The following is a 72,089-nucleotide window of genomic DNA, read 5'->3' on the forward strand; positions in this document are numbered from 1 at the left end:
TGCTTGTGTTAAGAACCCGCATGGAAAATACTTCTTGCATGATGGATTTCTATTCCATGTAGATAAACTGTGTGTACCGAATTCTTCCATTCGTGATCTTTTGATTCGAGAGGCACATAGTGGTGGTCTCATGGGCCACTTTGGCATCACCAAGACTCTGGCCATGTTGCAAGAGCACTTTTACTGGCCTCATATGCGTAGAGATGTTGAACGCATGGTTGGTAGATGTGCTACTTGTCACAAGGCAAAGTCTAAGACAAATCCATATGGCTTGTATACCCCATTACCTATCCCTCACCATCCTTGGGTTGATTTGTCTATGGACTTTGTATTAGGATTGCCTAGATCAACAAGGGGTAATGACTCCATCTTTGTTGTGGTTGATAGATTCTCTAAGATGGCTCATTTTATTCCTTGCCACAAAACTGACGATGCATCTCATGTTGCTAATCTGTTCTTCAAAGAAATTGTCCGTCTGCATGGCCTGCCTAAAACTATTGTCAGTGATAGAGATGTGAAATTCTTGAGTTACTTTTGGAAGACTTTGTGGTCCAAACTAGGCACTAGGTTATTATTCTCCACCACTAGTCATCCACAAAGCGATGGACAAACTGAAGTTGTCAATCGCACACTTGGCACTCTACTTCGGGCCTTGATTAACAAGAATCTTAAGACTTGGGAAGAGTGCCTCCCTCATGTTGAATTCGCCTACAATCGAACTGTGCATAGTGCCACACAATACTCCCCCTTTGAGATTGTTTATGGCTTCAACCCCGTCACCCCCCTTGATTTGGTGCCCTTACCTTCCTCTGACCACACAAGCTTAGATGGGAAAAAGAAAGCTGATTCTGTGCGCAGGTTACATGAGGCCGTCCGAGCAAACATTGAGAAGCGTACGCAGCAATACATCCAGCAAGCCAACAAGCACCGTCGCAAGATGATTTTTGAGCCTGGAGATTGGGTTTGGCTACACTTGAGGAACGAGCGATTTCCCAAGCAACGCCAAAGCAAATTGTCCCCAAGAGGTGATGGACCATTTCGGGTACTCCAACGAGTCAATGACAACGCATACAAGTTGGAGCTACCTGGGGAGTACACTGTTAGTGCAACCTTCAACGTCGCGGACCTAAGCCCATTTCTTGACGAGGAGGATCCAGATTTGAGGGCAAATCCTTCTCAAGAGGAGAGGACTGATGTGTGCACGAGTCTCGGCCCACGCAATAACCCAGTCCGAGTTCCATTGGGCCCAGTCACACGTGCACGGGCCAAGCTCTTCAAAGAATCACTCCAAGCCCTGGTTCGAGTCGTCCAAGACCAACATGGAGTTCACAAAGATATTGAGGGCTTAGAGAGAGACAATCAAGCCATTTGCACCATGATCCAAGCCCACGAAGACTCAAGTGGGCCTTCAAGAGGACCGGCCCTATAGGGCCTTAGCCTTAGTATTTGATAGATTGGATTAATTTGTCTTCATAGCTCATTGGGCCGGCCCATCTTGGACACCAAGATGGCCGAACTCTTTGCCATTGTTTCCTTAGGTTTTCTTAGTCACTTTGGCCTATAAATAGGCTTGCTTTGTAAGGTTTTAGGGTAGTCGTTTTATCAATAAAATTGGTTTAATTCGTTCCTTCTTCTAAGAAGAGAGTTCGAGCACTTTAACTTGCTTTGGCAAGGGTTATTGAGCAATCTTGCGTCCTGTCCTCGATTGTTCATCCGACCTATTCCCCTGGAGTATTCACCTTCATCGGAGTGTCGTCTACCACCTAAATCAAATCGTGTCGTCCGTTTGATTCTAGGTCCCGCGATCCAAGCGTTGGACAACCTTGCTAGATCCTTGGGCAAACGTGCTACGTGTCTCGAAACAAGTTGATCGAGGAACGTATCAGGACGCTTTGGTGTCACCAAGACCTTGTGTGCTTTACAGGAACATTTCTGTTGGCCACGCATGAGGCGGGATGTAGAGCGAGTGGTGTCACGCTGCATCACCTGTCACCGTGCCAAGTCCAAGCTCCAACCTTTCAGTTTGTATACACCTCTACCTATCCCTTCAGCACCATGGGTACACACTTTTGCACGATGGCAAACGTAAGGTCCTTACACCTCTCACACCTGCACAAGTTTATGAGGACCAACTACTATTGCAAAGGGAGTGTGAACAAGACCGTCAAAGGAGGAAACTAAAGGCAGTCGACCCTGGTAAAGGCTCCACGTCTACGAGTGAGCCATCAACCAAGGGTCAAGGGAGCACACCTAGGGGTATACATGACAAATCACCTACCGCACCTACCACTAGGAAGCACAACATGATTATTAAGGCTAAAGATGTTAGAAAAGTGGTGAACTCTAATCAGCCTATACTTCTCATGATTTGCAAGCATGTGCTCTTGGATGTTGCTGAGCTCGACAAGGCGTTGCCTGCGAGCATAGTTGCTCTTTTGCAAGAATTTGAGGATGTTTTCCCTGACGAGGTCCCTGATGGCTTACCACCCATTCGGGGAATTGAACACCAAATCGACCTCATTCCTGGAGCACCATTGCCCAACAAACCTGCTTACCGCATGGGCCCTGAGGAGACCAAGGAGCTTCAAAGGCAAGTTGATGGCCTCTTAGGTAAGGGTTGGGTAAAGGAAAGTCTAAGTCCTTGCGCTGTGCCTATGATACTTGTTCCCAAAAAGGACGGTACTTGGCGCATGTGCACTGACTGTCGGGCTGTGAACGCTATCACTGTCAAATATCGTCATCCCATTCCTAGACTTGATGATATGCTTGATGAACTCGATGGTGCCATTATTTTCACCAAAATAGACTTAAGGAGCGGCTATCATTAAATTCGGATGAAAGAGGGCGACGAGTGGAAAACAGCCTTCAAAACCAAACATGGTCTCTATGAGTGGCTAGTCATGCCTTTTGGCTTAACTAATGCCCCTAGCACCTTCATGCGACTAATGAACCATGTGTTGAGACACTTTATTGGCAAGTTTGTCATTGTTTACTTTGATGACATCCTGATCTATAGTCATAGTGAGCATGAGCACCTAGAGCATGTGAGATTAGTTCTTGAGACACTTCGACAGGCGCATCTTTACGCCAACCTCAAGAAGTGCACCTTTTGTACTAACGAGCTTGTGTTTTTAGGCTATGTGGTAAGTTCGCAGGGCATCAAGGTGGACAAATCCAAGATTGAGGCCATCGAGCAATGGCCAACTCCCACATCCGTCCCTGACGTGCGCAGCTTTCTTGGATTGGCGGGCTTTTACCGGCGCTTTGTCAAAGATTTTAGCACCATTGCCGCCCCGTTGACCGCCGTGACAAAGAAGAATGACAAGTTCCACTGGGGAGAATCACAAGAACAAGCATTTCTCGCCCTCAAGGACACACTCACACATGCACCTGTGTTAGCATTACCAAATTTTCACAAGACTTTTGAAATTGAATGTGATGCTTCTGGTGTAGGTATTGGAGCGGTCCTCATGCAAGACAAGAGGCCTTGTGCCTTCTTCAGTGAGAAACTGGGGGGAGCTGCATTAAACTACCCCACGTACGACAAGGAGTTGTACGCTTTAGTGAGGGCTTTGGAGACTTGGCAACACTATCTTCGCCCTCGGGAGTTCGTGATACACACTGATCACGAGTCATTGAAGTACCTCAAGGGACAACCCAAGTTAAGCAAGCGACATGCCAAATGGGTAAGCTTCATTGACACCTTTTCGTATGTCATTAAGTATAAGACTGGCAAAACGAATGTAGTGGCTGATGCATTATCACGTAGACATTCGTTGCTTGCCCTTCTGGATGCCAAGTTACTAGGGTTCGAAATGGTTAAGGAACTCTACACAAATGATCATGACTTTGGTGATATCTATGTTGCTTGTGTTAAGAACCCGCATGGAAAATACTTCTTGCATGATGGATTTCTATTCCATGTAGATAAACTGTGTGTACCGAATTCTTCCATTCGTGATCTTTTGATTCGAGAGGCACATAGTGGTGGTCTCATGGGCCACTTTGGCATCACCAAGACTCTGGCCATGTTGCAAGAGCACTTTTACTGGCCTCATATGCGTAGAGATGTTGAACGCATGGTTGGTAGATGTGCTACTTGTCACAAGGCAAAGTCTAAGACAAATCCATATGGCTTGTATACCCCATTACCTATCCCTCACCATCCTTGGGTTGATTTGTCTATGGACTTTGTATTAGGATTGCCTAGATCAACAAGGGGTAATGACTCCATCTTTGTTGTGGTTGATAGATTCTCTAAGATGGCTCATTTTATTCCTTGCCACAAAACTGACGATGCATCTCATGTTGCTAATCTGTTCTTCAAAGAAATTGTCCGTCTGCATGGCCTGCCTAAAACTATTGTCAGTGATAGAGATGTGAAATTCTTGAGTTACTTTTGGAAGACTTTGTGGTCCAAACTAGGCACTAGGTTATTATTCTCCACCACTAGTCATCCACAAAGCGATGGACAAACTGAAGTTGTCAATCGCACACTTGGCACTCTACTTCGGGCCTTGATTAACAAGAATCTTAAGACTTGGGAAGAGTGCCTCCCTCATGTTGAATTCGCCTACAATCGAACTGTGCATAGTGCCACACAATACTCCCCCTTTGAGATTGTTTATGGCTTCAACCCCGTCACCCCCCTTGATTTGGTGCCCTTACCTTCCTCTGACCACACAAGCTTAGATGGGAAAAAGAAAGCTGATTCTGTGCGCAGGTTACATGAGGCCGTCCGAGCAAACATTGAGAAGCGTACGCAGCAATACATCCAGCAAGCCAACAAGCACCGTCGCAAGATGATTTTTGAGCCTGGAGATTGGGTTTGGCTACACTTGAGGAACGAGCGATTTCCCAAGCAACGCCAAAGCAAATTGTCCCCAAGAGGTGATGGACCATTTCGGGTACTCCAACGAGTCAATGACAACGCATACAAGTTGGAGCTACCTGGGGAGTACACTGTTAGTGCAACCTTCAACGTCGCGGACCTAAGCCCATTTCTTGACGAGGAGGATCCAGATTTGAGGGCAAATCCTTCTCAAGAGGAGAGGACTGATGTGTGCACGAGTCTCGGCCCACGCAATAACCCAGTCCGAGTTCCATTGGGCCCAGTCACACGTGCACGGGCCAAGCTCTTCAAAGAATCACTCCAAGCCCTGGTTCTTGCAAAAGAGCAACTATGCTCGCAGGCAACGCCTTGTCGAGCTCAGCAACATCCAAGAGCACATGCTTGCAAATCATGAGAAGTATAGGCTGATTAGAGTTCACCACTTTTCTAACATCTTTAGCCTTAATAATCATGTTGTGCTTCCTAGTGGTAGGTGCGGTAGGTGATTTGTCATGTATACCCCTAGGTGTGCTCCCTTGACCCTTGGTTGATGGCTCACTCGTAGACGTGGAGCCTTTACCAGGGTCGACTGCCTTTAGTTTCCTCCTTTGACGGTCTTGTTCACACTCCCTTTGCAATAGTAGTTGGTCCTCATAAACTTGTGCAGGTGTGAGAGGTGTAAGGACCTTACGTTTGCCATCGTGCAAAAGTGTGTACCCATGGTGCTGAAGGGATAGGTAGAGGTGTATACAAACTGAAAGGTTGGAGCTCGGACTTGGCACGGTGACAGGTGATGCAGCGTGACACCACTCGCTCTACATCCCGCCTCATGCGTGGCCAACAGAAATGTTCCTGTAAAGCACACAAGGTCTTGGTGACACCAAAGCGTCCTGATACGTTCCTCGATCAACTTGTTTCGAGACACGTAGCACGTTTGCCCAAGGATCTAGCAAGGTTGTCCAACGCTTGGATCGCGGGACCTAGAATCAAACGGACGACACGATTTGATTTAGGTGGTAGACGACACTCCGATGAAGGTGAATACTCCAGGGGAATAGGTCGGATGAACAATCGAGGACAGGACGCAAGATTGCTCAATAACCCTTGCCAAAGCAAGTTAAAGTGCTCGAACTCTCTTCTTAGAAGAAGGAACGAATTAAACCAATTTTATTGATAAAACGACTACCCTAAAACCTTACAAAGCAAGCCTATTTATAGGCCAAAGTGACTAAGAAAACCTAAGGAAACAATGGCAAAGAGTTCGGCCATCTTGGTGTCCAAGATGGGCCGGCCCAATGAGCTATGAAGACAAATTAATCCAATCTATCAAATACTAAGGCTAAGGCCCTATAGGGCACTCGTTGGAGTACCCGAAATGGTCCATCACCTCTTGGGGACAATTTGCTTTGGCGTTGCTTGGGAAATCGCTCGTTCCTCAAGTGTAGCCAAACCCAATCTCCAGGCTCAAAAATCATCCTGCGACGGTGCTTGTTGGCTTGCTGGATGTATTGCTGCGTACGCTTCTCAATGTTTGCTCGGACGGCCTCATGTAACCTGCGCACAGAATCAGCTTTCTTTTTCCCATCTAAGCTTGTGTGGTCAGAGGAAGGTAAGGGCACCAAATCAAGGGGGGTGACGGGGTTGAAGCCATAAACAATCTCAAAGGGGGAGTATTGTGTGGCACTATGCACAGTTCGATTGTAGGCGAATTCAACATGAGGGAGGCACTCTTCCCAAGTCTTAAGATTCTTGTTAATCAAGGCCCGAAGTAGAGTGCCAAGTGTGCGATTGACAACTTCAGTTTGTCCATCGCTTTGTGGATGACTAGTGGTGGAGAATAATAACCTAGTGCCTAGTTTGGACCACAAAGTCTTCCAAAAGTAACTCAAGAATTTCACATCTCTATCACTGACAATAGTTTTAGGCAGGCCATGCAGACGGACAATTTCTTTGAAGAACAGATTAGCAACATGAGATGCATCGTCAGTTTTGTGGCAAGGAATAAAATGAGCCATCTTAGAGAATCTATCAACCACAACAAAGATGGAGTCATTACCCCTTGTTGATCTAGGCAATCCTAATACAAAGTCCATAGACAAATCAACCCAAGGATGGTGAGGGATAGGTAATGGGGTATACAAGCCATATGGATTTGTCTTAGACTTTGCCTTGTGACAAGTAGCACATCTACCAACCATGCGTTCAACATCTCTACGCATATGAGGCCAGTAAAAGTGCTCTTGCAACATGGCCAGAGTCTTGGTGATGCCAAAGTGGCCCATGAGACCACCACTATGTGCCTCTCGAATCAAAAGATCACGAATGGAAGAATTAGGTACACACAGTTTATCTACATGGAATAGAAATCCATCATGCAAGAAGTATTTTCCATGCGGGTTCTTAACACAAGCAACATAGATATCACCAAAGTCATGATCATTTGTGTAGAGTTCCTTAACCATTTCGAACCCTAGTAACTTGGCATCCAGAAGGGCAAGCAACGAATGTCTACGTGATAATGCATCAGCCACTACATTCGTTTTGCCAGTCTTATACTTAATGACATACGAAAAGGTGTCAATGAAGCTTACCCATTTGGCATGTCGCTTGCTTAACTTGGGTTGTCCCTTGAGGTACTTCAATGACTCGTGATCAGTGTGTATCACGAACTCCCGAGGGCGAAGATAGTGTTGCCAAGTCTCCAAAGCCCTCACTAAAGCGTACAACTCCTTGTCGTACGTGGGGTAGTTTAATGCAGCTCCCCCCCAGTTTCTCACTGAAGAAGGCACAAGGCCTCTTGTCTTGCATGAGGACCGCTCCAATACCTACACCAGAAGCATCACATTCAATTTCAAAAGTCTTGTGAAAATTTGGTAATGCTAACACAGGTGCATGTGTGAGTGTGTCCTTGAGGGCGAGAAATGCTTGTTCTTGTGATTCTCCCCAGTGGAACTTGTCATTCTTCTTTTTCACGGCGGTCAACGGGGCGGCAATGGTGCTAAAATCTTTGACAAAGCGCCGGTAAAAGCCCGCCAATCCAAGAAAGCTGCGCACGTCAGGGACGGATGTGGGAGTTGGCCATTGCTCGATGGCCTCAATCTTGGATTTGTCCACCTTGATGCCCTGCGAACTTACCACATAGCCTAAAAACACAAGCTCGTTAGTACAAAAGGTGCACTTCTTGAGGTTGGCGTAAAGATGCGCCTGTCGAAGTGTCTCAAGAACTAATCTCACGTGCTCTAGGTGCTCATGCTCACTATGACTATAGATCAGGATGTCATCAAAGTAAACAATGACAAACTTGCCAATAAAGTGTCTCAACACATGGTTCATTAGTCGCATGAAGGTGCTAGGGGCATTAGTTAAGCCAAAAGGCATGACTAGCCACTCATAGAGACCATGTTTGGTTTTGAAGGCTGTTTTCCACTCGTCGCCCTCTTTCATCCGAATTTGATGATAGCCGCTCCTTAAGTCTATTTTGGTGAAAATAATGGCACCATCGAGTTCATCAAGCATATCATCAAGTCTAGGAATGGGATGACGATATTTGACAGTGATAGCGTTCACAGCCCGACAGTCAGTGCACATGCGCCAAGTACCGTCCTTTTTGGGAACAAGTATCATAGGCACAGCGCAAGGACTTAGACTTTCCTTTACCCAACCCTTACCTAAGAGGCCATCAACTTGCCTTTGAAGCTCCTTGGTCTCCTCAGGGCCCATGCGGTAAGCAGGTTTGTTGGGCAATGGTGCTCCAGGAATGAGGTCGATTTGGTGTTCAATTCCCCGAATGGGTGGTAAGCCATCAGGGACCTCGTCAGGGAAAACATCCTCAAATTCTTGCAAAAGAGCAACTATGCTCGCAGGCAACGCCTTGTCGAGCTCAGCAACATCCAAGAGCACATGCTTGCAAATCATGAGAAGTATAGGCTGATTAGAGTTCACCACTTTTCTAACATCTTTAGCCTTAATAATCATGTTGTGCTTCCTAGTGGTAGGTGCGGTAGGTGATTTGTCATGTATACCCCTAGGTGTGCTCCCTTGACCCTTGGTTGATGGCTCACTCGTAGACGTGGAGCCTTTACCAGGGTCGACTGCCTTTAGTTTCCTCCTTTGACGGTCTTGTTCACACTCCCTTTGCAATAGTAGTTGGTCCTCATAAACTTGTGCAGGTGTGAGAGGTGTAAGGACCTTACGTTTGCCATCGTGCAAAAGTGTGTACCCATGGTGCTGAAGGGATAGGTAGAGGTGTATACAAACTGAAAGGTTGGAGCTCGGACTTGGCACGGTGACAGGTGATGCAGCGTGACACCACTCGCTCTACATCCCGCCTCATGCGTGGCCAACAGAAATGTTCCTGTAAAGCACACAAGGTCTTGGTGACACCAAAGTGTCCTGATACGTTCCTCGATCAACTTGTTTCGAGACACGTAGCACGTTTGCCCAATGATCTAGCAAGGTTGTCCAACGCTTGGATCGCGGGACCTAGAATCAAACGGACGACACGATTTGATTTAGGTGGTAGACGACACTCCGATGAAGGTGAATACTCCAGGGGAATAGGTCGGATGAACAATCGAGGACAGGACGCAAGATTGCTCAATAACCCTTGCCAAAGCAAGTTAAAGTGCTCGAACTCTCTTCTTAGAAGAAGGAACGAATTAAACCAATTTTATTGATAAAACGACTACCCTAAAACCTTACAAAGCAAGCCTATTTATAGGCCAAAGTGACTAAGAAAACCTAAGGAAACAATGGCAAAGAGTTCGGCCATCTTGGTGTCCAAGATGGGCCGGCCCAATGAGCTATGAAGACAAATTAATCCAATCTATCAAATACTAAGGCTAAGGCCCTATAGGGCCGGTCCTCTTGAAGGCCCACTTGAGTCTTCGTGGGCTTGGATCATGGTGCAAATGGCTTGATTGTCTCTCTCTAAGCCCTCAATATCTTTGTGAACTCCATGTTGGTCTTGGACGACTCGAACCAGGGCTTGGAGTGATTCTTTGAAGAGCTTGGCCCGTGCACGTGTGACTGGGCCCAATGGAACTCGGACTGGGTTATTGCGTGGGCCGAGACTCGTGCACACATCAGTCCTCTCCTCTTGAGAAGGATTTGCCCTCAAATCTGGATCCTCCTCGTCAAGAAATGGGCTTAGGTCCGCGACGTTGAAGGTTGCACTAACAGTGTACTCCCCAGGTAGCTCCAACTTGTATGCGTTGTCATTGACTCGTTGGAGTACCCGAAATGGTCCATCACCTCTTGGGGACAATTTGCTTTGGCGTTGCTTGGGAAATCGCTCGTTCCTCAAGTGTAGCCAAACCCAATCTCCAGGCTCAAAAATCATCCTGCGACGGTGCTTGTTGGCTTGCTGGATGTATTGCTGCGTACGCTTCTCAATGTTTGCTCGGACGGCCTCATGTAACCTGCGCACAGAATCAGCTTTCTTTTTCCCATCTAAGCTTGTGTGGTCAGAGGAAGGTAAGGGCACCAAATCAAGGGGGGTGACGGGGTTGAAGCCATAAACAATCTCAAAGGGGGAGTATTGTGTGGCACTATGCACAGTTCGATTGTAGGCGAATTCAACATGAGGGAGGCACTCTTCCCAAGTCTTAAGATTCTTGTTAATCAAGGCCCGAAGTAGAGTGCCAAGTGTGCGATTGACAACTTCAGTTTGTCCATCGCTTTGTGGATGACTAGTGGTGGAGAATAATAACCTAGTGCCTAGTTTGGACCACAAAGTCTTCCAAAAGTAACTCAAGAATTTCACATCTCTATCACTGACAATAGTTTTAGGCAGGCCATGCAGACGGACAATTTCTTTGAAGAACATATTAGCAATATGAGATGCATCGTCAGTTTTGTGGCAAGGAATAAAATGAGCCATCTTAGAGAATCTATCAACCACAACAAAGATGGAGTCATTACCCCTTGTTGATCTAGGCAATCCTAATACAAAGTCCATAGACAAATCAACCCAAGGATGGTGAGGGATAGGTAATGGGGTATACAAGCCATATGGATTTGTCTTAGACTTTGCCTTGTGACAAGTAGCACATCTACCAACCATGCGTTCAACATCTCTACGCATATGAGGCCAGTAAAAGTGCTCTTGCAACATGGCCAGAGTCTTGGTGATGCCAAAGTGGCCCATGAGACCACCACTATGTGCCTCTCGAATCAAAAGATCACGAATGGAAGAATTAGGTACACACAGTTTATCTACATGGAATAGAAATCCATCATGCAAGAAGTATTTTCCATGCGGGTTCTTAACACAAGCAACATAGATATCACCAAAGTCATGATCATTTGTGTAGAGTTCCTTAACCATTTCGAACCCTAGTAACTTGGCATCCAGAAGGGCAAGCAACGAATGTCTACGTGATAATGCATCAGCCACTACATTCGTTTTGCCAGTCTTATACTTAATGACATACGAAAAGGTGTCAATGAAGCTTACCCATTTGGCATGTCGCTTGCTTAACTTGGGTTGTCCCTTGAGGTACTTCAATGACTCGTGATCAGTGTGTATCACGAACTCCCGAGGGCGAAGATAGTGTTGCCAAGTCTCCAAAGCCCTCACTAAAGCGTACAACTCCTTGTCGTACGTGGGGTAGTTTAATGCAGCTCCCCCCCAGTTTCTCACTGAAGAAGGCACAAGGCCTCTTGTCTTGCATGAGGACCGCTCCAATACCTACACCAGAAGCATCACATTCAATTTCAAAAGTCTTGTGAAAATTTGGTAATGCTAACACAGGTGCATGTGTGAGTGTGTCCTTGAGGGCGAGAAATGCTTGTTCTTGTGATTCTCCCCAGTGGAACTTGTCATTCTTCTTTTTCACGGCGGTCAACGGGGCGGCAATGGTGCTAAAATCTTTGACAAAGCGCCGGTAAAAGCCCGCCAATCCAAGAAAGCTGCGCACGTCAGGGACGGATGTGGGAGTTGGCCATTGCTCGATGGCCTCAATCTTGGATTTGTCCACCTTGATGCCCTGCGAACTTACCACATAGCCTAAAAACACAAGCTCGTTAGTACAAAAGGTGCACTTCTTGAGGTTGGCGTAAAGATGCGCCTGTCGAAGTGTCTCAAGAACTAATCTCACGTGCTCTAGGTGCTCATGCTCACTATGACTATAGATCAGGATGTCATCAAAGTAAACAATGACAAACTTGCCAATAAAGTGTCTCAACACATGGTTCATTAGTCGCATGAAGGTGCTAGGGGCATTAGTTAAGCCAAAAGGCATGACTAGCCACTCATAGAGACCATGTTTGGTTTTGAAGGCTGTTTTCCACTCGTCGCCCTCTTTCATCCGAATTTGATGATAGCCGCTCCTTAAGTCTATTTTGGTGAAAATAATGGCACCATCGAGTTCATCAAGCATATCATCAAGTCTAGGAATGGGATGACGATATTTGACAGTGATAGCGTTCACAGCCCGACAGTCAGTGCACATGCGCCAAGTACCGTCCTTTTTGGGAACAAGTATCATAGGCACAGCGCAAGGACTTAGACTTTCCTTTACCCAACCCTTACCTAAGAGGCCATCAACTTGCCTTTGAAGCTCCTTGGTCTCCTCAGGGCCCATGCGGTAAGCAGGTTTGTTGGGCAATGGTGCTCCAGGAATGAGGTCGATTTGGTGTTCAATTCCCCGAATGGGTGGTAAGCCATCAGGGACCTCGTCAGGGAAAACATCCTCAAATTCTTGCAAAAGAGCAACTATGCTCGCAGGCAACGCCTTGTCGAGCTCAGCAACATCCAAGAGCACATGCTTGCAAATCATGAGAAGTATAGGCTGATTAGAGTTCACCACTTTTCTAACATCTTTAGCCTTAATAATCATGTTGTGCTTCCTAGTGGTAGGTGCGGTAGGTGATTTGTCATGTATACCCCTAGGTGTGCTCCCTTGACCCTTGGTTGATGGCTCACTCGTAGACGTGGAGCCTTTACCAGGGTCGACTGCCTTTAGTTTCCTCCTTTGACGGTCTTGTTCACACTCCCTTTGCAATAGTAGTTGGTCCTCATAAACTTGTGCAGGTGTGAGAGGTGTAAGGACCTTACGTTTGCCATCGTGCAAAAGTGTGTACCCATGGTGCTGAAGGGATAGGTAGAGGTGTATACAAACTGAAAGGTTGGAGCTCGGACTTGGCACGGTGACAGGTGATGCAGCGTGACACCACTCGCTCTACATCCCGCCTCATGCGTGGCCAACAGAAATGTTCCTGTAAAGCACACAAGGTCTTGGTGACACCAAAGTGTCCTGATACGTTCCTCGATCAACTTGTTTCGAGACACGTAGCACGTTTGCCCAATGATCTAGCAAGGTTGTCCAACGCTTGGATCGCGGGACCTAGAATCAAACGGACGACACGATTTGATTTAGGTGGTAGACGACACTCCGATGAAGGTGAATACTCCAGGGGAATAGGTCGGATGAACAATCGAGGACAGGACGCAAGATTGCTCAATAACCCTTGCCAAAGCAAGTTAAAGTGCTCGAACTCTCTTCTTAGAAGAAGGAACGAATTAAACCAATTTTATTGATAAAACGACTACCCTAAAACCTTACAAAGCAAGCCTATTTATAGGCCAAAGTGACTAAGAAAACCTAAGGAAACAATGGCAAAGAGTTCGGCCATCTTGGTGTCCAAGATGGGCCGGCCCAATGAGCTATGAAGACAAATTAATCCAATCTATCAAATACTAAGGCTAAGGCCCTATAGGGCCGGTCCTCTTGAAGGCCCACTTGAGTCTTCGTGGGCTTGGATCATGGTGCAAATGGCTTGATTGTCTCTCTCTAAGCCCTCAATATCTTTGTGAACTCCATGTTGGTCTTGGACGACTCGAACCAGGGCTTGGAGTGATTCTTTGAAGAGCTTGGCCCGTGCACGTGTGACTGGGCCCAATGGAACTCGGACTGGGTTATTGCGTGGGCCGAGACTCGTGCACACATCAGTCCTCTCCTCTTGAGAAGGATTTGCCCTAACAAAGGGTCACCGCTCAATGCTTTTCTTTTCTTGATGTAATTTCCTGGTTTGAAAACAAGAAATAACAAGACAGATTTGACAATAAAGAGTTACGGCTTCCTTCTTGGTTTCTTGTTGGCCGAATGTTTCCTTTGTTTCTTTCTTGTCTTTTGCGTTTCTTTTTTTTTTTTTTGTCTTAACAAATGCAACTAAACCTGGACGGGGAAAGGTTCACACACCAGATTTCTGGTCAGCCCTACGTCCTACAACTAATCAGCCAAGAACTCCAAGAGTTACCAAGAACTTTCAAGAACTTCAAGATTTAATTCCACGAACTCAAGAAACCCTAGATGGTTGTAGTTTCCTTCAAGATTCTCAACTCCAACAAGTTTGATCCACAAGTCAGTTTAGAAAACTAATTAAAACAGCTTGGATGACCCAAACAAAACTTGGACAGCTTGACAACAAAGACAACCCTAGCGCAAGGATTTGGAAAACCCTAGCCGCACTTGGAACCCTAGCCGCAACTTGTTGTTGTTTTTTTTTTTTTTTTTTTTTTTGTATGCAGATTCGGCAAGGCTAATTGCTGGGCAGAATGGATGTCACTAGAGTAAGAAATCTGGGCAGATTGGGATTAGCGGCAACAGCTCATGACTGTCCAGAAATTTGCGCGACACAAGGACAAGAACTAACGGACAGATTTTTTTTTTGACAAGCGATGCAAACAGATTTTTGTTTGGTTTTTTTTTTTTTGACTAACAAAGCAGCAACGGACAGACTTGAAGACACAAAATGAACAGATATGGATACGTAACAAAACACAAGCAACGACCAGAATTCTAGATATCAACGAAGGAAACGGCACAAAGTAACAAAACTAACGAACAGAAAAAAAAAATTTTTTCCCCCTTTTGAACAAGGCAGCGGAATTAATGAAGCTAAGATATAACGGAAGATACCTCCACCAAAGCTCTGAAGCCAACTGATACGTTCCTCGATCCACGGTCGAGACACGTAGCACGTTTGCCCAAGGATCTAGCAGGGATGTCCTACGCTTGGTTTGCGGAACCTTTACTCAAACGGACAACTCGATTTGATTGGAGGTGGTAGGCGACACTCCGATGAAGGTGTATACTCCAGGGGAATAGGTCGGATGAACAATCAAGGACAGGACGCGAGATTGCTCAATAACCCTTGCCAAGCAAGTGAAAAGGCACGAATTCTTTATGAAAGAAAACGAATGCACTAAGAATTATATTAATCAAAAACTAGTTCTTAACCTTACAAAGCTAGCCTATTTATAGGCTAAGGAAAACAATAAAGAAACCCTAAGTGGTCGGCCATCTTAGTGTAAGGTGGGCCGGTCCATTCTACTAAGTAAGATACTCCAATAAGTGTCAAAGGCTAAGGCCCTACTCGGCCGAATCTCTTGGAAACCCACTTGAGTCGTCATGGGCTTGGATCTAGGTGTAATTGGCCCAGTGGTCTTTCTCTAAGCCCTCAATATCCTTGTAAACTCCATGATGGTCTTGGACGACTCTCACCAGGGCTTGGAGTGATTCTTTGAACAGCTTGGCCCGGGAACGTGTGACTGGGCCCAGTGGGACTTGGACTGGGTCATTGCGTGGGCCGAGGCTCGTGCACACATCAGTCCGCGATACCAACGAGCAAACTGGGAGTCCCACTGGGCGCATGATGACGTAGCACGTTTCGAGACACGTAGCACGTTTGCCCAAGGATCTAGCGAGGTTGTCCAACGCTTGGGTTGCGGAACCTAGAGTCAAACGGACAACACGATTTGACGTAGGTGGTAGACGACACTCCGATGAAGGTGAATACTCCAGGGGAATAGGTCGGTGGAACAATCAAGGACGATCACGAGATTGCTCAAGAACCCTTGCCAATGCAAGTAACGGAATTGTACTCTCCATCTAAGAGAAACGAGAACAAGTTTATTATCATCAAACGGCCTCCTTAAACCTTACAAAGCAAGCCTTTATATAGGCAAATACTAATGAAACCCTAAACCCTAATATCGAAAAGCTAGATGGTCGGCCACTCCTTGGACAAGGTGGGCCGATCCATGGACTCAATAAAGAAGGGCCTAGTGGTTCGGCCATCCTTAGACAAAGGTGGGCCGAATCCATGGCTAACAAAAGGACTAATCTAAACTTAAGACTCCTAACACTAAGGCCTAATCGGCCATAGCCCACTTGGCTCTTCACGGGCTCTCTTCATGGGCTTGGATCATCGTGTAGACAACTGGGTTATCACCTTCTAAGCCTTCAATGTCTCGATGAACTCCTTGTTGGTCTTGAACATTCCGTACAAGGACTTGGAGTGATTCCCTGAATTGCTTGGCCCGTGCACATGTGACTGGGCCCAATGGAACTCGGATTGGGCCATTGCGTGGGCCAAGGTCCGTGCACACATCAGTCCCCTCCTCTTGAGAAGGATTTGTCCTCAAATCTGGATGGAGATGAATGATACTAATGAGACTGGGTAGTGTGACACCCAAGTCTCCACATATTGGCCCTCTTAGATTGAAGGATACCTGCATATGTTATGATTAAGATAATTTGGTGCACATGTCTTATAGTTAGCTTCAAGGGGTTCTCAAACAAGGACATTCTCCAAGGTAGGAAGGAACGTGTATAAGGCTTGTGAACGTTCCAGGTTGCAACCCAAACCTCGCTAATTAGCCTTCGCACCTGGACATTCACATGCACTTCATAACGATGTTCATTGAAACTAGAAAAGCCTCGAACCTGGTTGTGCAAGGTGGTGTAATTCAGCCCTAGGCACTGAATCGGCGCAACTTGTCACTTTGGAGGTAGGACACTGAGCCACCCGTGTTGTACATCCATAGAAACACGAACCAGTGAGGTAAGAACAGCACTCGGATCTTGATTGACACCCTTGCGGGCATCACCCAACATGAGCAGCAGGAATGAAGTGAAGTCTACCCCATACGAATCACATGCATTCGTGCAACACGTAGCTGGAACAAGCAGGAAATCAGGTTGCAACTCTTTAGTCGTTGTGGGAACATTTTGGACAGTTTTACAATACTTCTCATCAAAATAATGGGCTCGAATGACTCCTCCAATGACGCGGACAGGTTTGAATGCAGGTTGTTCCATGGATTGATACCAAAGAGATTTAGCTCCTAGGAGACAAACTCCATAGAAGCTCGCAAAGTGTCCAAGTGACTTCGGAATGGAACATGCCATGACCAGCTCTACTTGACTTTGTGTAACCTGCACAAAAGAAGAGATGCTAAACAAAACAAAGGTAAGTTCGTTAGGAAAATAATAGACCCTCATATTCTTGCTCAAAATCAGCCCACTTTCTCCCTTCTCTTCCTTTTTGCCACCCATCTCATCAGATTTTTCCATTTCTTTTTCTAGTTTAATAGCTGCCCCTTTGATCTCATTGCTTTCAACTCCCTCGGATTTTACCTCTTCAGGCTCAAATCCCTCATCTCGGTTTTTCTCCATCCTATAACGCTCAAGCTCACTTTTCATGCGTGCTAGATCAATACAAAGCTGGTCATAAGTAAGTGATACTAGTCCAAGACGACGACCATTAAATAAGAAGGAATACTTATTAGTATGTCCATGATATTTAACTTCTCGCCTTGACATCCATGCTTTGCCCAACAACACATGTGTCACTTGAATTGGGACTACATCACACAACACCTCATCCACGTATTTGCTGATTTGAATAGGTACAAGTGTGTGCTTAGTAACCCAAACTTCACCATGAGTGCTCGCCAACTTGTACGGTTGAAGATGATCAATGGTTGGAAGATTTAATTTCTCAACCATGATAACACTTGCAAGGTTGACTTCACAACTCCCATCAATGGCCAAGCTACAAATTTTATCTTTGACACCGCAACGGGTATAAAACCAACCAAGCAACTGAGATTTGACGATGTCCAATTGCTCATCTACACTACGTAATGCCACTTCTTTGACTCCCTTAGGATCAAGAAGACAATGTTGTGAGCTAGCTTTTATGCGTCTTGTACTCGCCATGAATGTATGAGGGAACCTGCAAAAAGTTAGCAACGAAACCGAAGATATTGCCTTTCACGCTCCCTTACGTGTATTCACTCGCACTCGTGTATATAGATGTCACTCCAATGGACTTACCAAATATCTTTACCTGTTGGGTAGTTGAGAAATGCCGCTCAAGTCCAATAATTGTCACCAACTTTTTCCACAAGAGTAACCAAGAAGGTAAGACACAAATGTGGGTGCAAAATGAAGTGGAAATGGACGAATTTGGAAGGCCAATAGTGGCGGACAGAAATGGAAGTGCGCAATGAGAACACAAAAGAAAGAAACCCTAACTTCCTAAAATGTAGGAGGGGGTTCCTAGAATGTAGGAGAGTACTCCTAAAATGTAGGAGAGGGTTCCTAAAATATAGGAGAGAATGTAGGAGCGTGTTCCTAAAATGTAGGAGAGAATGCCTAAAGTGTAGGAGAGAATGTAGGAGAGTATTCCTAAAGTGTAGGAGAGGATGTAGGAGAGAGTTCCTAAAATGTAGGAGAGAATGTAAGAGAGTGCCCTAAAATATAGGAGAGAATGTAGGTGAGTATTCCTAAAATGTAGGAGAGGATGTAGGAGAGTGCCCTAAAATATAGGAGAGAATGTAGGTGAGTATTCCTAAAATGTAGGAGAGAGTTCCTAAAATGTAGGAGAGTGTTCCTAGAATGTAGGAGAGAATATAGGAGAGTGTCCAAGTGAAAGCAAAGAAACCCTAACGCAAATGAAACCCTAGTGCAAATGAAACCCTAGCTGCACAAATGAAATCCTAGCCGCACAAAGGGAACCCTAGCCGCCACAAGGAAACCCTAGCCGTCAGGAAACCCTAGCCGCCAAGAAACCCTAGCCGCCAAGCAAAACCCTAGCCGCCAAGCAAAACCCTAGCCGTCGCGTCCTTATTTTCTTGTTGCTTTGACTAACGACTTGGACAGAATTTGGTAGCCATGTTGGAACACCAACGACCAGAAATTTCGATGCAACAAACGACTCTATACCACGAAACAACACCCACGGACAGATTGGGCACAACTTTGACCAGAAATTGGACGCAACAACGAAGTACTAAACAGCGGACAGATTTACAACGCAAGGAAACACACGAACAGAATTTTTTTGACGCAACAAATGACTCAAACGCAAGAAACAAGTTGTGGACAGAAATTATCAACAAACTAGACACAACACAAAGGAGATAACACACCAAAAGATTTTGTGTTCGGATGAACAGTACCATGAACAGTAACGGTGAACAGTAACGACGAACAGTGCGGTGAACAGTAACGGTGAACAGTACGTTGAACAGTGACTTTTTTTTCTTTTTTTTTTTTTTTAAACAAGGCAGGCACAAACGGACAGATTTGGACTCGACTTCAACAACAAACAATGACCAGAATTTTTTTTTTTTTTGAAACAAGTGCAGCGGAAATAATGAAACTAAGACACAACTACGGATATAACGGAAGATACCTCCACCAAAGCTCTGAAGCCAACTGATACGTTCCTCGATCCACGGTCGAGACACGTAGCACGTTTGCCCAAGGATCTAGCAGGGATGTCCTACGCTTGGTTTGCGGAACCTTTACTCAAACGGACAACTCGATTTGATTGGAGGTGGTAGGCGACACTCCGATGAAGGTGTATACTCCAGGGGAATAGGTCGGATGAACAATCAAGGACAGGACGCGAGATTGCTCAATAACCCTTGCCAAGCAAGTGAAAGGCACGAATTCTTTATGAAAGAAAACGAATGCACCAAGAATTTAATTAATCAAAACTAGCCCTTAACCTTACAAAGCTAGCCTATTTATAGGCTAAGGAAAACAATAAGGAAACCCTAAGTAAACCCTATAGGGGTGGTCGGCCATCTTAGTGTAAGGTGGGCCGGCCCAATCTACTAAGTAAGCTAATCCAATAAGTGTCAAAGGCTAAGACCCTACTCGGCCGATTCTCTTGGAGGAAGCTCTTGGTGGAGTTGTTTTGGAAGAAAAACCCCAAAGCCATCACCTTTCTTGATATTTGAAGGTATCATGTCTAGCCATCCCTTCTTTGTTCTTGATTATGTTAAATTAATGACTTGTGATGGCTAAAGAGATGTTTTTGTGGAAGATTAGCACTTCAATGCATGAATTGCAGTTTAGGGTTTTAATTTTTCCTATTCTGCCCGGCCCTGTTACCCCTAGTTAGAGGCCGAATTGGCTTTAGTACAAAACATGAAAGTTGTAGAGAATGATGTTTTCTAGTTTTCGGCAAAGTTTCAGCCCAATCGGATCTCGGTAGCCTGAGATAAGACGGAAATACCCAGACTGGTCTAGGTAGGAGTTCAGCGAACAGGGTTGTCATTTCACCCAATCTGACCGTGAATTTTCACCATGATCCTTACCGAATTAGATTTTGGCCAAAACATGAAAGTTGTAGCCAATGGTATAAAATAGTTTCCTACAAAATATCAGCTCGATCCTAGCACTGTATCTTGTGAAATGACCGAAATACCCTTGACTGTCCATGAAACCTGTTTCGCGCCCAGATTTCTGTTTTCGTATAGTTTTCCATTTTTTACCATGAAAATGCATGATTTGGCCTTGGAGTATTCATAAGAAATGTAGGGTTGTGTTTTGGCTTCGAAACACCATAATATACACTTCAATCGGACTTCGGTAACCTGAGTTATTGCTGTTTAACAATTGTGCGGTTAGCCAACCTGTTTGTGAGATTCTGGTTTCGTATATTTCAAATTTGACCTAGTTAGGGTGAGAACTGGACTGAGTTGCCTTCATCAAAGTTGTAACCCTATGTCTTAGCTTCACAACGGTATAAATTTCACCCCAATCCTATAAACGTAGCTTCGATTGTATCCGTTACGCAAAAATACGTCAAATCTGTCATTTGCTAAACCTTTTCCGCACATGTCGTTAGCTTGATTTTGTATTTGTATGACTTGGAGCCTATGGAATGGCTAGTGAAATGAGATGAATTGATGTTGTTTGTAGGTTGGAAATGAAGCATTTATGGGGAAATACTGTCCGAACTTTGAGTATGTATGATTGCTTTGAGTATGTGATTTAGGGCTTGGACTCGGACAAGGTAATGATATATGATGGATGATTTCTGAGCCGTGGAGGTGAGTGACCCTAAACTGTTTCCACAGTACTTTTGAAATGTTTCTTGCATTATTTACTCGACTGCATATCATGCGTGCTTGCATGTGTGTTCATGACAAGTTTTGGCTTTACTGAGTTCTTGGGGAGTGTTGTGCTGGACACCAACGTCTCCACCCTGTTTATGGTTCATGTTCATGTTTATCTGGAGCTCAAAAAGGGGCTCCCTCTCTCTGTTTACTGTTATACGGTCAAGGATCTATTTGAGCGTTGGGTGTTTAAGTGCAATGATTTCACTGGCTCACCAGAGCAAATATCCGTACATTTGATTTCAGAATCATGACATCATCGAAATGCATTATTGTGAAAGATATTTGATTACTGGTTTTATTTGGTTACTCACTGAGCTTTTAGCTCACCCCAAAACTATTTTATTCCCCTCCACAGGGCTCGAGGCGAAGGAAGTGCTTGTAGTACTTATTCATGTGGCTGGATGGATTATCTCCTGTATAGTTTGAGTTTTCGATTTCTCTTGTGTAATAGTTGGGTTTGTATGAATGTTTGGACTTGAATGGATGTATGTGTACGTTCCACGCTTGGGAATTGTTTCCACTTCGTTTATGACATGTAATTATTGGAGAATTTGATGTATATTTGAGATTTATCTCGTAATTTATTTGAGGACTGTAGTGAACGATTGAGTCCCGGCGAGAGCTGGGCAGGCGGTCCGCCGAACCCTTTGGTTCGCCTTAGGGGAAGGTGGGGCTGTCACAGTTGGTATCAGAGCTTAGGCTTCAGATTCCTGTAGTGTATCCTAGGCTTGAAGTTTAGGATGCCGGACTGTGGGTTTGGTTTGAAATATCAGTGATTCTTGCGGGATGTCTTGACTTGATTGGTACAAGATGGAATGTCGAGGACGACATTCTTCTAAGGAGGGGAGTTTGTGACGCCCCGAAAGAATGAGTGCGAGAACTCGAAAATTTTTTAATTTTCTAGGGTTTATTTTTTTTAATCGCCCGCCTTTTCTACATTTTTTTTATTATAAAAATTCCCCAGATAAAGTTTATGAGTAAATATAGTTTTAAGATGATTTTTCTAGTATCGGGTAGTTTTTGAGAAATAAGGAGTGTATATTGGACGTGGGACCCGCTAGTGCGGTAAATGCGATATATTTTTGATAACTTGTTGGAGTTTTGTATTAAGTGATATTATTTTACAAGGTGCTCAGAGATAATTAGAAGTTACCTATATGGATTAGTGTTCGAGAGACAAAGAGATAAGCTTAAGCAAGCAAGGTGACAAGTGTCACTTTGTGATTGGGTTGGACTTTGACCTTTGGACCAACTTTACCAATAAATCAAAAATTGACCAAAATCATCTTCATTCTTCATGCTTCTTGGCTGAACACATTGAGAGAGAAAAGAGAGAAAACCTTTCATTTGGTCACTTCAATTCTTGTCCAAATCTTGAGTTCCAACCGATTAAATTGCAAACCACTCCATAAAACTTGCTAGCTAAGGAAGATTGAAGCTCTTGGTGGAGTTGTTTTGGAAGAAAAACCCCAAAGCCATCACCTTTCTTGATATTTGAAGGTATCATGTCTAGCCATCCCTTCTTTGTTCTTGATTATGTTAAATTAATGACTTGTGATGGCTAAAGAGATGTTTTTGTGGAAGATTAGCACTTCAATGCATGAATTGCAGTTTAGGGTTTTAATTTTTCCTATTCTGCCCGGCCCTGTTACCCCTAGTTAGAGGCCGAATTGGCTTTAGTACAAAACATGAAAGTTGTAGAGAATGATGTTTTCTAGTTTTCGGCAAAGTTTCAGCCCAATCCGATCTCGGTAGCCTGAGATAAGACGGAAATACCCAGACTGGTCTAGGTAGGAGTTCAGCGAACAGGGTTGTCATTTCACCCAATCTGACCGTGAATTTTCACCATGATCCTTACCGAATTAGATTTTGGCCAAAACATGAAAGTTGTAGCCAATGGTATAAAATAGTTTCCTACAAAATATCAGCTCGATCCTAGCACTGTATCTTGTGAAATGACCGAAATACCCTTGACTGTCCATGAAACCTGTTTCGCGCCCAGATTTCTGTTTTCGTATAGTTTTCCATTTTTTACCATGAAAATGCATGATTTGGCCTTGGAGTATTCATAAGAAATGTAGGGTTGTGTTTTGGCTTCGAAACACCATAATATACACTTCAATCGGACTTCGGTAACCTGAGTTATTGCTGTTTAACAATTGTGCGGTTAGCCAACCTGTTTGTGAGATTCTGGTTTCGTATATTTCAAATTTGACCTAGTTAGGGTGAGAACTGGACTGAGTTGCCTTCATCAAAGTTGTAACCCTATGTCTTAGCTTCACAACGGTATAAATTTCACCCCAATCCTATAAACGTAGCTTCGATTGTATCCGTTACGCAAAAATACGTCAAATCTGTCATTTGCTAAACCTTTTCCGCACATGTCGTTAGCTTGATTTTGTATTTGTATGACTTGGAGCCTATGGAATGGCTAGTCAAATGAGATGAATTGATGTTGTTTGTAGGTTGGAAATGAAGCATTTATGGGGAAATACTGTCCGAACTTTGAGTATGTATGATTGCTTTGAGTATGTGATTTAGGGCTTGGACTCGGACAAGGTAATGATATATGATGGATGATTTCTGAGCCGTGGAGGTGAGTGACCCTAAACTGTTTCCACAGTACTTTTGAAATGTTTCTTGCATTATTTACTCGACTGCATATCATGCGTGCTTGCATGTGTGTTCATGACAAGTTTTGGCTTTACTGAGTTCTTGGGGAGTGTTGTGCTGGACACCAACGTCTCCACCCTGTTTATGGTTCATGTTCATGTTTATCTGGAGCTCAAAAAGGGGCTCCCTCTCTCTGTTTACTGTTATACGGTCAAGGATCTATTTGAGCGTTGGGTGTTTAAGTGCAATGATTTCACTGGCTCACCAGAGCAAATATCCGTACATTTGATTTCAGAATCATGACATCATCGAAATGCATTATTGTGAAAGATATTTGATTACTGGTTTTATTTGGTTACTCACTGAGCTTTTAGCTCACCCCAAAACTATTTTATTCCCCTCCACAGGGCTCGAGGCGAAGGAAGTGCTTGTAGTACTTATTCATGTGGCTGGATGGATTATCTCCTGTATAGTTTGAGTTTTCGATTTCTCTTGTGTAATAGTTGGGTTTGTATGAATGTTTGGACTTGAATGGATGTATGTGTACGTTCCACGCTTGGGAATTGTTTCCACTTCGTTTATGACATGTAATTATTGGAGAATTTGATGTATATTTGAGATTTATCTCGTAATTTATTTGAGGACTGTAGTGAACGATTGAGTCCCGGCGAGAGCTGGGCAGGCGGTCCGCCGAACCCTTTGGTTCGCCTTAGGGGAAGGTGGGGCTGTCACAGTTGGTATCAGAGCTTAGGCTTCAGATTCCTGTAGTGTATCCTAGGCTTGAAGTTTAGGATGCCGGACTGTGGGTTTGGTTTGAAATATCAGTGATTCTTGCGGGATGTCTTGACTTGATTGGTACAAGATGGAATGTCGAGGACGACATTCTTCTAAGGAGGGGAGTTTGTGACGCCCCGAAAGAATGAGTGCGAGAACTCGAAAATTTTTTAATTTTCTAGGGTTTATTTTTTTTAATCGCCCGCCTTTTCTATATTTTTTTTATTATAAAAATTCCCCAGATAAAGTTTATGAGTAAATATAGTTTTAAGATGATTTTTCTAGTATCGGGTAGTTTTTGAGAAATAAGGAGTGTATATTGGACGTGGGACCCGCTAGTGCGGTAAATGCGATATATTTTTGATAACTTGTTGGAGTTTTGTATTAAGTGATATTATTTTACAAGGTGCTCAGAGATAATTAGAAGTTACCTATATGGATTAGTGTTCGAGAGACAAAGAGATAAGCTTAAGCAAGCAAGGTGACAAGTGTCACTTTGTGATTGGGTTGGACTTTGACCTTTGGACCAACTTTACCAATAAATCAAAAATTGACCAAAATCATCTTCATTCTTCATGCTTCTTGGCTGAACACATTGAGAGAGAAAAGAGAGAAAACCTTTCATTTGGTCACTTCAATTCTTGTCCAAATCTTGAGTTCCAACCGATTAAATTACAAACCACTCCATAAAACTAGCTAGCTAAGGAAGATTGAAGCTCTTGGTGGAGTTGTTTTGGAAGAAAAACCCCAAAGCCATCACCTTTCTTGATATTTGAAGGTATCATGTCTAGCCATCCTTTCTTTGTTCTTGATTACGTTAAATTAATGACTTGTGATGGCTAAAGAGATGTTTTTGTGGAAGATTAGCACTTCAATGCATGAATTGCAGTTTAGGGTTTTAATTTTTCCTATTCTGCCCGGCCCTGTTACCCCTAGTTAGAGGCCGAATTGGCTTTAGTACAAAACATGAAAGTTGTAGAGAATGATGTTTTCTAGTTGTCGGCAATGTTTCAGCCCAATCCGATCTCGGTAGCCTGAGATAAGACGGAAATACCCAGACTGGTCTAGGTAGGAGTTCAGCGAACAGGGTTGTCATTTCACCCAATCTGACCGTGAATTTTCACCATGATCCTTACCGAATTAGATTTTGGCCAAAACATGAAAGTTGTAGCCAATGGTATAAAATAGTTTCCTACAAAATATCAGCTCGATCCTAGCACTGTATCTTGTGAAATGACCGAAATACCCTTGACTGTCCATGAAACCTGTTTCGCGCCCAGATTTCTGTTTTCGTATAGTTTTCCATTTTTTACCATGAAAATGCATGATTTGGCCTTGGAGTATTCATAAGAAATGTAGGGTTGTGTTTTGTCTTCGAAACACCATAATATACACTTCAATCGGACTTCGGTAACCTGAGTTATTGTTGTTTAACAACTGTGCGGTTAGCCAACCTGTTTGTGAGATTCTGGTTTCGTATATTTCAAATTTGACCTAGTTAGGGTGAGAACTGGACTGAGTTGCCTTCATCAAAGTTGTAACCCTATGTCTTAGCTTCACAACGGTATAAATTTCACCCCAATCCTATAAACGTAGCTTCGATTGTATCCGTTACGCAAAAATACGTCAAATCTGTCATTTGCTAAACCTTTTCCGCACATGTCGTTAGCTTGATTTTGTATTTGTATGACTTGGAGCCTATGGAATGGCTAGTCAAATGAGATGAATTGATGTTGTTTGTAGGTTGGAAATGAAGCATTTATGGGGAAATACTGTCCGAACTTTGAGTATGTATGATTGCTTTGAGTATGTGATTTAGGGCTTGGACTCGGACAAGGTAATGATATATGATGGATGATTTCTGAGCCGTGGAGGTGAGTGACCCTAAACTGTTTCCACAGTACTTTTGAAATGTTTCTTGCATTATTTACTCGACTGCATATCATGCGTGCTTGCATGTGTGTTCATGACAAGTTTTGGCTTTACTGAGTTCTTGGGGAGTGTTGTGCTGGACACCAACGTCTCCACCCTGTTTATGGTTCATGTTCATGTTTATCTGGAGCTCAAAAAGGGGCTCCCTCTCTCTGTTTACTGTTATACGGTCAAGGATCTATTTGAGCGTTGGGTGTTTAAGTGCAATGATTTCACTGGCTCACCAGAGCAAATATCCGTACATTTGATTTCAGAATCATGACATCATCGAAATGCATTATTGTGAAAGATATTTGATTACTGGTTTTATTTGGTTACTCACTGAGCTTTTAGCTCACCCCAAAACTATTTTATTCCCCTCCACAGGGCTCGAGGCGAAGGAAGTGCTTGTAGTACTTATTCATGTGGCTGGATGGATTATCTCCTGTATAGTTTGAGTTTTCGATTTCTCTTGTGTAATAGTTGGGTTTGTATGAATGTTTGGACTTGAATGGATGTATGTGTACGTTCCACGCTTGGGAATTGTTTCCACTTCGTTTATGACATGTAATTATTGGAGAATTTGATGTATATTTGAGATTTATCTCGTAATTTATTTGAGGACTGTAGTGAACGATTGAGTCCCGGCGAGAGCTGGGCAGGCGGTCCGCCGAACCCTTTGGTTCGCCTTAGGGGAAGGTGGGGCTGTCACAGTTGGTATCAGAGCTTAGGCTTCAGATTCCTGTAGTGTATCCTAGGCTTGAAGTTTAGGATGCCGGACTGTGGGTTTGGTTTGAAATATCAGTGATTCTTGCGGGATGTCTTGACTTGATTGGTACAAGATGGAATGTCGAGGACGACATTCTTCTAAGGAGGGGAGTTTGTGACGCCCCGAAAGAATGAGTGCGAGAACTCGAAAATTTTTTAATTTTCTAGGGTTTATTTTTTTTAATCGCCCGCCTTTTCTATATTTTTTTTATTATAAAAATTCCCCAGATAAAGTTTATGAGTAAATATAGTTTTAAGATGATTTTTCTAGTATCGGGTAGTTTTTGAGAAATAAGGAGTGTATATTGGACGTGGGACCCGCTAGTGCGGTAAATGCGATATATTTTTGATAACTTGTTGGAGTTTTGTATTAAGTGATATTATTTTACAAGGTGCTCAGAAATAATTAGAAGTTACCTATATGGATTAGTGTTCGAGAGACAAAGAGATAAGCTTAAGCAAGCAAGGTGACAAGTGTCACTTTGTGATTGGGTTGGACTTTGACCTTTGGACCAACTTTACCAATAAATCAAAAATTGACCAAAATCATCTTCATTCTTCATGCTTCTTGGCTGAACACATTGAGAGAGAAAAGAGAGAAAACCTTTCATTTGGTCACTTCAATTCTTGTCCAAATCTTGAGTTCCAACCGATTAAATTACAAACCACTCCATAAAACTAGCTAGCTAAGGAAGATTGAAGCTCTTGGTGGAGTTGTTTTGGAAGAAAAACCCCAAAGCCATCACCTTTCTTGATATTTGAAGGTATCATGTCTAGCCATCCTTTCTTTGTTCTTGATTACGTTAAATTAATGACTTGTGATGGCTAAAGAGATGTTTTTGTGGAAGATTAGCACTTCAATGCATGAATTGCAGTTTAGGGTTTTAATTTTTCCTATTCTGCCCGGCCCTGTTACCCCTAGTTAGAGGCCGAATTGGCTTTAGTACAAAACATGAAAGTTGTAGAGAATGATGTTTTCTAGTTGTCGGCAATGTTTCAGCCCAATCCGATCTCGGTAGCCTGAGATAAGACGGAAATACCCAGACTGGTCTAGGTAGGAGTTCAGCGAACAGGGTTGTCATTTCACCCAATCTGACCGTGAATTTTCACCATGATCCTTACCGAATTAGATTTTGGCCAAAACATGAAAGTTGTAGCCAATGGTATAAAATAGTTTCCTACAAAATATCAGCTCGATCCTAGCACTGTATCTTGTGAAATGACCGAAATACCCTTGACTGTCCATGAAACCTGTTTCGCGCCCAGATTTCTGTTTTCGTATAGTTTTCCATTTTTTACCATGAAAATGCATGATTTGGCCTTGGAGTATTCATAAGAAATGTAGGGTTGTGTTTTGTCTTCGAAACACCATAATATACACTTCAATCGGACTTCGGTAACCTGAGTTATTGTTGTTTAACAACTGTGCGGTTAGCCAACCTGTTTGTGAGATTCTGGTTTCGTATATTTCAAATTTGACCTAGTTAGGGTGAGAACTGGACTGAGTTGCCTTCATCAAAGTTGTAACCCTATGTCTTAGCTTCACAACGGTATAAATTTCACCCCAATCCTATAAACGTAGCTTCGATTGTATCCGTTACGCAAAAATACGTCAAATCTGTCATTTGCTAAACCTTTTCCGCACATGTCGTTAGCTTGATTTTGTATTTGTATGACTTGGAGCCTATGGAATGGCTAGTCAAATGAGATGAATTGATGTTGTTTGTAGGTTGGAAATGAAGCATTTATGGGGAAATACTGTCCGAACTTTGAGTATGTATGATTGCTTTGAGTATGTGATTTAGGGCTTGGACTCGGACAAGGTAATGATATATGATGGATGATTTCTGAGCCGTGGAGGTGAGTGACCCTAAACTGTTTCCACAGTACTTTTGAAATGTTTCTTGCATTATTTACTCGACTGCATATCATGCGTGCTTGCATGTGTGTTCATGACAAGTTTTGGCTTTACTGAGTTCTTGGGGAGTGTTGTGCTGGACACCAACGTCTCCACCCTGTTTATGGTTCATGTTCATGTTTATCTGGAGCTCAAAAAGGGGCTCCCTCTCTCTGTTTACTGTTATACGGTCAAGGATCTATTTGAGCGTTGGGTGTTTAAGTGCAATGATTTCACTGGCTCACCAGAGCAAATATCCGTACATTTGATTTCAGAATCATGACATCATCGAAATGCATTATTGTGAAAGATATTTGATTACTGGTTTTATTTGGTTACTCACTGAGCTTTTAGCTCACCCCAAAACTATTTTATTCCCCTCCACAGGGCTCGAGGCGAAGGAAGTGCTTGTAGTACTTATTCATGTGGCTGGATGGATTATCTCCTGTATAGTTTGAGTTTTCGATTTCTCTTGTGTAATAGTTGGGTTTGTATGAATGTTTGGACTTGAATGGATGTATGTGTACGTTCCACGCTTGGGAATTGTTTCCACTTCGTTTATGACATGTAATTATTGGAGAATTTGATGTATATTTGAGATTTATCTCGTAATTTATTTGAGGACTGTAGTGAACGATTGAGTCCCGGCGAGAGCTGGGCAGGCGGTCCGCCGAACCCTTTGGTTCGCCTTAGGGGAAGGTGGGGCTGTCACAGTTGGTATCAGAGCTTAGGCTTCAGATTCCTGTAGTGTATCCTAGGCTTGAAGTTTAGGATGCCGGACTGTGGGTTTGGTTTGAAATATCAGTGATTCTTGCGGGATGTCTTGACTTGATTGGTACAAGATGGAATGTCGAGGACGACATTCTTCTAAGGAGGGGAGTTTGTGACGCCCCGAAAGAATGAGTGCGAGAACTCGAAAATTTTTTAATTTTCTAGGGTTTATTTTTTTTAATCGCCCGCCTTTTCTACATTTTTTTTATTATAAAAATTCCCCAGATAAAGTTTATGAGTAAATATAGTTTTAAGATGATTTTTCTAGTATCGGGTAGTTTTTGAGAAATAAGGAGTGTATATTGGACGTGGGACCCGCTAGTGCGGTAAATGCGATATATTTTTGATAACTTGTTGGAGTTTTGTATTAAGTGATATTATTTTACAAGGTGCTCAGAGATAATTAGAAGTTACCTATATGGATTAGTGTTAGAGAGACAAAGAGATAAGCTTAAGCAAGCAAGGTGACAAGTGTCACTTTGTGATTGGGTTGGACTTTGACCTTTGGACCAACTTTACCAATAAATCAAAAATTGACCAAAATCATCTTCATTCTTCATGCTTCTTGGCTGAACACATTGAGAGAGAAAAGAGAGAAAACCTTTCATTTGGTCACTTCAATTCTTGTCCAAATCTTGAGTTCCAACCGATTAAATTGCAAACCACTCCATAAAACTTGCTAGCTAAGGAAGATTGAAGCTCTTGGTGGAGTTGTTTTGGAAGAAAAACCCCAAAGCCATCACCTTTCTTGATATTTGAAGGTATCATGTCTAGCCATCCTTTCTTTGTTCTTGATTACGTTAAATTAATGACTTGTGATGGCTAAAGAGATGTTTTTGTGGAAGATTAGCACTTCAATGCATGAATTGCAGTTTAGGGTTTTAATTTTTCCTATTCTGCCCGGCCCTGTTACCCCTAGTTAGAGGCCGAATTGGCTTTAGTACAAAACATGAAAGTTGTAGAGAATGATGTTTTCTAGTTGTCGGCAATGTTTCAGCCCAATCCGATCTCGGTAGCCTGAGATAAGACGGAAATACCCAGACTGGTCTAGGTAGGAGTTCAGCGAACAGGGTTGTCATTTCACCCAATCTGACCGTGAATTTTCACCATGATCCTTACCGAATTAGATTTTGGCCAAAACATGAAAGTTGTAGCCAATGGTATAAAATAGTTTCCTACAAAATATCAGCTCGATCCTAGCACTGTATCTTGTGAAATGACCGAAATACCCTTGACTGTCCATGAAACCTGTTTCGCGCCCAGATTTCTGTTTTCGTATAGTTTTCCATTTTTTACCATGAAAATGCATGATTTGGCCTTGGAGTATTCATAAGAAATGTAGGGTTGTGTTTTGTCTTCGAAACACCATAATATACACTTCAATCGGACTTCGGTAACCTGAGTTATTGTTGTTTAACAACTGTGCGGTTAGCCAACCTGTTTGTGAGATTCTGGTTTCGTATATTTCAAATTTGACCTAGTTAGGGTGAGAACTGGACTGAGTTGCCTTCATCAAAGTTGTAACCCTATGTCTTAGCTTCACAACGGTATAAATTTCACCCCAATCCTATAAACGTAGCTTCGATTGTATCCGTTACGCAAAAATACGTCAAATCTGTCATTTGCTAAACCTTTTCCGCACATGTCGTTAGCTTGATTTTGTATTTGTATGACTTGGAGCCTATGGAATGGCTAGTGAAATGAGATGAATTGATGTTGTTTGTAGGTTGGAAATGAAGCATTTATGGGGAAATACTGTCCGAACTTTGAGTATGTATGATTGCTTTGAGTATGTGATTTAGGGCTTGGACTCGGACAAGGTAATGATATATGATGGATGATTTCTGAGCCGTGGAGGTGAGTGACCCTAAACTGTTTCCACAGTACTTTTGAAATGTTTCTTGCATTATTTACTCGACTGCATATCATGCGTGCTTGCATGTGTGTTCATGACAAGTTTTGGCTTTACTGAGTTCTTGGGGAGTGTTGTGCTGGACACCAACGTCTCCACCCTGTTTATGGTTCATGTTCATGTTTATCTGGAGCTCAAAAAGGGGCTCCCTCTCTCTGTTTACTGTTATACGGTCAAGGATCTATTTGAGCGTTGGGTGTTTAAGTGCAATGATTTCACTGGCTCACCAGAGCAAATATCCGTACATTTGATTTCAGAATCATGACATCATCGAAATGCATTATTGTGAAAGATATTTGATTACTGGTTTTATTTGGTTACTCACTGAGCTTTTAGCTCACCCCAAAACTATTTTATTCCCCTCCACAGGGCTCGAGGCGAAGGAAGTGCTTGTAGTACTTATTCATGTGGCTGGATGGATTATCTCCTGTATAGTTTGAGTTTTCGATTTCTCTTGTGTAATAGTTGGGTTTGTATGAATGTTTGGACTTGAATGGATGTATGTGTACGTTCCACGCTTGGGAATTGTTTCCACTTCGTTTATGACATGTAATTATTGGAGAATTTGATGTATATTTGAGATTTATCTCGTAATTTATTTGAGGACTGTAGTGAACGATTGAGTCCCGGCGAGAGCGGGGCAGGCGGTCCGCCGAACCCTTTGGTTCGCCTTAGGGGAAGGTGGGGCTGTCACAGTTGGTATCAGAGCTTAGGCTTCAGATTCCTGTAGTGTATCCTAGGCTTGAAGTTTAGGATGCCGGACTGTGGGTTTGGTTTGAAATATCAGTGATTCTTGCGGGATGTCTTGACTTGATTGGTACAAGATGGAATGTCGAGGACGACATTCTTCTAAGGAGGGGAGTTTGTGACGCCCCGAAAGAATGAGTGCGAGAACTCAAAAATTTTTTAATTTTCTAGGGTTTATATTTTTTAATCGCCCGCCTTTTCTACATTTTTTTTATTATAAAAATTCCCCAGATAAAGTTTATGAGTAAATATAGTTTTAAGATGATTTTTCTAGTATCGGGTAGTTTTTGAGAAATAAGGAGTGTATATTGGACGTGGGACCCGCTAGTGCGGTAAATGCGATATATTTTTGATAACTTGTTGGAGTTTTGTATTAAGTGATATTATTTTACAAGGTGCTCAGAGATAATTAGAAGTTACCTATATGGATTAGTGTTAGAGAGACAAAGAGATAAGCTTAAGCAAGCAAGGTGACAAGTGTCACTTTGTGATTGGGTTGGACTTTGACCTTTGGACCAACTTTACCAATAAATCAAAAATTGACCAAAATCATCTTCATTCTTCATGCTTCTTGGCTGAACACATTGAGAGAGAAAAGAGAGAAAACCTTTCATTTGGTCACTTCAATTCTTGTCCAAATCTTGAGTTCCAACCGATTAAATTGCAAACCACTCCATAAAACTTGCTAGCTAAGGAAGATTGAAGCTCTTGGTGGAGTTGTTTTGGAAGAAAAACCCCAAAGCCATCACCTTTCTTGATATTTGAAGGTATCATGTCTAGCCATCCTTTCTTTGTTCTTGATTACGTTAAATTAATGACTTGTGATGGCTAAAGAGATGTTTTTGTGGAAGATTAGCACTTCAATGCATGAATTGCAGTTTAGGGTTTTAATTTTTCCTATTCTGCCCGGCCCTGTTACCCCTAGTTAGAGGCCGAATTGGCTTTAGTACAAAACATGAAAGTTGTAGAGAATGATGTTTTCTAGTTGTCGGCAATGTTTCAGCCCAATCCGATCTCGGTAGCCTGAGATAAGACGGAAATACCCAGACTGGTCTAGGTAGGAGTTCAGCGAACAGGGTTGTCATTTCACCCAATCTGACCGTGAATTTTCACCATGATCCTTACCGAATTAGATTTTGGCCAAAACATGAAAGTTGTAGCCAATGGTATAAAATAGTTTCCTACAAAATATCAGCTCGATCCTAGCACTGTATCTTGTGAAATGACCGAAATACCCTTGACTGTCCATGAAACCTGTTTCGCGCCCAGATTTCTGTTTTCGTATAGTTTTCCATTTTTTACCATGAAAATGCATGATTTGGCCTTGGAGTATTCATAAGAAATGTAGGGTTGTGTTTTGGCTTCGAAACACCATAATATACACTTCAATCGGACTTCGGTAACCTGAGTTATTGCTGTTTAACAATTGTGCGGTTAGCCAACCTGTTTGTGAGATTCTGGTTTCGTATATTTCAAATTTGACCTAGTTAGGGTGAGAACTGGACTGAGTTGCCTTCATCAAAGTTGTAACCCTATGTCTTAGCTTCACAACGGTATAAATTTCACCCCAATCCTATAAACGTAGCTTCGATTGTATCCGTTACGCAAAAATACGTCAAATCTGTCATTTGCTAAACCTTTTCCGCACATGTCGTTAGCTTGATTTTGTATTTGTATGACTTGGAGCCTATGGAATGGCTAGTCAAATGAGATGAATTGATGTTGTTTGTAGGTTGGAAATGAAGCATTTATGGGGAAATACTGTCCGAACTTTGAGTATGTATGATTGCTTTGAGTATGTGATTTAGGGCTTGGACTCGGACAAGGTAATGATATATGATGGATGATTTCTGAGCCGTGGAGGTGAGTGACCCTAAACTGTTTCCACAGTACTTTTGAAATGTTTCTTGCATTATTTACTCGACTGCATATCATGCGTGCTTGCATGTGTGTTCATGACAAGTTTTGGCTTTACTGAGTTCTTGGGGAGTGTTGTGCTGGACACCAACGTCTCCACCCTGTTTATGGTTCATGTTCATGTTTATCTGGAGCTCAAAAAGGGGCTCCCTCTCTCTGTTTACTGTTATACGGTCAAGGATCTATTTGAGCGTTGGGTGTTTAAGTGCAATGATTTCACTGGCTCACCAGAGCAAATATCCGTACATTTGATTTCAGAATCATGACATCATCGAAATGCATTATTGTGAAAGATATTTGATTACTGGTTTTATTTGGTTACTCACTGAGCTTTTAGCTCACCCCAAAACTATTTTATTCCCCTCCACAGGGCTCGAGGCGAAGGAAGTGCTTGTAGTACTTATTCATGTGGCTGGATGGATTATCTCCTGTATAGTTTGAGTTTTCGATTTCTCTTGTGTAATAGTTGGGTTTGTATGAATGTTTGGACTTGAATGGATGTATGTGTACGTTCCACGCTTGGGAATTGTTTCCACTTCGTTTATGACATGTAATTATTGGAGAATTTGATGTATATTTGAGATTTATCTCGTAATTTATTTGAGGACTGTAGTGAACGATTGAGTCCCGGCGAGAGCTGGGCAGGCGGTCCGCCGAACCCTTTGGTTCGCCTTAGGGGAAGGTGGGGCTGTCACAGTTGGTATCAGAGCTTAGGCTTCAGATTCCTGTAGTGTATCCTAGGCTTGAAGTTTAGGATGCCGGACTGTGGGTTTGGTTTGAAATATCAGTGATTCTTGCGGGATGTCTTGACTTGATTGGTACAAGATGGAATGTCGAGGACGACATTCTTCTAAGGAGGGGAGTTTGTGACGCCCCGAAAGAATGAGTGCGAGAACTCGAAAATTTTTTAATTTTCTAGGGTTTATTTTTTTTAATCGCCCGCCTTTTCTACATTTTTTTTATTATAAAAATTCCCCAGATAAAGTTTATGAGTAAATATAGTTTTAAGATGATTTTTCTAGTATCGGGTAGTTTTTGAGAAATAAGGAGTGTATATTGGACGTGGGACCCGCTAGTGCGGTAAATGCGATATATTTTTGATAACTTGTTGGAGTTTTGTATTAAGTGATATTATTTTACAAGGTGCTCAGAGATAATTAGAAGTTACCTATATGGATTAGTGTTAGAGAGACAAAGAGATAAGCTTAAGCAAGCAAGGTGACAAGTGTCACTTTGTGATTGGGTTGGACTTTGACCTTTGGACCAACTTTACCAATAAATCAAAAATTGACCAAAATCATCTTCATTCTTCATGCTTCTTGGCTGAACACATTGAGAGAGAAAAGAGAGAAAACCTTTCATTTGGTCACTTCAATTCTTGTCCAAATCTTGAGTTCCAACCGATTAAATTGCAAACCACTCCATAAAACTTGCTAGCTAAGGAAGATTGAAGCTCTTGGTGGAGTTGTTTTGGAAGAAAAACCCCAAAGCCATCACCTTTCTTGATATTTGAAGGTATCATGTCTAGCCATCCTTTCTTTGTTCTTGATTATGTTAAATTAATGACTTGTGATGGCTAAAGAGATGTTTTTGTGGAAGATTAGCACTTGAATGCATGAATTCCAGTTTAGGGTTTTAATTTTTCCTATTCTGTCCGGCCCTGTTACCCATAGTTAGAGGCCGAATTGGCCTTAGTACAAAACATGAAAGTTGTAGAGAATGATGTTTTCTAGTTTTCGGCAAAGTTTCATCTCAATCCGAGCTCGGTAGCCTGAGATAAGACGGAAATACCCAGACAGGTCTAGGTAGGAGTACAGCGAACAGGGTTGTCATTTCACCCAATCTGACCGTGAATTTTCACCATGATCCTTACCGAATTAGATTTTGGCCAAAACATGAAAGTTGTAGCCAATGGTATAAAATAGTTTCCTGCAAAATATCAGCTCGATCCTAGCTCTGTAGCTTGTGAAATGACCGAAATACCCTTGACTGTCCATGAAACCTGTTTCGCGCCCAGATTTCTGTTTTCGTATAGTTTTCCATTTTTTACCATGAAAATGCATGATTTGGCCTTGGAGGTATTCATAAGAAATGTAGGGTTGTGTTTTGGCTTCGAAACACCATAATATACACTTCAATCGGACTTCGGTAACCTGAGTTATTGCTGTTTAACAATTGTGCGGTTAGCCAACCTGTTTGTGAGATTCTGGTTTCGTATATTTCAAATTTGACCTAGTTAGGGTGAGAACTGGACTGAGTTGCCTTCATCAAAGTTGTAACCCTATGTCTTAGCTTCACAACGGTATAAATTTCACCCCAATCCTATAAACGTAGCTTCGATTGTATCCGTTACGCAAAAATACGTCAAATCTGTCATTTGCTAAACCTTTTCCGCACATGTCGTTAGCTTGATTTTGTATTTGTATGACTTGGAGCCTATGGAATGGCTAGTCAAATGAGATGAATTGATGTTGTTTGTAGGTTGGAAATGAAGCATTTATGGGGAAATACTGTCCGAACTTTGAGTATGTATGATTGCTTTGAGTATGTGATTTAGGGCTTGGACTCGGACAAGGTAATGATATATGATGGATGATTTCTGAGCCGTGGAGGTGAGTGACCCTAAACTGTTTCCACAGTACTTTTGAAATGTTTCTTGCATTATTTACTCGACTGCATATCATGCGTGCTTGCATGTGTGTTCATGACAAGTTTTGGCTTTACTGAGTTCTTGGGGAGTGTTGTGCTGGACACCAACGTCTCCACCCTGTTTATGGTTCATGTTCATGTTTATCTGGAGCTCAAAAAGGGGCTCCCTCTCTCTGTTTACTGTTATACGGTCAAGGATCTATTTGAGCGTTGGGTGTTTAAGTGCAATGATTTCACTGGCTCACCAGAGCAAATATCCGTACATTTGATTTCAGAATCATGACATCATCGAAATGCATTATTGTGAAAGATATTTGATTACTGGTTTTATTTGGTTACTCACTGAGCTTTTAGCTCACCCCAAAACTATTTTATTCCCCTCCACAGGGCTCGAGGCGAAGGAAGTGCTTGTAGTACTTATTCATGTGGCTGGATGGATTATCTCCTGTATAGTTTGAGTTTTCGATTTCTCTTGTGTAATAGTTGGGTTTGTATGAATGTTTGGACTTGAATGGATGTATGTGTACGTTCCACGCTTGGGAATTGTTTCCGCTTCGTTTATGACATGTAATTATTGGAGAATTTGATGTATATTTGAGATTTATCTCGTAATTTATTTGAGGACTGTAGTGAACGATTGAGTCCCGGCGAGAGCGGGGCAGGCGGTCCGCCGAACCCTTTGGTTCGCCTTAGGGGAAGGTGGGGCTGTCACAGTTGGTATCAGAGCTTAGGCTTCAGATTCCTGTAGTGTATCCTAGGCTTGAAGTTTAGGATGCCGGACTGTGGGTTTGGTTTGAAATATCAGTGATTCTTGCGGGATGTCTTGACTTGATTGGTACAAGATGGAATGTCGAGGACGACATTCTTCTAAGGAGGGGAGTTTGTGACGCCCCGAAAGAATGAGTGCGAGAACTCGAAAATTTTTTAATTTTCTAGGGTTTATATTTTTTAATCGCCCGCCTTTTCTACATTTTTTTTATTATAAAAATTCCCCAGATAAAGTTTATGAGTAAATATAGTTTTAAGATGATTTTTCTAGTATCGGGTAGTTTTTGAGAAATAAGGAGTGTATATTGGACGTGGGACCCGCTAGTGCGGTAAATGCGATATATTTTTGATAACTTGTTGGAGTTTTGTATTAAGTGATATTATTTTACAAGGTGCTCAGAGATAATTAGAAGTTACCTATATGGATTAGTGTTAGAGAGACAAAGAGATAAGCTTAAGCAAGCAAGGTGACAAGTGTCACTTTGTGATTGGGTTGGACTTTGACCTTTGGACCAACTTTACCAATAAATCAAAAATTGACCAAAATCATCTTCATTCTTCATGCTTCTTGGCTGAACACATTGAGAGAGAAAAGAGAGAAAACCTTTCATTTGGTCACTTCAATTCTTGTCCAAATCTTGAGTTCCAACCGATTAAATTGCAAACCACTCCATAAAACTTGCTAGCTAAGGAAGATTGAAGCTCTTGGTGGAGTTGTTTTGGAAGAAAAACCCCAAAGCCATCACCTTTCTTGATATTTGAAGGTATCATGTCTAGCCATCCTTTCTTTGTTCTTGATTATGTTAAATTAATGACTTGTGATGGCTAAAGAGATGTTTTTGTGGAAGATTAGCACTTGAATGCATGAATTCCAGTTTAGGGTTTTAATTTTTCCTATTCTGTCCGGCCCTGTTACCCATAGTTAGAGGCCGAATTGGCCTTAGTACAAAACATGAAAGTTGTAGAGAATGATGTTTTCTAGTTTTCGGCAAAGTTTCATCTCAATCCGAGCTCGGTAGCCTGAGATAAGACGGAAATACCCAGACAGGTCTAGGTAGGAGTACAGCGAACAGGGTTGTCATTTCACCCAATCTGACCGTGAATTTTCACCATGATCCTTACCGAATTAGATTTTGGCCAAAACATGAAAGTTGTAGCCAATGGTATAAAATAGTTTCCTGCAAAATATCAGCTCGATCCTAGCTCTGTAGCTTGTGAAATGACCGAAATACCCTTGACTGTCCATGAAACCTGTTTCGCGCCCAGATTTCTGTTTTCGTATAGTTTTCCATTTTTTACCATGAAAATGCATGATTTGGCCTTGGAGGTATTCATAAGAAATGTAGGGTTGTGTTTTGGCTTCGAAACACCATAATATACACTTCAATCGGACTTCGGTAACCTGAGTTATTGCTGTTTAACAATTGTGCGGTTAGCCAACCTGTTTGTGAGATTCTGGTTTCGTATATTTCAAATTTGACCTAGTTAGGGTGAGAACTGGACTGAGTTGCCTTCATCAAAGTTGTAACCCTATGTCTTAGCTTCACAACGGTATAAATTTCACCCCAATCCTATAAACGTAGCTTCGATTGTATCCGTTACGCAAAAATACGTCAAATCTGTCATTTGCTAAACCTTTTCCGCACATGTCGTTAGCTTGATTTTGTATTTGTATGACTTGGAGCCTATGGAATGGCTAGTCAAATGAGATGAATTGATGTTGTTTGTAGGTTGGAAATGAAGCATTTATGGGGAAATACTGTCCGAACTTTGAGTATGTATGATTGCTTTGAGTATGTGATTTAGGGCTTGGACTCGGACAAGGTAATGATATATGATGGATGATTTCTGAGCCGTGGAGGTGAGTGACCCTAAACTGTTTCCACAGTACTTTTGAAATGTTTCTTGCATTATTTACTCGACTGCATATCATGCGTGCTTGCATGTGTGTTCATGACAAGTTTTGGCTTTACTGAGTTCTTGGGGAGTGTTGTGCTGGACACCAACGTCTCCACCCTGTTTATGGTTCATGTTCATGTTTATCTGGAGCTCAAAAAGGGGCTCCCTCTCTCTGTTTACTGTTATACGGTCAAGGATCTATTTGAGCGTTGGGTGTTTAAGTGCAATGATTTCACTGGCTCACCAGAGCAAATATCCGTACATTTGATTTCAGAATCATGACATCATCGAAATGCATTATTGTGAAAGATATTTGATTACTGGTTTTATTTGGTTACTCACTGAGCTTTTAGCTCACCCCAAAACTATTTTATTCCCCTCCACAGGGCTCGAGGCGAAGGAAGTGCTTGTAGTACTTATTCATGTGGCTGGATGGATTATCTCCTGTATAGTTTGAGTTTTCGATTTCTCTTGTGTAATAGTTGGGTTTGTATGAATGTTTGGACTTGAATGGATGTATGTGTACGTTCCACGCTTGGGAATTGTTTCCGCTTCGTTTATGACATGTAATTATTGGAGAATTTGATGTATATTTGAGATTTATCTCGTAATTTATTTGAGGACTGTAGTGAACGATTGAGTCCCGGCGAGAGCGGGGCAGGCGGTCCGCCGAACCCTTTGGTTCGCCTTAGGGGAAGGTGGGGCTGTCACAGTTGGTATCAGAGCTTAGGCTTCAGATTCCTGTAGTGTATCCTAGGCTTGAAGTTTAGGATGCCGGACTGTGGGTTTGGTTTGAAATATCAGTGATTCTTGCGGGATGTCTTGACTTGATTGGTACAAGATGGAATGTCGAGGACGACATTCTTCTAAGGAGGGGAGTTTGTGACGCCCCGAAAGAATGAGTGCGAGAACTCGAAAATTTTTTAATTTTCTAGGGTTTATATTTTTTAATCGCCCGCCTTTTCTACATTTTTTTTATTATAAAAATTCCCCAGATAAAGTTTATGAGTAAATATAGTTTTAAGATGATTTTTCTAGTATCGGGTAGTTTTTGAGAAATAAGGAGTGTATATTGGACGTGGGACCCGCTAGTGCGGTAAATGCGATATATTTTTTGATAACTTGTTGGAGTTTTGTATTAAGTGATATTATTTTACAAGGTGCTCAGAGATAATTAGAAGTTACCTATATGGATTAGTGTTAGAGAGACAAAGAGATAAGCTTAAGCAAGCAAGGTGACAAGTGTCACTTTGTGATTGGGTTGGACTTTGACCTTTGGACCAACTTTACCAATAAATCAAAAATTGACCAAAATCATCTTCATTCTTCATGCTTCTTGGCTGAACACATTGAGAGAGAAAAGAGAGAAAACCTTTCATTTGGTCACTTCAATTCTTGTCCAAATCTTGAGTTCCAACCGATTAAATTGCAAACCACTCCATAAAACTTGCTAGCTAAGGAAGATTGAAGCTCTTGGTGGAGTTGTTTTGGAAGAAAAACCCCAAAGCCATCACCTTTCTTGATATTTGAAGGTATCATGTCTAGCCATCCTTTCTTTGTTCTTGATTATGTTAAATTAATGACTTGTGATGGCTAAAGAGATGTTTTTGTGGAAGATTAGCACTTGAATGCATGAATTCCAGTTTAGGGTTTTAATTTTTCCTATTCTGTCCGGCCCTGTTACCCATAGTTAGAGGCCGAATTGGCCTTAGTACAAAACATGAAAGTTGTAGAGAATGATGTTTTCTAGTTTTCGGCAAAGTTTCATCTCAATCCGAGCTCGGTAGCCTGAGATAAGACGGAAATACCCAGACAGGTCTAGGTAGGAGTACAGCGAACAGGGTTGTCATTTCACCCAATCTGACCGTGAATTTTCACCATGATCCTTACCGAATTAGATTTTGGCCAAAACATGAAAGTTGTAGCCAATGGTATAAAATAGTTTCCTGCAAAATATCAGCTCGATCCTAGCTCTGTAGCTTGTGAAATGACCGAAATACCCTTGACTGTCCATGAAACCTGTTTCGCGCCCAGATTTCTGTTTTCGTATAGTTTTCCATTTTTTACCATGAAAATGCGTGATTTGGCCTTGGAGGTATTCATAAGAAATGTAGGGTTGTGTTTTGGCTTCGAAACACCATAATATACACTTCAATCGGACTTCGGTAACCTGAGTTATTGCTGTTTAACAACTGTGCGGTTAGCCAACCTGTTTGTGAGATTCTGGTTTCGTATATTTCAAATTTGACCTAGTTAGGGTGAGAACTGGACTGAGTTGCCTTCATCAAAGTTGTAACCCTATGTCTTAGCTTCACAACGGTATAAATTTCACCCCAATCCTATAAACGTAGCTTCGATTGTATCCGTTACGCAAAAATACGTCAAATCTGTCATTTGCTAAACCTTTTCCGCACATGTCGTTAGCTTGATTTTGTATTTGTATGACTTGGAGCCTATGGTCATCGAAATGCATTATTGTGAAAGATATTTGATTACTGGTTTTATTTGGTTACTCACTGAGCTTTTAGCTCACCCCAAAACTATTTTATTCCCCTCCATAGGGCTCGAGGCGAAGGAAGTGCTTGTAGTACTTATCACAATAATGCATTTCGATGATGTCATGATTCTGAAATCAAATGTACGGATATTTGCTCTGGTGAGCCAGTGAAATCATTGCACTTAAACACCCAACGCTCAAATAGATCCTTGACCGTATAACAGTAAACAGAGAGAGGGAGCCCCTTTTTGAGCTCCAGATAAACATGAACATGAACCATAAACAGGGTGGAGACGTTGGTGTCCAGCACAACACTCCCCAAGAACTCAGTAAAGCCAAAACTTGTCATGAACACACATGCAAGCACGCATGATATGCAGTCGAGTAAATAATGCAAGAAACATTTCAAAAGTACTGTGGAAACAGTTTAGGGTCACTCACCTCCACGGCTCAGAAATCATCCATCATATATCATTACCTTGTCCGAGTCCAAGCCCTAAATCACATACTCAAAGCAATCATACATACTCAAAGTTCGGACAGTATTTCCCCATAAATGCTTCATTTCCAACCTACAAACAACATCAATTCATCTCATTTGACTAGCCATTCCATAGGCTCCAAGTCATACAAATACAAAATCAAGCTAACGACATGTGCGGAAAAGGTTTAGCAAATGACAGATTTGACGTATTTTTGCGTAACGGATACAATCGAAGCTACGTTTATAGGATTGGGGTGAAATTTATACCGTTGTGAAGCTAAGACATAGGGTTACAACTTTGATGAAGGCAACTCAGTCCAGTTCTCACCCTAACTAGGTCAAATTTGAAATATACGAAACCAGAATCTCACAAACAGGTTGGCTAACCGCACAGTTGTTAAACAACAATAACTCAGGTTACCGAAGTCCGATTGAAGTGTATATTATGGTGTTTCGAAGACAAAACACAACCCTACATTTCTTATGAATACTCCAAGGCCAAATCATGCATTTTCATGGTAAAAAATGGAAAACTATACGAAAACAGAAATCTGGGCGCGAAACAGGTTTCATGGACAGTCAAGGGTATTTCGGTCATTTCACAAGATACAGTGCTAGGATCGAGCTGATATTTTGTAGGAAACTATTTTATACCATTGGCTACAACTTTCATGTTTTGGCCAAAATCTAATTCGGTAAGGATCATGGTGAAAATTCACGGTCAGATTGGGTGAAATGACAACCCTGTTCGCTGAACTCCTACCTAGACCAGTCTGGGTATTTCCGTCTTATCTCAGGCTACCGAGATCGGATTGGGCTGAAACATTGCCGACAACTAGAAAACATCATTCTCTACAACTTTCATGTTTTGTACTAAAGCCAATTCGGCCTCTAACTAGGGGTAACAGGGCCGGGCAGAATAGGAAAAATTAAAACCCTAAACTGCAATGCATGCATTGAAGTGCTAATCTTCCACAAAAACATCTCTTTAGCCATCACAAGTCATTAATTTAACGTAATCAAGAACAAAGAAAGGATGGCTAGACATGATACCTTCAAATATCAAGAAATGTGATAGCTTTGGGGTTTTTCTTCCAAAACAACTCCACCAAGAGCTTCAATCTTCCTTAGCTAGCAAGTTTTATGGAGTGGTTTGCAATTTAATCGGTTGGAACTCAAGATTTGGACAAGAATTGAAGTGACCAAATGAAAGGTTTTCTCTCTTTTCTCTCTCAATGTGTTCAGCCAAGAAGCATGAAGAATGAAGATGATTTTGGTCAATTTTTGATTTATTGGTAAAGTTGGTCCAAAGGTCAAAGTCCAACCCAATCACAAAGTGACACTTGTCACCTTGCTTGCTTAAGCTTATCTCTTTGTCTCTCTAACACTAATCCATATAGGTAACTTCTAATTATCTCTGAGCACCTTGTAAAATAATATCACTTAATACAAAACTCCAACAAGTTATCAAAAATATATCGCATTTACCGCACTAGCGGGTCCCACGTCCAATATACACTCCTTATTTCTCAAAAACTACCCGATACTAGAAAAATCATCTTAAAACTATATTTACTCATAAACTTTATCTGGGGAATTTTTATAATAAAAAAAATGTAGAAAAGGCGGGCGATTAAAAAAAATAAACCCTAGAAAATTAAAAAATTTTCGAGTTCTCGCACTCATTCTTTCGGGGCGTCACAAACTCCCCTCCTTAGAAGAATGTCGTCCTCGACATTCCATCTTGTACCAATCAAGTCAAGACATCCCGCAAGAATCACTGATATTTCAAACCAAACCCACAGTCCGGCATCCTAAACTTCAAGCCTAGGATACACTACAGGAATCTGAAGCCTAAGCTCTGATACCAACTGTGACAGCCCCACCTTCCCCTAAGGCGAACCAAAGGGTTCGGCGGACCGCCTGCCCAGCTCTCGCCGGGACTCAATCGTTCACTACAGTCCTCAAATAAATTACGAGATAAATCTCAAATATACATCAAATTCTCCAATAATTACATGTCATAAACGAAGTGGAAACAATTCCCAAGCGTGGAACGTACACATACATCCATTCAAGTCCAAACATTCATACAAACCCAACTATTACACAAGAGAAATCGAAAACTCAAACTATACAGGAGATAATCCATCCAGCCACATGAATAAGTACTACAAGCACTTCCTTCGCCTCGAGCCCTGTGGAGGGGAATAAAATAGTTTTGGGGTGAGCTAAAAGCTCAGTGAGTAACCAAATAAAACCAGTAATCAAATATCTTTCACAATAATGCATTTCGATGATGTCATGATTCTGAAATCAAATGTACGGATATTTGCTCTGGTGAGCCAGTGAAATCATTGCACTTAAACACCCAACGCTCAAATAGATCCTTGACCGTATAACAGTAAACAGAGAGAGGGAGCCCCTTTTTGAGCTCCAGATAAACATGAACATGAACCATAAACAGGGTGGAGACGTTGGTGTCCAGCACAACACTCCCCAAGAACTCAGTAAAGCCAAAACTTGTCATGAACACACATGCAAGCACGCATGATATGCAGTCGAGTAAATAATGCAAGAAACATTTCAAAAGTACTGTGGAAACAGTTTAGGGTCACTCACCTCCACGGCTCAGAAATCATCCATCATATATCATTACCTTGTCCGAGTCCAAGCCCTAAATCACATACTCAAAGCAATCATACATACTCAAAGTTCGGACAGTATTTCCCCATAAATGCTTCATTTCCAACCTACAAACAACATCAATTCATCTCATTTGACTAGCCATTCCATAGGCTCCAAGTCATACAAATACAAAATCAAGCTAACGACATGTGCGGAAAAGGTTTAGCAAATGACAGATTTGACGTATTTTTGCGTAACGGATACAATCGAAGCTACGTTTATAGGATTGGGGTGAAATTTATACCGTTGTGAAGCTAAGACATAGGGTTACAACTTTGATGAAGGCAACTCAGTCCAGTTCTCACCCTAACTAGGTCAAATTTGAAATATACGAAACCAGAATCTCACAAACAGGTTGGCTAACCGCACAGTTGTTAAACAACAATAACTCAGGTTACCGAAGTCCGATTGAAGTGTATATTATGGTGTTTCGAAGACAAAACACAACCCTACATTTCTTATGAATACTCCAAGGCCAAATCATGCATTTTCATGGTAAAAAATGGAAAACTATACGAAAACAGAAATCTGGGCGCGAAACAGGTTTCATGGACAGTCAAGGGTATTTCGGTCATTTCACAAGATACAGTGCTAGGATCGAGCTGATATTTTGTAGGAAACTATTTTATACCATTGGCTACAACTTTCATGTTTTGGCCAAAATCTAATTCGGTAAGGATCATGGTGAAAATTCACGGTCAGATTGGGTGAAATGACAACCCTGTTCGCTGAACTCCTACCTAGACCAGTCTGGGTATTTCCGTCTTATCTCAGGCTACCGAGATCGGATTGGGCTGAAACATTGCCGACAACTAGAAAACATCATTCTCTACAACTTTCATGTTTTGTACTAAAGCCAATTCGGCCTCTAACTAGGGGTAACAGGGCCGGGCAGAATAGGAAAAATTAAAACCCTAAACTGCAATTCATGCATTGAAGTGCTAATCTTCCACAAAAACATCTCTTTAGCCATCACAAGTCATTAATTTAACGTAATCAAGAACAAAGAAAGGATGGCTAGACATGATACCTTCAAATATCAAGAAAGGTGATGGCTTTGGGGTTTTTCTTCCAAAACAACTCCACCAAGAGCTTCAATCTTCCTTAGCTAGCAAGTTTTATGGAGTGGTTTGCAATTTAATCGGTTGGAACTCAAGATTTGGACAAGAATTGAAGTGACCAAATGAAAGGTTTTCTCTCTTTTCTCTCTCAATGTGTTCAGCCAAGAAGCATGAAGAATGAAGATGATTTTGGTCAATTTTTGATTTATTGGTAAAGTTGGTCCAAAGGTCAAAGTCCAACCCAATCACAAAGTGACACTTGTCACCTTGCTTGCTTAAGCTTATCTCTTTGTCTCTCGAACACTAATCCATATAGGTAACTTCTAATTATCTCTGAGCACCTTGTAAAATAATATCACTTAATACAAAACTCCAACAAGTTATCAAAAATATATCGCATTTACCGCACTAGCGGGTCCCACGTCCAATATACACTCCTTATTTCTCAAAAACTACCCGATACTAGAAAAATCATCTTAAAACTATATTTACTCATAAACTTTATCTGGGGAATTTTTATAATAAAAAAAATGTAGAAAAGGCGGGCGATTAAAAAAAATAAACCCTAGAAAATTAAAAAATTTTCGAGTTCTCGCACTCATTCTTTCGGGGCGTCACAAACTCCCCTCCTTAGAAGAATGTCGTCCTCGACATTCCATCTTGTACCAATCAAGTCAAGACATCCCGCAAGAATCACTGATATTTCAAACCAAACCCACAGTCCGGCATCCTAAACTTCAAGCCTAGGATACACTACAGGAATCTGAAGCCTAAGCTCTGATACCAACTGTGACAGCCCCACCTTCCCCTAAGGCGAACCAAAGGGTTCGGCGGACCGCCTGCCCAGCTCTCGCCGGGACTCAATCGTTCACTACAGTCCTCAAATAAATTACGAGATAAATCTCAAATATACATCAAATTCTCCAATAATTACATGTCATAAACGAAGTGGAAACAATTCCCAAGCGTGGAACGTACACATACATCCATTCAAGTCCAAACATTCATACAAACCCAACTATTACACAAGAGAAATCGAAAACTCAAACTATACAGGAGATAATCCATCCAGCCACATGAATAAGTACTACAAGCACTTCCTTCGCCTCGAGCCCTGTGGAGGGGAATAAAATAGTTTTGGGGTGAGCTAAAAGCTCAGTGAGTAACCAAATAAAACCAGTAATCAAATATCTTTCACAATAATGCATTTCGATGATGTCATGATTCTGAAATCAAATGTACGGATATTTGCTCTGGTGAGCCAGTGAAATCATTGCACTTAAACACCCAACGCTCAAATAGATCCTTGACCGTATAACAGTAAACAGAGAGAGGGAGCCCCTTTTTGAGCTCCAGATAAACATGAACATGAACCATAAACAGGGTGGAGACGTTGGTGTCCAGCACAACACTCCCCAAGAACTCAGTAAAGCCAAAACTTGTCATGAACACACATGCAAGCACGCATGATATGCAGTCGAGTAAATAATGCAAGAAACATTTCAAAAGTACTGTGGAAACAGTTTAGGGTCACTCACCTCCACGGCTCAGAAATCATCCATCATATATCATTACCTTGTCCGAGTCCAAGCCCTAAATCACATACTCAAAGCAATCATACATACTCAAAGTTCGGACAGTATTTCCCCATAAATGCTTCATTTCCAACCTACAAACAACATCAATTCATCTCATTTGACTAGCCATTCCATAGGCTCCAAGTCATACAAATACAAAATCAAGCTAACGACATGTGCGGAAAAGGTTTAGCAAATGACAGATTTGACGTATTTTTGCGTAACGGATACAATCGAAGCTACGTTTATAGGATTGGGGTGAAATTTATACCGTTGTGAAGCTAAGACATAGGGTTACAACTTTGATGAAGGCAACTCAGTCCAGTTCTCACCCTAACTAGGTCAAATTTGAAATATACGAAACCAGAATCTCACAAACAGGTTGGCTAACCGCACAGTTGTTAAACAACAATAACTCAGGTTACCGAAGTCCGATTGAAGTGTATATTATGGTGTTTCGAAGACAAAACACAACCCTACATTTCTTATGAATACTCCAAGGCCAAATCATGCATTTTCATGGTAAAAAATGGAAAACTATACGAAAACAGAAATCTGGGCGCGAAACAGGTTTCATGGACAGTCAAGGGTATTTCGGTCATTTCACAAGATACAGTGCTAGGATCGAGCTGATATTTTGTAGGAAACTATTTTATACCATTGGCTACAACTTTCATGTTTTGGCCAAAATCTAATTCGGTAAGGATCATGGTGAAAATTCACGGTCAGATTGGGTGAAATGACAACCCTGTTCGCTGAACTCCTACCTAGACCAGTCTGGGTATTTCCGTCTTATCTCAGGCTACCGAGATCGGATTGGGCTGAAACATTGCCGACAACTAGAAAACATCATTCTCTACAACTTTCATGTTTTGTACTAAAGCCAATTCGGCCTCTAACTAGGGGTAACAGGGCCGGGCAGAATAGGAAAAATTAAAACCCTAAACTGCAATTCATGCATTGAAGTGCTAATCTTCCACAAAAACATCTCTTTAGCCATCACAAGTCATTAATTTAACGTAATCAAGAACAAAGAAAGGATGGCTAGACATGATACCTTCAAATATCAAGAAAGGTGATGGCTTTGGGGTTTTTCTTCCAAAACAACTCCACCAAGAGCTTCAATCTTCCTTAGCTAGCTAGTTTTATGGAGTGGTTTGTAATTTAATCGGTTGGAACTCAAGATTTGGACAAGAATTGAAGTGACCAAATGAAAGGTTTTCTCTCTTTTCTCTCTCAATGTGTTCAGCCAAGAAGCATGAAGAATGAAGATGATTTTGGTCAATTTTTGATTTATTGGTAAAGTTGGTCCAAAGGTCAAAGTCCAACCCAATCACAAAGTGACACTTGTCACCTTGCTTGCTTAAGCTTATCTCTTTGTCTCTCGAACACTAATCCATATAGGTAACTTCTAATTATTTCTGAGCACCTTGTAAAATAATATCACTTAATACAAAACTCCAACAAGTTATCAAAAATATATCGCATTTACCGCACTAGCGGGTCCCACGTCCAATATACACTCCTTATTTCTCAAAAACTACCCGATACTAGAAAAATCATCTTAAAACTATATTTACTCATAAACTTTATCTGGGGAATTTTTATAATAAAAAAAATATAGAAAAGGCGGGCGATTAAAAAAAATAAACCCTAGAAAATTAAAAAATTTTCGAGTTCTCGCACTCATTCTTTCGGGGCGTCACAAACTCCCCTCCTTAGAAGAATGTCGTCCTCGACATTCCATCTTGTACCAATCAAGTCAAGACATCCCGCAAGAATCACTGATATTTCAAACCAAACCCACAGTCCGGCATCCTAAACTTCAAGCCTAGGATACACTACAGGAATCTGAAGCCTAAGCTCTGATACCAACTGTGACAGCCCCACCTTCCCCTAAGGCGAACCAAAGGGTTCGGCGGACCGCCTGCCCAGCTCTCGCCGGGACTCAATCGTTCACTACAGTCCTCAAATAAATTACGAGATAAATCTCAAATATACATCAAATTCTCCAATAATTACATGTCATAAACGAAGTGGAAACAATTCCCAAGCGTGGAACGTACACATACATCCATTCAAGTCCAAACATTCATACAAACCCAACTATTACACAAGAGAAATCGAAAACTCAAACTATACAGGAGATAATCCATCCAGCCACATGAATAAGTACTACAAGCACTTCCTTCGCCTCGAGCCCTGTGGAGGGGAATAAAATAGTTTTGGGGTGAGCTAAAAGCTCAGTGAGTAACCAAATAAAACCAGTAATCAAATATCTTTCACAATAATGCATTTCGATGATGTCATGATTCTGAAATCAAATGTACGGATATTTGCTCTGGTGAGCCAGTGAAATCATTGCACTTAAACACCCAACGCTCAAATAGATCCTTGACCGTATAACAGTAAACAGAGAGAGGGAGCCCCTTTTTGAGCTCCAGATAAACATGAACATGAACCATAAACAGGGTGGAGACGTTGGTGTCCAGCACAACACTCCCCAAGAACTCAGTAAAGCCAAAACTTGTCATGAACACACATGCAAGCACGCATGATATGCAGTCGAGTAAATAATGCAAGAAACATTTCAAAAGTACTGTGGAAACAGTTTAGGGTCACTCACCTCCACGGCTCAGAAATCATCCATCATATATCATTACCTTGTCCGAGTCCAAGCCCTAAATCACATACTCAAAGCAATCATACATACTCAAAGTTCGGACAGTATTTCCCCATAAATGCTTCATTTCCAACCTACAAACAACATCAATTCATCTCATTTGACTAGCCATTCCATAGGCTCCAAGTCATACAAATACAAAATCAAGCTAACGACATGTGCGGAAAAGGTTTAGCAAATGACAGATTTGACGTATTTTTGCGTAACGGATACAATCGAAGCTACGTTTATAGGATTGGGGTGAAATTTATACCGTTGTGAAGCTAAGACATAGGGTTACAACTTTGATGAAGGCAACTCAGTCCAGTTCTCACCCTAACTAGGTCAAATTTGAAATATACGAAACCAGAATCTCACAAACAGGTTGGCTAACCGCACAATTGTTAAACAGCAATAACTCAGGTTACCGAAGTCCGATTGAAGTGTATATTATGGTGTTTCGAAGCCAAAACACAACCCTACATTTCTTATGAATACTCCAAGGCCAAATCATGCATTTTCATGGTAAAAAATGGAAAACTATACGAAAACAGAAATCTGGGCGCGAAACAGGTTTCATGGACAGTCAAGGGTATTTCGGTCATTTCACAAGATACAGTGCTAGGATCGAGCTGATATTTTGTAGGAAACTATTTTATACCATTGGCTACAACTTTCATGTTTTGGCCAAAATCTAATTCGGTAAGGATCATGGTGAAAATTCACGGTCAGATTGGGTGAAATGACAACCCTGTTCGCTGAACTCCTACCTAGACCAGTCTGGGTATTTCCGTCTTATCTCAGGCTACCGAGATCGGATTGGGCTGAAACTTTGCCGAAAACTAGAAAACATCATTCTCTACAACTTTCATGTTTTGTACTAAAGCCAATTCGGCCTCTAACTAGGGGTAACAGGGCCGGGCAGAATAGGAAAAATTAAAACCCTAAACTGCAATTCATGCATTGAAGTGCTAATCTTCCACAAAAACATCTCTTTAGCCATCACAAGTCATTAATTTAACATAATCAAGAACAAAGAAAGGATGGCTAGACATGATACCTTCAAATATCAAGAAAGGTGATGGCTTTGGGGTTTTTCTTCCAAAACAACTCCACCAAGAGCTTCAATCTTCCTTAGCTAGCAAGTTTTATGGAGTGGTTTGCAATTTAATCGGTTGGAACTCAAGATTTGGACAAGAATTGAAGTGACCAAATGAAAGGTTTTCTCTCTTTTCTCTCTCAATGTGTTCAGCCAAGAAGCATGAAGAATGAAGATGATTTTGGTCAATTTTTGATTTATTGGTAAAGTTGGTCCAAAGGTCAAAGTCCAACCCAATCACAAAGTGACACTTGTCACCTTGCTTGCTTAAGCTTATCTCTTTGTCTCTCGAACACTAATCCATATAGGTAACTTCTAATTATCTCTGAGCACCTTGTAAAATAATATCACTTAATACAAAACTCCAACAAGTTATCAAAAATATATCGCATTTACCGCACTAGCGGGTCCCACGTCCAATATACACTCCTTATTTCTCAAAAACTACCCGATACTAGAAAAATCATCTTAAAACTATATTTACTCATAAACTTTATCTGGGGAATTTTTATAATAAAAAAAATGTAGAAAAGGCGGGCGATTAAAAAAAATAAACCCTAGAAAATTAAAAAATTTTCGAGTTCTCGCACTCATTCTTTCGGGGCGTCACAAACTCCCCTCCTTAGAAGAATGTCGTCCTCGACATTCCATCTTGTACCAATCAAGTCAAGACATCCCGCAAGAATCACTGATATTTCAAACCAAACCCACAGTCCGGCATCCTAAACTTCAAGCCTAGGATACACTACAGGAATCTGAAGCCTAAGCTCTGATACCAACTGTGACAGCCCCACCTTCCCCTAAGGCGAACCAAAGGGTTCGGCGGACCGCCTGCCCAGCTCTCGCCGGGACTCAATCGTTCACTACAGTCCTCAAATAAATTACGAGATAAATCTCAAATATACATCAAATTCTCCAATAATTACATGTCATAAACGAAGTGGAAACAATTCCCAAGCGTGGAACGTACACATACATCCATTCAAGTCCAAACATTCATACAAACCCAACTATTACACAAGAGAAATCGAAAACTCAAACTATACAGGAGATAATCCATCCAGCCACATGAATAAGTACTACAAGCACTTCCTTCGCCTCGAGCCCTGTGGAGGGGAATAAAATAGTTTTGGGGTGAGCTAAAAGCTCAGTGAGTAACCAAATAAAACCAGTAATCAAATATCTTTCACAATAATGCATTTCGATGATGTCATGATTCTGAAATCAAATGTACGGATATTTGCTCTGGTGAGCCAGTGAAATCATTGCACTTAAACACCCAACGCTCAAATAGATCCTTGACCGTATAACAGTAAACAGAGAGAGGGAGCCCCTTTTTGAGCTCCAGATAAACATGAACATGAACCATAAACAGGGTGGAGACGTTGGTGTCCAGCACAACACTCCCCAAGAACTCAGTAAAGCCAAAACTTGTCATGAACACACATGCAAGCACGCATGATATGCAGTCGAGTAAATAATGCAAGAAACATTTCAAAAGTACTGTGGAAACAGTTTAGGGTCACTCACCTCCACGGCTCAGAAATCATCCATCATATATCATTACCTTGTCCGAGTCCAAGCCCTAAATCACATACTCAAAGCAATCATACATACTCAAAGTTCGGACAGTATTTCCCCATAAATGCTTCATTTCCAACCTACAAACAACATCAATTCATCTCATTTGACTAGCCATTCCATAGGCTCCAAGTCATACAAATACAAAATCAAGCTAACGACATGTGCGGAAAAGGTTTAGCAAATGACAGATTTGACGTATTTTTGCGTAACGGATACAATCGAAGCTACGTTTATAGGATTGGGGTGAAATTTATACCGTTGTGAAGCTAAGACATAGGGTTACAACTTTGATGAAGGCAACTCAGTCCAGTTCTCACCCTAACTAGGTCAAATTTGAAATATACGAAACCAGAATCTCACAAACAGGTTGGCTAACCGCACAATTGTTAAACAGCAATAACTCAGGTTACCGAAGTCCGATTGAAGTGTATATTATGGTGTTTCGAAGCCAAAACACAACCCTACATTTCTTATGAATACTCCAAGGCCAAATCATGCATTTTCATGGTAAAAAATGGAAAACTATACGAAAACAGAAATCTGGGCGCGAAACAGGTTTCATGGACAGTCAAGGGTATTTCGGTCATTTCACAAGATACAGTGCTAGGATCGAGCTGATATTTTGTAGGAAACTATTTTATACCATTGGCTACAACTTTCATGTTTTGGCCAAAATCTAATTCGGTAAGGATCATGGTGAAAATTCACGGTCAGATTGGGTGAAATGACAACCCTGTTCGCTGAACTCCTACCTAGACCAGTCTGGGTATTTCCGTCTTATCTCAGGCTACCGAGATCGGATTGGGCTGAAACTTTGCCGAAAACTAGAAAACATCATTCTCTACAACTTTCATGTTTTGTACTAAAGCCAATTCGGCCTCTAACTAGGGGTAACAGGGCCGGGCAGAATAGGAAAAATTAAAACCCTAAACTGCAATTCATGCATTGAAGTGCTAATCTTCCACAAAAACATCTCTTTAGCCATCACAAGTCATTAATTTAACATAATCAAGAACAAAGAAAGGATGGCTAGACATGATACCTTCAAATATCAAGAAAGGTGATGGCTTTGGGGTTTTTCTTCCAAAACAACTCCACCAAGAGCTTCAATCTTCCTTAGCTAGCAAGTTTTATGGAGTGGTTTGCAATTTAATCGGTTGGAACTCAAGATTTGGACAAGAATTGAAGTGACCAAATGAAAGGTTTTCTCTCTTTTCTCTCTCAATGTGTTCAGCCAAGAAGCATGAAGAATGAAGATGATTTTGGTCAATTTTTGATTTATTGGTAAAGTTGGTCCAAAGGTCAAAGTCCAACCCAATCACAAAGTGACACTTGTCACCTTGCTTGCTTAAGCTTATCTCTTTGTCTCTCGAACACTAATCCATATAGGTAACTTCTAATTATCTCTGAGCACCTTGTAAAATAATATCACTTAATACAAAACTCCAACAAGTTATCAAAAATATATCGCATTTACCGCACTAGCGGGTCCCACGTCCAATATACACTCCTTATTTCTCAAAAACTACCCGATACTAGAAAAATCATCTTAAAACTATATTTACTCATAAACTTTATCTGGGGAATTTTTATAATAAAAAAAATGTAGAAAAGGCGGGCGATTAAAAAAAATAAACCCTAGAAAATTAAAAAATTTTCGAGTTCTCGCACTCATTCTTTCGGGGCGTCACAAACTCCCCTCCTTAGAAGAATGTCGTCCTCGACATTCCATCTTGTACCAATCAAGTCAAGACATCCCGCAAGAATCACTGATATTTCAAACCAAACCCACAGTCCGGCATCCTAAACTTCAAGCCTAGGATACACTACAGGAATCTGAAGCCTAAGCTCTGATACCAACTGTGACAGCCCCACCTTCCCCTAAGGCGAACCAAAGGGTTCGGCGGACCGCCTGCCCAGCTCTCGCCGGGACTCAATCGTTCACTACAGTCCTCAAATAAATTACGAGATAAATCTCAAATATACATCAAATTCTCCAATAATTACATGTCATAAACGAAGTGGAAACAATTCCCAAGCGTGGAACGTACACATACATCCATTCAAGTCCAAACATTCATACAAACCCAACTATTACACAAGAGAAATCGAAAACTCAAACTATACAGGAGATAATCCATCCAGCCACATGAATAAGTACTACAAGCACTTCCTTCGCCTCGAGCCCTGTGGAGGGGAATAAAATAGTTTTGGGGTGAGCTAAAAGCTCAGTGAGTAACCAAATAAAACCAGTAATCAAATATCTTTCACAATAATGCATTTCGATGATGTCATGATTCTGAAATCAAATGTACGGATATTTGCTCTGGTGAGCCAGTGAAATCATTGCACTTAAACACCCAACGCTCAAATAGATCCTTGACCGTATAACAGTAAACAGAGAGAGGGAGCCCCTTTTTGAGCTCCAGATAAACATGAACATGAACCATAAACAGGGTGGAGACGTTGGTGTCCAGCACAACACTCCCCAAGAACTCAGTAAAGCCAAAACTTGTCATGAACACACATGCAAGCACGCATGATATGCAGTCGAGTAAATAATGCAAGAAACATTTCAAAAGTACTGTGGAAACAGTTTAGGGTCACTCACCTCCACGGCTCAGAAATCATCCATCATATATCATTACCTTGTCCGAGTCCAAGCCCTAAATCACATACTCAAAGCAATCATACATACTCAAAGTTCGGACAGTATTTCCCCATAAATGCTTCATTTCCAACCTACAAACAACATCAATTCATCTCATTTGACTAGCCATTCCATAGGCTCCAAGTCATACAAATACAAAATCAAGCTAACGACATGTGCGGAAAAGGTTTAGCAAATGACAGATTTGACGTATTTTTGCGTAACGGATACAATCGAAGCTACGTTTATAGGATTGGGGTGAAATTTATACCGTTGTGAAGCTAAGACATAGGGTTACAACTTTGATGAAGGCAACTCAGTCCAGTTCTCACCCTAACTAGGTCAAATTTGAAATATACGAAACCAGAATCTCACAAACAGGTTGGCTAACCGCACAATTGTTAAACAGCAATAACTCAGGTTACCGAAGTCCGATTGAAGTGTATATTATGGTGTTTCGAAGCCAAAACACAACCCTACATTTCTTATGAATACTCCAAGGCCAAATCATGCATTTTCATGGTAAAAAATGGAAAACTATACGAAAACAGAAATCTGGGCGCGAAACAGGTTTCATGGACAGTCAAGGGTATTTCGGTCATTTCACAAGATACAGTGCTAGGATCGAGCTGATATTTTGTAGGAAACTATTTTATACCATTGGCTACAACTTTCATGTTTTGGCCAAAATCTAATTCGGTAAGGATCATGGTGAAAATTCACGGTCAGATTGGGTGAAATGACAACCCTGTTCGCTGAACTCCTACCTAGACCAGTCTGGGTATTTCCGTCTTATCTCAGGCTACCGAGATCGGATTGGGCTGAAACATTGCCGACAACTAGAAAACATCATTCTCTACAACTTTCATGTTTTGTACTAAAGCCAATTCGGCCTCTAACTAGGGGTAACAGGGCCGGGCAGAATAGGAAAAATTAAAACCCTAAACTGCAATTCATGCATTGAAGTGCTAATCTTCCACAAAAACATCTCTTTAGCCATCACAAGTCATTAATTTAACGTAATCAAGAACAAAGAAAGGATGGCTAGACATGATACCTTCAAATATCAAGAAAGGTGATGGCTTTGGGGTTTTTCTTCCAAAACAACTCCACCAAGAGCTTCAATCTTCCTTAGCTAGCAAGTTTTATGGAGTGGTTTGCAATTTAATCGGTTGGAACTCAAGATTTGGACAAGAATTGAAGTGACCAAATGAAAGGTTTTCTCTCTTTTCTCTCTCAATGTGTTCAGCCAAGAAGCATGAAGAATGAAGATGATTTTGGTCAATTTTTGATTTATTGGTAAAGTTGGTCCAAAGGTCAAAGTCCAACCCAATCACAAAGTGACACTTGTCACCTTGCTTGCTTAAGCTTATCTCTTTGTCTCTCGAACACTAATCCATATAGGTAACTTCTAATTATCTCTGAGCACCTTGTAAAATAATATCACTTAATACAAAACTCCAACAAGTTATCAAAAATATATCGCATTTACCGCACTAGCGGGTCCCACGTCCAATATACACTCCTTATTTCTCAAAAACTACCCGATACTAGAAAAATCATCTTAAAACTATATTTACTCATAAACTTTATCTGGGGAATTTTTATAATAAAAAAAATGTAGAAAAGGCGGGCGATTAAAAAAAATAAACCCTAGAAAATTAAAAAATTTTCGAGTTCTCGCACTCATTCTTTCGGGGCGTCACAAACTCCCCTCCTTAGAAGAATGTCGTCCTCGACATTCCATCTTGTACCAATCAAGTCAAGACATCCCGCAAGAATCACTGATATTTCAAACCAAACCCACAGTCCGGCATCCTAAACTTCAAGCCTAGGATACACTACAGGAATCTGAAGCCTAAGCTCTGATACCAACTGTGACAGCCCCACCTTCCCCTAAGGCGAACCAAAGGGTTCGGCGGACCGCCTGCCCAGCTCTCGCCGGGACTCAATCGTTCACTACAGTCCTCAAATAAATTACGAGATAAATCTCAAATATACATCAAATTCTCCAATAATTACATGTCATAAACGAAGTGGAAACAATTCCCAAGCGTGGAACGTACACATACATCCATTCAAGTCCAAACATTCATACAAACCCAACTATTACACAAGAGAAATCGAAAACTCAAACTATACAGGAGATAATCCATCCAGCCACATGAATAAGTACTACAAGCACTTCCTTCGCCTCGAGCCCTGTGGAGGGGAATAAAATAGTTTTGGGGTGAGCTAAAAGCTCAGTGAGTAACCAAATAAAACCAGTAATCAAATATCTTTCACAATAATGCATTTCGATGATGTCATGATTCTGAAATCAAATGTACGGATATTTGCTCTGGTGAGCCAGTGAAATCATTGCACTTAAACACCCAACGCTCAAATAGATCCTTGACCGTATAACAGTAAACAGAGAGAGGGAGCCCCTTTTTGAGCTCCAGATAAACATGAACATGAACCATAAACAGGGTGGAGACGTTGGTGTCCAGCACAACACTCCCCAAGAACTCAGTAAAGCCAAAACTTGTCATGAACACACATGCAAGCACGCATGATATGCAGTCGAGTAAATAATGCAAGAAACATTTCAAAAGTACTGTGGAAACAGTTTAGGGTCACTCACCTCCACGGCTCAGAAATCATCCATCATATATCATTACCTTGTCCGAGTCCAAGCCCTAAATCACATACTCAAAGCAATCATACATACTCAAAGTTCGGACAGTATTTCCCCATAAATGCTTCATTTCCAACCTACAAACAACATCAATTCATCTCATTTGACTAGCCATTCCATAGGCTCCAAGTCATACAAATACAAAATCAAGCTAACGACATGTGCGGAAAAGGTTTAGCAAATGACAGATTTGACGTATTTTTGCGTAACGGATACAATCGAAGCTACGTTTATAGGATTGGGGTGAAATTTATACCGTTGTGAAGCTAAGACATAGGGTTACAACTTTGATGAAGGCAACTCAGTCCAGTTCTCACCCTAACTAGGTCAAATTTGAAATATACGAAACCAGAATCTCACAAACAGGTTGGCTAACCGCACAATTGTTAAACAGCAATAACTCAGGTTACCGAAGTCCGATTGAAGTGTATATTATGGTGTTTCGAAGCCAAAACACAACCCTACATTTCTTATGAATACTCCAAGGCCAAATCATGCATTTTCATGGTAAAAAATGGAAAACTATACGAAAACAGAAATCTGGGCGCGAAACAGGTTTCATGGACAGTCAAGGGTATTTCGGTCATTTCACAAGATACAGTGCTAGGATCGAGCTGATATTTTGTAGGAAACTATTTTATACCATTGGCTACAACTTTCATGTTTTGGCCAAAATCTAATTCGGTAAGGATCATGGTGAAAATTCACGGTCAGATTGGGTGAAATGACAACCCTGTTCGCTGAACTCCTACCTAGACCAGTCTGGGTATTTCCGTCTTATCTCAGGCTACCGAGATCGGATTGGGCTGAAACATTGCCGACAACTAGAAAACATCATTCTCTACAACTTTCATGTTTTGTACTAAAGCCAATTCGGCCTCTAACTAGGGGTAACAGGGCCGGGCAGAATAGGAAAAATTAAAACCCTAAACTGCAATTCATGCATTGAAGTGCTAATCTTCCACAAAAACATCTCTTTAGCCATCACAAGTCATTAATTTAACGTAATCAAGAACAAAGAAAGGATGGCTAGACATGATACCTTCAAATATCAAGAAAGGTGATGGCTTTGGGGTTTTTCTTCCAAAACAACTCCACCAAGAGCTTCAATCTTCCTTAGCTAGCAAGTTTTATGGAGTGGTTTGCAATTTAATCGGTTGGAACTCAAGATTTGGACAAGAATTGAAGTGACCAAATGAAAGGTTTTCTCTCTTTTCTCTCTCAATGTGTTCAGCCAAGAAGCATGAAGAATGAAGATGATTTTGGTCAATTTTTGATTTATTGGTAAAGTTGGTCCAAAGGTCAAAGTCCAACCCAATCACAAAGTGACACTTGTCACCTTGCTTGCTTAAGCTTATCTCTTTGTCTCTCGAACACTAATCCATATAGGTAACTTCTAATTATCTCTGAGCACCTTGTAAAATAATATCACTTAATACAAAACTCCAACAAGTTATCAAAAATATATCGCATTTACCGCACTAGCGGGTCCCACGTCCAATATACACTCCTTATTTCTCAAAAACTACCCGATACTAGAAAAATCATCTTAAAACTATATTTACTCATAAACTTTATCTGGGGAATTTTTATAATAAAAAAAATGTAGAAAAGGCGGGCGATTAAAAAAAATAAACCCTAGAAAATTAAAAAATTTTCGAGTTCTCGCACTCATTCTTTCGGGGCGTCACAAACTCCCCTCCTTAGAAGAATGTCGTCCTCGACATTCCATCTTGTACCAATCAAGTCAAGACATCCCGCAAGAATCACTGATATTTCAAACCAAACCCACAGTCCGGCATCCTAAACTTCAAGCCTAGGATACACTACAGGAATCTGAAGCCTAAGCTCTGATACCAACTGTGACAGCCCCACCTTCCCCTAAGGCGAACCAAAGGGTTCGGCGGACCGCCTGCCCAGCTCTCGCCGGGACTCAATCGTTCACTACAGTCCTCAAATAAATTACGAGATAAATCTCAAATATACATCAAATTCTCCAATAATTACATGTCATAAACGAAGTGGAAACAATTCCCAAGCGTGGAACGTACACATACATCCATTCAAGTCCAAACATTCATACAAACCCAACTATTACACAAGAGAAATCGAAAACTCAAACTATACAGGAGATAATCCATCCAGCCACATGAATAAGTACTACAAGCACTTCCTTCGCCTCGAGCCCTGTGGAGGGGAATAAAATAGTTTTGGGGTGAGCTAAAAGCTCAGTGAGTAACCAAATAAAACCAGTAATCAAATATCTTTCACAATAATGCATTTCGATGATGTCATGATTCTGAAATCAAATGTACGGATATTTGCTCTGGTGAGCCAGTGAAATCATTGCACTTAAACACCCAACGCTCAAATAGATCCTTGACCGTATAACAGTAAACAGAGAGAGGGAGCCCCTTTTTGAGCTCCAGATAAACATGAACATGAACCATAAACAGGGTGGAGACGTTGGTGTCCAGCACAACACTCCCCAAGAACTCAGTAAAGCCAAAACTTGTCATGAACACACATGCAAGCACGCATGATATGCAGTCGAGTAAATAATGCAAGAAACATTTCAAAAGTACTGTGGAAACAGTTTAGGGTCACTCACCTCCACGGCTCAGAAATCATCCATCATATATCATTACCTTGTCCGAGTCCAAGCCCTAAATCACATACTCAAAGCAATCATACATACTCAAAGTTCGGACAGTATTTCCCCATAAATGCTTCATTTCCAACCTACAAACAACATCAATTCATCTCATTTGACTAGCCATTCCATAGGCTCCAAGTCATACAAATACAAAATCAAGCTAACGACATGTGCGGAAAAGGTTTAGCAAATGACAGATTTGACGTATTTTTGCGTAACGGATACAATCGAAGCTACGTTTATAGGATTGGGGTGAAATTTATACCGTTGTGAAGCTAAGACATAGGGTTACAACTTTGATGAAGGCAACTCAGTCCAGTTCTCACCCTAACTAGGTCAAATTTGAAATATACGAAACCAGAATCTCACAAACAGGTTGGCTAACCGCACAATTGTTAAACAGCAATAACTCAGGTTACCGAAGTCCGATTGAAGTGTATATTATGGTGTTTCGAAGCCAAAACACAACCCTACATTTCTTATGAATACTCCAAGGCCAAATCATGCATTTTCATGGTAAAAAATGGAAAACTATACGAAAACAGAAATCTGGGCGCGAAACAGGTTTCATGGACAGTCAAGGGTATTTCGGTCATTTCACAAGATACAGTGCTAGGATCGAGCTGATATTTTGTAGGAAACTATTTTATACCATTGGCTACAACTTTCATGTTTTGGCCAAAATCTAATTCGGTAAGGATCATGGTGAAAATTCACGGTCAGATTGGGTGAAATGACAACCCTGTTCGCTGAACTCCTACCTAGACCAGTCTGGGTATTTCCGTCTTATCTCAGGCTACCGAGATCGGATTGGGCTGAAACATTGCCGACAACTAGAAAACATCATTCTCTACAACTTTCATGTTTTGTACTAAAGCCAATTCGGCCTCTAACTAGGGGTAACAGGGCCGGGCAGAATAGGAAAAATTAAAACCCTAAACTGCAATTCATGCATTGAAGTGCTAATCTTCCACAAAAACATCTCTTTAGCCATCACAAGTCATTAATTTAACGTAATCAAGAACAAAGAAAGGATGGCTAGACATGATACCTTCAAATATCAAGAAAGGTGATGGCTTTGGGGTTTTTCTTCCAAAACAACTCCACCAAGAGCTTCAATCTTCCTTAGCTAGCAAGTTTTATGGAGTGGTTTGCAATTTAATCGGTTGGAACTCAAGATTTGGACAAGAATTGAAGTGACCAAATGAAAGGTTTTCTCTCTTTTCTCTCTCAATGTGTTCAGCCAAGAAGCATGAAGAATGAAGATGATTTTGGTCAATTTTTGATTTATTGGTAAAGTTGGTCCAAAGGTCAAAGTCCAACCCAATCACAAAGTGACACTTGTCACCTTGCTTGCTTAAGCTTATCTCTTTGTCTCTCGAACACTAATCCATATAGGTAACTTCTAATTATCTCTGAGCACCTTGTAAAATAATATCACTTAATACAAAACTCCAACAAGTTATCAAAAATATATCGCATTTACCGCACTAGCGGGTCCCACGTCCAATATACACTCCTTATTTCTCAAAAACTACCCGATACTAGAAAAATCATCTTAAAACTATATTTACTCATAAACTTTATCTGGGGAATTTTTATAATAAAAAAAATGTAGAAAAGGCGGGCGATTAAAAAAAATAAACCCTAGAAAATTAAAAAATTTTCGAGTTCTCGCACTCATTCTTTCGGGGCGTCACAAACTCCCCTCCTTAGAAGAATGTCGTCCTCGACATTCCATCTTGTACCAATCAAGTCAAGACATCCCGCAAGAATCACTGATATTTCAAACCAAACCCACAGTCCGGCATCCTAAACTTCAAGCCTAGGATACACTACAGGAATCTGAAGCCTAAGCTCTGATACCAACTGTGACAGCCCCACCTTCCCCTAAGGCGAACCAAAGGGTTCGGCGGACCGCCTGCCCAGCTCTCGCCGGGACTCAATCGTTCACTACAGTCCTCAAATAAATTACGAGATAAATCTCAAATATACATCAAATTCTCCAATAATTACATGTCATAAACGAAGTGGAAACAATTCCCAAGCGTGGAACGTACACATACATCCATTCAAGTCCAAACATTCATACAAACCCAACTATTACACAAGAGAAATCGAAAACTCAAACTATACAGGAGATAATCCATCCAGCCACATGAATAAGTACTACAAGCACTTCCTTCGCCTCGAGCCCTGTGGAGGGGAATAAAATAGTTTTGGGGTGAGCTAAAAGCTCAGTGAGTAACCAAATAAAACCAGTAATCAAATATCTTTCACAATAATGCATTTCGATGATGTCATGATTCTGAAATCAAATGTACGGATATTTGCTCTGGTGAGCCAGTGAAATCATTGCACTTAAACACCCAACGCTCAAATAGATCCTTGACCGTATAACAGTAAACAGAGAGAGGGAGCCCCTTTTTGAGCTCCAGATAAACATGAACATGAACCATAAACAGGGTGGAGACGTTGGTGTCCAGCACAACACTCCCCAAGAACTCAGTAAAGCCAAAACTTGTCATGAACACACATGCAAGCACGCATGATATGCAGTCGAGTAAATAATGCAAGAAACATTTCAAAAGTACTGTGGAAACAGTTTAGGGTCACTCACCTCCACGGCTCAGAAATCATCCATCATATATCATTACCTTGTCCGAGTCCAAGCCCTAAATCACATACTCAAAGCAATCATACATACTCAAAGTTCGGACAGTATTTCCCCATAAATGCTTCATTTCCAACCTACAAACAACATCAATTCATCTCATTTGACTAGCCATTCCATAGGCTCCAAGTCATACAAATACAAAATCAAGCTAACGACATGTGCGGAAAAGGTTTAGCAAATGACAGATTTGACGTATTTTTGCGTAACGGATACAATCGAAGCTACGTTTATAGGATTGGGGTGAAATTTATACCGTTGTGAAGCTAAGACATAGGGTTACAACTTTGATGAAGGCAACTCAGTCCAGTTCTCACCCTAACTAGGTCAAATTTGAAATATACGAAACCAGAATCTCACAAACAGGTTGGCTAACCGCACAATTGTTAAACAGCAATAACTCAGGTTACCGAAGTCCGATTGAAGTGTATATTATGGTGTTTCGAAGCCAAAACACAACCCTACATTTCTTATGAATACTCCAAGGCCAAATCATGCATTTTCATGGTAAAAAATGGAAAACTATACGAAAACAGAAATCTGGGCGCGAAACAGGTTTCATGGACAGTCAAGGGTATTTCGGTCATTTCACAAGATACAGTGCTAGGATCGAGCTGATATTTTGTAGGAAACTATTTTATACCATTGGCTACAACTTTCATGTTTTGGCCAAAATCTAATTCGGTAAGGATCATGGTGAAAATTCACGGTCAGATTGGGTGAAATGACAACCCTGTTCGCTGAACTCCTACCTAGACCAGTCTGGGTATTTCCGTCTTATCTCAGGCTACCGAGATCGGATTGGGCTGAAACATTGCCGACAACTAGAAAACATCATTCTCTACAACTTTCATGTTTTGTACTAAAGCCAATTCGGCCTCTAACTAGGGGTAACAGGGCCGGGCAGAATAGGAAAAATTAAAACCCTAAACTGCAATTCATGCATTGAAGTGCTAATCTTCCACAAAAACATCTCTTTAGCCATCACAAGTCATTAATTTAACGTAATCAAGAACAAAGAAAGGATGGCTAGACATGATACCTTCAAATATCAAGAAAGGTGATGGCTTTGGGGTTTTTCTTCCAAAACAACTCCACCAAGAGCTTCAATCTTCCTTAGCTAGCAAGTTTTATGGAGTGGTTTGCAATTTAATCGGTTGGAACTCAAGATTTGGACAAGAATTGAAGTGACCAAATGAAAGGTTTTCTCTCTTTTCTCTCTCAATGTGTTCAGCCAAGAAGCATGAAGAATGAAGATGATTTTGGTCAATTTTTGATTTATTGGTAAAGTTGGTCCAAAGGTCAAAGTCCAACCCAATCACAAAGTGACACTTGTCACCTTGCTTGCTTAAGCTTATCTCTTTGTCTCTCGAACACTAATCCATATAGGTAACTTCTAATTATCTCTGAGCACCTTGTAAAATAATATCACTTAATACAAAACTCCAACAAGTTATCAAAAATATATCGCATTTACCGCACTAGCGGGTCCCACGTCCAATATACACTCCTTATTTCTCAAAAACTACCCGATACTAGAAAAATCATCTTAAAACTATATTTACTCATAAACTTTATCTGGGGAATTTTTATAATAAAAAAAATGTAGAAAAGGCGGGCGATTAAAAAAAATAAACCCTAGAAAATTAAAAAATTTTCGAGTTCTCGCACTCATTCTTTCGGGGCGTCACAAACTCCCCTCCTTAGAAGAATGTCGTCCTCGACATTCCATCTTGTACCAATCAAGTCAAGACATCCCGCAAGAATCACTGATATTTCAAACCAAACCCACAGTCCGGCATCCTAAACTTCAAGCCTAGGATACACTACAGGAATCTGAAGCCTAAGCTCTGATACCAACTGTGACAGCCCCACCTTCCCCTAAGGCGAACCAAAGGGTTCGGCGGACCGCCTGCCCAGCTCTCGCCGGGACTCAATCGTTCACTACAGTCCTCAAATAAATTACGAGATAAATCTCAAATATACATCAAATTCTCCAATAATTACATGTCATAAACGAAGTGGAAACAATTCCCAAGCGTGGAACGTACACATACATCCATTCAAGTCCAAACATTCATACAAACCCAACTATTACACAAGAGAAATCGAAAACTCAAACTATACAGGAGATAATCCATCCAGCCACATGAATAAGTACTACAAGCACTTCCTTCGCCTCGAGCCCTGTGGAGGGGAATAAAATAGTTTTGGGGTGAGCTAAAAGCTCAGTGAGTAACCAAATAAAACCAGTAATCAAATATCTTTCACAATAATGCATTTCGATGATGTCATGATTCTGAAATCAAATGTACGGATATTTGCTCTGGTGAGCCAGTGAAATCATTGCACTTAAACACCCAACGCTCAAATAGATCCTTGACCGTATAACAGTAAACAGAGAGAGGGAGCCCCTTTTTGAGCTCCAGATAAACATGAACATGAACCATAAACAGGGTGGAGACGTTGGTGTCCAGCACAACACTCCCCAAGAACTCAGTAAAGCCAAAACTTGTCATGAACACACATGCAAGCACGCATGATATGCAGTCGAGTAAATAATGCAAGAAACATTTCAAAAGTACTGTGGAAACAGTTTAGGGTCACTCACCTCCACGGCTCAGAAATCATCCATCATATATCATTACCTTGTCCGAGTCCAAGCCCTAAATCACATACTCAAAGCAATCATACATACTCAAAGTTCGGACAGTATTTCCCCATAAATGCTTCATTTCCAACCTACAAACAACATCAATTCATCTCATTTGACTAGCCATTCCATAGGCTCCAAGTCATACAAATACAAAATCAAGCTAACGACATGTGCGGAAAAGGTTTAGCAAATGACAGATTTGACGTATTTTTGCGTAACGGATACAATCGAAGCTACGTTTATAGGATTGGGGTGAAATTTATACCGTTGTGAAGCTAAGACATAGGGTTACAACTTTGATGAAGGCAACTCAGTCCAGTTCTCACCCTAACTAGGTCAAATTTGAAATATACGAAACCAGAATCTCACAAACAGGTTGGCTAACCGCACAATTGTTAAACAGCAATAACTCAGGTTACCGAAGTCCGATTGAAGTGTATATTATGGTGTTTCGAAGCCAAAACACAACCCTACATTTCTTATGAATACTCCAAGGCCAAATCATGCATTTTCATGGTAAAAAATGGAAAACTATACGAAAACAGAAATCTGGGCGCGAAACAGGTTTCATGGACAGTCAAGGGTATTTCGGTCATTTCACAAGATACAGTGCTAGGATCGAGCTGATATTTTGTAGGAAACTATTTTATACCATTGGCTACAACTTTCATGTTTTGGCCAAAATCTAATTCGGTAAGGATCATGGTGAAAATTCACGGTCAGATTGGGTGAAATGACAACCCTGTTCGCTGAACTCCTACCTAGACCAGTCTGGGTATTTCCGTCTTATCTCAGGCTACCGAGATCGGATTGGGCTGAAACATTGCCGACAACTAGAAAACATCATTCTCTACAACTTTCATGTTTTGTACTAAAGCCAATTCGGCCTCTAACTAGGGGTAACAGGGCCGGGCAGAATAGGAAAAATTAAAACCCTAAACTGCAATTCATGCATTGAAGTGCTAATCTTCCACAAAAACATCTCTTTAGCCATCACAAGTCATTAATTTAACGTAATCAAGAACAAAGAAAGGATGGCTAGACATGATACCTTCAAATATCAAGAAAGGTGATGGCTTTGGGGTTTTTCTTCCAAAACAACTCCACCAAGAGCTTCAATCTTCCTTAGCTAGCAAGTTTTATGGAGTGGTTTGCAATTTAATCGGTTGGAACTCAAGATTTGGACAAGAATTGAAGTGACCAAATGAAAGGTTTTCTCTCTTTTCTCTCTCAATGTGTTCAGCCAAGAAGCATGAAGAATGAAGATGATTTTGGTCAATTTTTGATTTATTGGTAAAGTTGGTCCAAAGGTCAAAGTCCAACCCAATCACAAAGTGACACTTGTCACCTTGCTTGCTTAAGCTTATCTCTTTGTCTCTCGAACACTAATCCATATAGGTAACTTCTAATTATCTCTGAGCACCTTGTAAAATAATATCACTTAATACAAAACTCCAACAAGTTATCAAAAATATATCGCATTTACCGCACTAGCGGGTCCCACGTCCAATATACACTCCTTATTTCTCAAAAACTACCCGATACTAGAAAAATCATCTTAAAACTATATTTACTCATAAACTTTATCTGGGGAATTTTTATAATAAAAAAAATGTAGAAAAGGCGGGCGATTAAAAAAAATAAACCCTAGAAAATTAAAAAATTTTCGAGTTCTCGCACTCATTCTTTCGGGGCGTCACAAACTCCCCTCCTTAGAAGAATGTCGTCCTCGACATTCCATCTTGTACCAATCAAGTCAAGACATCCCGCAAGAATCACTGATATTTCAAACCAAACCCACAGTCCGGCATCCTAAACTTCAAGCCTAGGATACACTACAGGAATCTGAAGCCTAAGCTCTGATACCAACTGTGACAGCCCCACCTTCCCCTAAGGCGAACCAAAGGGTTCGGCGGACCGCCTGCCCAGCTCTCGCCGGGACTCAATCGTTCACTACAGTCCTCAAATAAATTACGAGATAAATCTCAAATATACATCAAATTCTCCAATAATTACATGTCATAAACGAAGTGGAAACAATTCCCAAGCGTGGAACGTACACATACATCCATTCAAGTCCAAACATTCATACAAACCCAACTATTACACAAGAGAAATCGAAAACTCAAACTATACAGGAGATAATCCATCCAGCCACATGAATAAGTACTACAAGCACTTCCTTCGCCTCGAGCCCTGTGGAGGGGAATAAAATAGTTTTGGGGTGAGCTAAAAGCTCAGTGAGTAACCAAATAAAACCAGTAATCAAATATCTTTCACAATAATGCATTTCGATGATGTCATGATTCTGAAATCAAATGTACGGATATTTGCTCTGGTGAGCCAGTGAAATCATTGCACTTAAACACCCAACGCTCAAATAGATCCTTGACCGTATAACAGTAAACAGAGAGAGGGAGCCCCTTTTTGAGCTCCAGATAAACATGAACATGAACCATAAACAGGGTGGAGACGTTGGTGTCCAGCACAACACTCCCCAAGAACTCAGTAAAGCCAAAACTTGTCATGAACACACATGCAAGCACGCATGATATGCAGTCGAGTAAATAATGCAAGAAACATTTCAAAAGTACTGTGGAAACAGTTTAGGGTCACTCACCTCCACGGCTCAGAAATCATCCATCATATATCATTACCTTGTCCGAGTCCAAGCCCTAAATCACATACTCAAAGCAATCATACATACTCAAAGTTCGGACAGTATTTCCCCATAAATGCTTCATTTCCAACCTACAAACAACATCAATTCATCTCATTTGACTAGCCATTCCATAGGCTCCAAGTCATACAAATACAAAATCAAGCTAACGACATGTGCGGAAAAGGTTTAGCAAATGACAGATTTGACGTATTTTTGCGTAACGGATACAATCGAAGCTACGTTTATAGGATTGGGGTGAAATTTATACCGTTGTGAAGCTAAGACATAGGGTTACAACTTTGATGAAGGCAACTCAGTCCAGTTCTCACCCTAACTAGGTCAAATTTGAAATATACGAAACCAGAATCTCACAAACAGGTTGGCTAACCGCACAATTGTTAAACAGCAATAACTCAGGTTACCGAAGTCCGATTGAAGTGTATATTATGGTGTTTCGAAGCCAAAACACAACCCTACATTTCTTATGAATACTCCAAGGCCAAATCATGCATTTTCATGGTAAAAAATGGAAAACTATACGAAAACAGAAATCTGGGCGCGAAACAGGTTTCATGGACAGTCAAGGGTATTTCGGTCATTTCACAAGATACAGTGCTAGGATCGAGCTGATATTTTGTAGGAAACTATTTTATACCATTGGCTACAACTTTCATGTTTTGGCCAAAATCTAATTCGGTAAGGATCATGGTGAAAATTCACGGTCAGATTGGGTGAAATGACAACCCTGTTCGCTGAACTCCTACCTAGACCAGTCTGGGTATTTCCGTCTTATCTCAGGCTACCGAGATCGGATTGGGCTGAAACATTGCCGACAACTAGAAAACATCATTCTCTACAACTTTCATGTTTTGTACTAAAGCCAATTCGGCCTCTAACTAGGGGTAACAGGGCCGGGCAGAATAGGAAAAATTAAAACCCTAAACTGCAATTCATGCATTGAAGTGCTAATCTTCCACAAAAACATCTCTTTAGCCATCACAAGTCATTAATTTAACGTAATCAAGAACAAAGAAAGGATGGCTAGACATGATACCTTCAAATATCAAGAAAGGTGATGGCTTTGGGGTTTTTCTTCCAAAACAACTCCACCAAGAGCTTCAATCTTCCTTAGCTAGCAAGTTTTATGGAGTGGTTTGCAATTTAATCGGTTGGAACTCAAGATTTGGACAAGAATTGAAGTGACCAAATGAAAGGTTTTCTCTCTTTTCTCTCTCAATGTGTTCAGCCAAGAAGCATGAAGAATGAAGATGATTTTGGTCAATTTTTGATTTATTGGTAAAGTTGGTCCAAAGGTCAAAGTCCAACCCAATCACAAAGTGACACTTGTCACCTTGCTTGCTTAAGCTTATCTCTTTGTCTCTCGAACACTAATCCATATAGGTAACTTCTAATTATCTCTGAGCACCTTGTAAAATAATATCACTTAATACAAAACTCCAACAAGTTATCAAAAATATATCGCATTTACCGCACTAGCGGGTCCCACGTCCAATATACACTCCTTATTTCTCAAAAACTACCCGATACTAGAAAAATCATCTTAAAACTATATTTACTCATAAACTTTATCTGGGGAATTTTTATAATAAAAAAAATGTAGAAAAGGCGGGCGATTAAAAAAAATAAACCCTAGAAAATTAAAAAATTTTCGAGTTCTCGCACTCATTCTTTCGGGGCGTCACAAACTCCCCTCCTTAGAAGAATGTCGTCCTCGACATTCCATCTTGTACCAATCAAGTCAAGACATCCCGCAAGAATCACTGATATTTCAAACCAAACCCACAGTCCGGCATCCTAAACTTCAAGCCTAGGATACACTACAGGAATCTGAAGCCTAAGCTCTGATACCAACTGTGACAGCCCCACCTTCCCCTAAGGCGAACCAAAGGGTTCGGCGGACCGCCTGCCCAGCTCTCGCCGGGACTCAATCGTTCACTACAGTCCTCAAATAAATTACGAGATAAATCTCAAATATACATCAAATTCTCCAATAATTACATGTCATAAACGAAGTGGAAACAATTCCCAAGCGTGGAACGTACACATACATCCATTCAAGTCCAAACATTCATACAAACCCAACTATTACACAAGAGAAATCGAAAACTCAAACTATACAGGAGATAATCCATCCAGCCACATGAATAAGTACTACAAGCACTTCCTTCGCCTCGAGCCCTGTGGAGGGGAATAAAATAGTTTTGGGGTGAGCTAAAAGCTCAGTGAGTAACCAAATAAAACCAGTAATCAAATATCTTTCACAATAATGCATTTCGATGATGTCATGATTCTGAAATCAAATGTACGGATATTTGCTCTGGTGAGCCAGTGAAATCATTGCACTTAAACACCCAACGCTCAAATAGATCCTTGACCGTATAACAGTAAACAGAGAGAGGGAGCCCCTTTTTGAGCTCCAGATAAACATGAACATGAACCATAAACAGGGTGGAGACGTTGGTGTCCAGCACAACACTCCCCAAGAACTCAGTAAAGCCAAAACTTGTCATGAACACACATGCAAGCACGCATGATATGCAGTCGAGTAAATAATGCAAGAAACATTTCAAAAGTACTGTGGAAACAGTTTAGGGTCACTCACCTCCACGGCTCAGAAATCATCCATCATATATCATTACCTTGTCCGAGTCCAAGCCCTAAATCACATACTCAAAGCAATCATACATACTCAAAGTTCGGACAGTATTTCCCCATAAATGCTTCATTTCCAACCTACAAACAACATCAATTCATCTCATTTGACTAGCCAT

Source organism: Coffea arabica, chromosome 10e (assembly GCF_036785885.1).
Source record: "Coffea arabica cultivar ET-39 chromosome 10e, Coffea Arabica ET-39 HiFi, whole genome shotgun sequence".
Lineage (NCBI taxonomy): Eukaryota > Viridiplantae > Streptophyta > Magnoliopsida > Gentianales > Rubiaceae > Coffea > Coffea arabica.